At 32.3% G+C, this 72,089-nt stretch overlaps 5 protein-coding genes across 6 annotated transcripts; 2 read left to right on the top strand and 3 right to left on the bottom strand.

The window, feature by feature from the left end:
• Window positions 1-15,140: 15,140 nt before the first annotated feature.
• LOC139896005 (F-box/FBD/LRR-repeat protein At1g13570-like) lies at window positions 15,141-17,887 on the bottom strand. Of its 2 annotated transcripts, XM_071878577.1 has the most exons (5): window positions 17,775-17,887; window positions 16,203-16,787; window positions 15,910-16,062; window positions 15,521-15,828; window positions 15,141-15,434 (listed from the first exon to the last, which is right to left on the bottom strand). In XM_071878577.1, exons 2-5 carry the CDS (start codon window positions 16,767-16,769, stop codon window positions 15,419-15,421), a joined length of 1,044 nt encoding a protein of 347 aa, XP_071734678.1. In that variant the 5' UTR covers window positions 16,770-16,787; window positions 17,775-17,887; the 3' UTR covers window positions 15,141-15,418. The 2 variants fall into 2 exon arrangements, with proteins under 2 accessions (XP_071734678.1, XP_071734680.1); XM_071878579.1 differs by lacking the exon at window positions 17,775-17,887 and having other exon boundaries at window positions 16,203-17,276.
• Window positions 17,888-18,946: 1,059 nt separating this feature from the next.
• Window positions 18,947-20,197, top strand: LOC139896004 (mitochondrial acidic protein mam33-like). The gene is made up of 3 exons (XM_071878576.1): window positions 18,947-19,192; window positions 19,394-19,734; window positions 19,842-20,197. Exons 1-3 carry the CDS (start codon window positions 19,004-19,006, stop codon window positions 20,005-20,007), a joined length of 696 nt encoding a protein of 231 aa, XP_071734677.1. The 5' UTR covers window positions 18,947-19,003; the 3' UTR covers window positions 20,008-20,197.
• A 23,900-nt stretch (window positions 20,198-44,097) lies between these two features.
• Window positions 44,098-48,116, top strand: LOC139896001 (uncharacterized). Its single transcript, XM_071878574.1, has 4 exons — window positions 44,098-44,654; window positions 45,772-45,927; window positions 46,029-46,658; window positions 47,049-48,116. Exons 1-4 carry the CDS (start codon window positions 44,334-44,336, stop codon window positions 48,042-48,044), a joined length of 2,103 nt encoding a protein of 700 aa, XP_071734675.1. The 5' UTR covers window positions 44,098-44,333; the 3' UTR covers window positions 48,045-48,116.
• A 269-nt stretch (window positions 48,117-48,385) lies between these two features.
• On the bottom strand, window positions 48,386-49,570 carry LOC139896003 (uncharacterized). The gene has a single exon (XM_071878575.1). It carries the CDS (start codon window positions 49,568-49,570, stop codon window positions 48,494-48,496), a length of 1,077 nt encoding a protein of 358 aa, XP_071734676.1. The 3' UTR covers window positions 48,386-48,493.
• A 2,048-nt stretch (window positions 49,571-51,618) lies between these two features.
• LOC139899916 (RING-H2 finger protein ATL70-like) lies at window positions 51,619-52,131 on the bottom strand. Its single transcript, XM_071882741.1, has one exon. The coding sequence runs from the start codon at window positions 52,129-52,131 to the stop codon at window positions 51,619-51,621; it is 513 nt and encodes a 170-aa protein (XP_071738842.1).
• Window positions 52,132-72,089: the final 19,958 nt, after the last annotated feature.

The following is a 72,089-nucleotide window of genomic DNA, read 5'->3' as shown; positions in this document are numbered from 1 at the left end:
AATGGTTTGAATTTTCTATGATGCCTAGCTTGTTATGTATCACTCATAAATAAATGGTTTTAGACCATAACGCATATGTTTATTAAGTGTTATCTTTTATGTACTTCAGATTGTAACTTGTATGCAGGTAATATAATTTGATTATCTTCCTGAAATATAACTCATTATTTGTTTATCTTATTTGAAGTTTTAGTATGAATCCTGCTGAAATACAACATCAAATAAATGGTAAAGACCTAGGTATTGCATATAGTGGTAACATACACACTATGATCAAATCTAAGAAATATTTCATTGATTTAAATCAAATGAAGGAATTATAAATACTATATCAGGTCTTGCAAACTTGATATAAGAAACGGAAAAGGCAAAAATTCATATTACCAAATGGTACGAATTTTCTGATAAACAATGCCTTGTTTTCTCCCAAATCAAAGAGAAATTTGTTAAGTTTCTCTGATATATATCATAATAGATATGATTATCAGTCAATGAAAATCGAAAATGAGAAATATCTATGTAGCACCGAAAAGCGCATATGATGAAAAGCGCAGCGCATATGATTAAAAACGCATATGATGAAAAGTGCATATGATGAAATGCACTGCGCATATGATCAAAAGCGCATATGGTGAAAAGGATATATGATGAAAAGCGCATATGATGAAAAGCGCAGCGCATATGATTAAAAGCGCATATGATGAAAAGTGCATATGATGAAAAACACAGCGCATATGATTAAAAGCGCATATGGTGAAAAGGATATATGATGAAAAGCGCATATGGTGATTAATGAAAAAGCACATATATATAAGTTTAAGTACTCGTGCCTAGTATGTAAAACATAAAATCCGCATGTATTCTCAGTTCCCAAAATAAGTTAAAGTAAAAAGGGAATGCTATAACTCACAGTGATAAAAGCGGTAAAGTCGGTAATGAAAGTACGCAAGTAGTAAGTCGGTCCGAAAGGTCGTCAACCTAAATCAAGGGTTACTAGGTCAGTAGATTGTTTTTATAAATTCTAATAGTGCATAAAATAAGTTTAAGTGTCATCATCATCATCATTCATCATCATAAAAGCTAGGTAAGTTCGACAAGAATAGAGATCGAAACAATAGGCTGATTTCAGTCAGCTGCTGCGACCTCTACGTAAATTGAAAAGATGCATAGTCAATGGCTATGGCTCCGTATGTGAGTCCCCTAACCGCTGACCAATTTTCAGAACCTAACTCGTCTTCGTTTGACCGTGGCGACGGTTTAAGTGCGAGTAGGTCAGAAATTTCAGCACAACGTTAATAGGGTGTAGTGACTCTCGGAGGGCCATAAATCCTAAACCGTAACTCGGATTAAGACGAGGCCTAAATGGAAAATCATCTAATCGAACCAAACTAACTGAAAATAAACTTTCCAGTAGCTCAGGTGGTCTGATCAGATACCAAAATCAGTGGACAAGTGCTCTGGTGAGGTTCTTAGTGCTTGATGCTCATCACGGTTCTCATCCTTGATGCTTGTAGCTTCAAGTGTACAACTTGTTGATGGTTTAGCATCACTTTTGACCAAGATTCTACCATCAATACACAATATGTTAAGACCAAGTGGTAACACAACTCATTTAAGAGTCTTAGATGGATGATGAACCAAGGTTACATCATATCCTTAGTCTTAACACAAATACAAGTCCTATTTACAAACAAAGTTACAAACTTTACATCAATCAAACAAGTATGAACATGATCCAAGTCAAAAGAGGTGATGGAACCCTAAGCTAGAGAGCTTGGATCCCTTTCACACAATTTATAAGGTCACAAAGCTAGAAAGCTTGAACCTTTAGTGTTCTTGAAGATCTTGAAGCATAAAGCTTGGATCTTTAAGATATATGAAGATAACAAACAAAAGTTTGAATCTTTATAACAAAATAACAAGATTAAAGTAAAAGAAAGATGAATCTACAAAGTTAGTGAAGATTCAAAGCTAGAAAGCTTGAATCTTCCATGTTCTTGAAAGATTCATGCTTGAATCAACAAGATATAAGCAAGATCAAAGCTAAAAGGAACTTTGATCTCCATAATATGATGATGATGGCCACGAAAATGAAAGGAAAAGAAGAAGAAAAAGAAGACTTACAAGCAATACTAGAAAGGGAAGAAAGAAAGAACAAGTGTGTGTGAAAACCAAATGAGCAAGTGATTTGAATGAGGGGTAAATGGCTAGTATTTATAAGCAAGGAATTTGACAAGGATTGATGACATGGACAAGGGCTAGTATTTATAAGCAAGGAATTTGACAAGGATTGATGACATGGACAAGGGCTAGTATTTATAAGCAAGGAATTTGACAAGGATTGATGACATGGACAAGGGCTAATTAATTGGGTCACTAGCTAGAGTAGGGTGGGCTTGAGCCCAACAAGGTAGAAAGTCCAACAAGACTAACTATTGTGCATAATTAAATTACTACGCGTAATTAAGCATCCAAAAACCCAGGTAATTATTATTATAAAATAATAATTAATATTTCGCAGTCATAATATTCCGATTATGACAAAAGTTAAACGTGCGCGCAAGTTCGCGGTTTATTCGAAACGTCAAATAACACTAACGGTTATAAAGGCTTCCAATGATCAAGTTATGTATCCTACGTACTCTAAGGCACGTTTTAACATATAAATGGAAGTAAACCACGTAAATCAAGTTTCCAGAGTATAAAGTAACACAATACGCACAAATACGCAGTTTCGCAAAAACACAAGGCACAAAAGCAAGTCGAAAAAGCCGGGTCGTTACATCAATCAGCGAGTGAACGACAGAATGTTATGGGTCGAGGCTGCAAGAGGTGCTGCAGTTAACCCAAATCCTCGTGTGGGGTGCACTTACAAAACTTTTCAAGCTTGCAAGCCCTCATCATTCAGTGGAACAGAAGGACCGATCGGTTTAACCCGGTGGATAGAAAAGATGGAGACTGTGTTTAAAATCAGTGGTTGTGTTCCCACTAATGTTATTCTTCGTCCTACCTTGACTATTGGGAAATTTCCATTCGAGAAAGAGATGTACGAATAAAGGAGCTTCGCTTCCTCGACCGGACGGTATGCATCGTGCACTTTACAAGATAGTGCACTCACGTGGTGGAAAAATTATGTGAAGGCTGTAGGAGGAGATGTAGCTTATGATACTCCGTGGGAAGAATTCAAAACAATGTTAATCAACGAATATTGTCCAAGGAACGAGGTTAGGAAGTTGGAAGATGAGTTACGAAGTCTGAAGGTTATTGGTACTGAAATCACCAACTACAATCAGCGATTCATGGAATTAGTTTTGCTATGTCCTGAATTGGTCCCAACCGAAGAACGGAAGATTGAAATGTACAAAGATGGTTTGCCCAAAAAGGTTAAGGCAAATGTTACAGCATCGAAACCTAAGACAATTCATGAAGCTATAACTATGGCAAACGAGCTAATGGATCAGGTCATCATGGATAAGAAAGTATCCAATACTGATGTGAAGGTATCAGGTAACAAAAGAAAGTGGAATGGAAATTATGATCGAGGTAACCAACAACAATCTTTTAAGAAACAAGAAAACACGCAAGGTGCGGGTAGTGGTTTAAGCTTTGGTTATAAAGGACAAAATCCTTTATGCAACCGATGCCACAAACATCACTCTGGTTACTGTAATGTGGTATGCAACAAATGTAATCGAAAGGGTCATCTTGCTGAAGATTGTAGGGCTCTCGTTACAAATACAAATGGTACCAAGACTCCTGCCACCAATGCAAATAGAACTGCTTTGGCTACCATTACTTGTTTTGGGTGTGGAAAACAAGGTCACTATAAGAGCCAGTGCCCGAATCTAGAGAAGAATATCGGACCTGCACGTGGGAGAGCATTTGTTATTAATACTAGAGAGGCATGTGAAGACCCGGAGCTTGTTACGGGTACGTTTACCATTAATAACTTATCCGCATCTATTATATTTGATACTGGTGCTGATAGAAGTTACGTGTGTAGAGACTTTCACGCTAAATTGAATTGTTCATCATTACCTCTAGATGCTAAGTACATGATTGAGTTAGCCAATGGTAAACTAATTAAAGCCGATAAAATTTGTCGTGATTGTAAAATAAATTTAGCCGGAGAAACGTTTAAAATTGACTTGATACCCGTAGAATTAGGAAGTTTTGATGTAATAGTCGGCATGGACTGGATGTCCAAAATAGGAGCTGAAGTTGTGTGCGCCAAGAAGGCAATTCGCATTCCTCGTAAGGATAAAACGCCAGTAATGATTTATGGAGAGAAGGGTAACTCAAAGCTAAAACTCATTAGTTATTTGAAAGCTCAAAAGTGCTTGAAGAAAGGGTGCTATGCTATCTTAGCACATGTTAATAAAGTCGAAAAGAAAGAAAAAGAGAAGTGCATCAATGACGTGCCTGTGGCAAGAGATTTTCCTGAAGTATTTCCGGAAGAGTTGCCGGGGTTACCTCCATTTAGATCTGTAGAATTTCAAATAGATTTAGTACCAGGAGCTGCACCAGTGGCTCGTGCTCCATATAGACTTGCACCGTCCGAGTTAAAAGAACTTCAGAGTCAGTTAAAAGAATTACTGGATCGTGGATTCATACGACCAAGTACTTCACCGTGGGGAGCTCCAATTTTATTCGTCAAGAAGAAAGACGGATCTTTCCGAATGTGTATAGATTATCGTGAATTAAATAAGTTAACTATCAAGAATCGGTATCCACTACCGAGAATTGACGACTTATTTGATCAACTCCAAGGATCATGTGTGTACTCGAAAATTGACCTAAGATCGGGCTATCATCAATTACGTGTCAAAGAAGAAGATATACCGAAAACTGCTTTTCGGACACGCTACGGTCATTACGAATTTTTGGTCATGCCGTTTGGATTGACGAATGCGCCAGCTGTATTCATGGACCTCATGAATCGAGTTTGTAGTCCATATCTAGATAAGTTTGTTATCGTTTTCATTGATGATATTATTATCTATTCCAAGAGTGAGCAAGAGCATGAGCAGCATTTAAGGTTGATATTAGAGTTGTTAAGAAAAGAACAGCTATATGCTAAATTTTCTAAATGTGCTTTCTGGTTGAAAGAAGTGCAATTTCTTGGCCACGTTGTTAGTAGCAAAGGAATTCAGGTTGATCCAGCAAAAATTGAAGCCATTGAAAAATGGGAGACTCCTAAGACACCAATGCAGATACGCCAATTTTTGGGTTTAGCCGGTTATTATAGAAGGTTTATTCAAGATTTTTCCCGAATAGCTAAGCCGTTGACAGCGTTAACGCAAAAAGGGAAGAAATATGAATGGACTTCTGAGCAGGAGAGTGCATTTCAGTTACTGAAAAAGAAGTTGACTACGGCGCCTATTTTATCGTTACCAGAAGGGAGCGATGATTTTGAAATATATTGTGACGCTTCGCGACAAGGTTTTGGTTGCGTTCTTATGCAACGGAAGAAAGTTATTGCATACGCATCCCGACAATTGAAGATTCACGAGCGGAATTATACGACGCATGATCTAGAACTGGGAGCAGTCGTGTTTGCATTGAAGATATGGAGACACTACTTGTATGGGGTTAAATGCACTGTGTTTACTGATCATAAAAGCCTTCAACATATTTTCGATCAAAAACAGCTGAACATGAGGCAACGTAGGTGGGTTGAGTTAATAAATGACTATGATTGTGAAATTCGTTATCATCCCGGGAAAGCGAACGTGGTGGCCGACGCTCTAAGCAGAAAGGAACGAGAACCAATTCGAGTACGAGCGATGAACATAAAAATTCGCATGAATCTCAACTCACAAATCAAAGAAGTTCAACGAGAAGCACTTACTAAAGAAAATATAGGAAATGAAATAATGAAGAAGTATGAGAAGCAACTCGTTATACGGGAAGATGGAATTCGATATTTTGCAAACCGTATTTGGGTACCGAAGTTGGGTGGATTAAGGAAGTTGATATTGAACGAGGCACATAAGACAAGATACTCAATACATCCTGGAGTCGGAAAGATGTATCAAGATCTTAAGACGCATTATTGGTGGCCTAACTTAAAGACAGACGTTGCAACATATGTTGGGGAGTGTTTAACTTGTTCCAAGGTCAAAGCAGAACACCAGAAGCCGTCAGGGTTACTTCAACAACCAGAAATCCCAGAATGGAAATGGGATGGTATTACCATGGATTTCATCACGAAGTTACCAAAGACTGCCTGGGGATACGACACCATTTGGGTGATTGTTGATCGTCTCACCAAGTCTGCACATTTCTTGCCTATAAAGGAAACGGATAGAATGGAGAAACTATTACGATTGTATATAAAGGAAGTTGTTTCAAGGCATGGAATACCTATTTCCATTATATCCGATCGTGATAGTAGATTTACATCAAAGTTCTGGCAATCACTACAGGAGGCCCTAGGAACTCGTTTGGATATGAGTACCGCGTATCATCCGCAAACCGACGGGCAGAGTGAAAGAACGATTCAGACTCTTGAAGACATGCTCAGGGCATGTGTGATCGATTTTGGAAACGGATGGGATAAATATCTACCATTAGCAGAATTCTCGTATAATAATAGTTATCATGCGAGCATTAAAGCTGCGCCATTCAAAGCATTGTACGGAAGGAAGTGTAGATCTCCTATTTGCTGGAATGAAGTAGGAGATCGACAATTAACTGGTCCCGAGATCATACACGAAACGACTGAGAAGATAGTACAAATCAAGGAGAGATTGAAAACAGCCCGTAGTCACCAAAAGAGCTACGCCGATGTTCGAAGGAAACCATTAGAGTTTCAGATCGGTGACATGGTTATGTTAAAGGTGTCACCGTGGAAAGGTGCAATACGCTTCGGAAAAAGGGGTAAACTGAACCCAAAATATGTAGGCCCGTTCAAGATTATCGAACGCATTGGACCGGTAGCTTATCGACTCGAGTTACCACAACAACTCGCCGGAGTACATAATACATTTCACGTCTCAAACCTTAAGAAGTGTCTTGCAAAGGAAGATCTCACCATTCCTCTTGAAGAAATCCATGTCGACGAGAAACTACAATTCATCGAAGAACCAATCGAAATCATGGATCGTGAAGTTAAACGGCTCAAGCAGAGCAACATACCGATCGTTAAGGTTCGTTGGAATGCTCGAAGGGGTCCCGAGTTTACTTGGGAACGAGAGGATCAAATGAAACAAAAATATCCACACTTGTTTTCCGATGACGCAAAATAGGTACAATTTTAAAATTTCGGGACGAAATTTATTTAACGGGTAGGTACTGTAATGACCCGCACTTTTTCGATCGTTCTATACTTATAAGATTAATATTTATATAAATTAAACCTTACCAACATGATAAGCAATCCAAATTGTTGAGACTTATGTTTTCGAAAAGAGTTTTACACAACGTTTGACCGTCTAGTTTGATCGATGATATCACGAACTATACAATATATGATAATTATACGTTTGTGTATATATATGTATATATACATATTTAACATGATCTAAGAATATTTTAATATCTCATTTTGTATTAATAACAATAAGTTATAAGTATATTTTGAAACTACTAACTTAAGTTTTCAAAACGATAACCATACGTAACGTTATTTGACTTAAATACTTATGACCTATAATGTTTATACATATATCGTATAAGTAATGTATTTAATCACTTTTAAAGACTTAAATACATAAAACAATATAAGTATATTTACAAAAGATAGCTATATTTGAATCCTCGTTCCGTTTTCTCAAAGATTTCTATACGTATACCTAGGGTATATGTACCCGTATCATACGCAGCTTCTAGATGTATTTACTATTGGTATATACCAATAAAAATCTGCTCCTTAGCAGCCTTAAATGATTAAGAAACATGTGGAACCAACCATTTGTCAAGTAGCATGAATTATTTAGCAAGAAAACAAAGTTAGGTATTTTTTTTTCCTTTATAACCTAAAAACGTTTTTATGCATGCACACCATTTCTTCACCCCATTTTCTCATACTTACACTTCCATTTCTCTCTCAAAATACTCTTAACTTCATACTTGATCATCTCTAAGCATTTTCCCCATCATTTAGCTTCAAAAACAACACTTAAACCTCATAAGAAAACCTTACAAAAACACTTCAAGAAATCCTTCCAAGAACACAAACTTACTTCCAATCTTTCATTCAATTCCATCACCCTTTTGGTTCTAGCTTTTTACTCCTCTTTTACAGCAACCTTGTCCAAGGAACTTGAGGTAGTAACTATGTTCATAACCTTATTCGATTCATATATATATAGCTATCTTATTTTGTGGTATAAAATTTTAACAACAAGAACATAGTTTGAATGTTTTCAAACTTGTTTGCAAACTAAATAGATCCTTATAACTTAACTTTTAAAATACTTCAAGACCTGTAATATAACTTAAAAATATGCTAATTTAACAAGGTATAACTTGGTTTTTCAAAGAACACCTTAAAAACTGTTTTTACGACGTCGGAGTGCAACCGGGGGCTGTTTTGGGTTGGATAATTAAAAACCATCTTAAACATTGAATTGGAGGTTTATTTTCTGGAAAAATGATTTTTACTATGAATATGATAACACATAAAAATTTCATGATTTAACTCAAAGTATAAGTATTTTTAGAAAAATAATCATTTAAGGTTGTTTACATGATGGAAAATGATTAACTTCATAAGTTTCACTAAAGTTTGACCTATGACCTGTGATTTCGAATACAAACTAAGGTATTTACAGTTCATAGTCTTAAATAAGGACTCGATCCAAGGAAGTGGCAAGTTGAATCAACGAAAACGGAGTTGTAACGAAGAAACTATGACCAAAACGAGATCGGATATCTAAGACTAGTTTGGCTACGAAAATAATTGGAGAAAATTAAATAAATCACATCTTTTTAAAATAACATGATATTTTATATATATGTACTCATAATTTAATTTTATATGGTTCAGGATCACCCGTAAACAATACGAGAAGATTAATCATAAGATCCCATGATTGTACGCAACACGTCATTTGACAACACCGGTACTTTATGTACGCAACACGTCATTTGACAACACCGGTACCATGGGTCAAGATTAATCTCGACCAATACATATACGATGGGGGTTTTTATTTATTTCATTGGGGGTTTATTAAACACCTAAAAATGAACCATTAAAATTGAATTACTAACATCGGACTGCTAACTACGGACTAAGAAATTATTAAAACTATTAAAAGTATAAAAAGTATATATATGTGACGATTGTTTAAAATAGAAATATATTGATAAACTATATATGGATAGGTTCGTGATATCAATCGGAGACCAAGTCGAAATTACATATCTTCAAGACGAAAGTGAGTATATAGTCCCACTTTTAAACTCTAAGTATTTCGGGATGAGAATACATGTATTTTATGTTTTACGTTATGGACACAAGTAACTGAAAAATATATTCTACGTTGAGTTGTACCACTGGCATACTTCCCTGTAGCTTGGTAACTGTTATTTACAGCGGTATTGTAAACGCGAATCCTGTTGATAGATCTATCGGGCCTGACAACCCCAACCGGACTGGACGACCAGTATTCAACGGTTGCACAGTACTTCGTTTCGTGACTACACTTGGTACGGTGTAGTAAGATTTCATAATAAAGGGAATATGCGACGTGATTAAATGTTAAGTATGGTTACCAAGTGCTCAACCACTTAGAATATTTTTATTAAAAACGTTTATATATGAAATCTTGTGGTCTATATATATATTGCTGCAGGCATTAAACCTATATCTCACCAACTTTATGTTGACGTTTTAAACATGTCTATTCTCAGGTGATAATTAGAAGCTTCCGCTGCAACATGTTGAATTTAAACAAGATCTTGAGTATGCATATTTGTGTCAAAAATAAAACTGCATATCGGAGGATTTGTAATGTAAAATATGCTAGAAATCGTATTGTTATCATCACATGTAAAGTTTGTAAGTCTAAGATTATCGCTAAACGATAATCATCTTTATTTTGTCTAAAGCTTGTATCAAAATAAGAATTATGGTTTGTAATGTAAAATATATGCAGTTGTTCTTTTAAAAATGTCGCATATAGAGGTCAATACCTCGCAATGAAATCATACGTTATCTAACACGTTCTTATGGTTAAGGACGGGTTATGACACTACTACTCGCGCCCACCAGTTCTTATAACTGGCAGTTACTAGTTACCAAAGCTAAGGGATTTTCGGTTCAAACTCAGTGTAGAATTTAGTATGTACTTGTATCCATTGCGTTTAAAATAAAGTGCATGTATTCTCAGCCCAAAAATATAGATTGCAAAAGCAATTAAAAAGGGAGCAAATGAAACTCACGCATATAAATATTGTATATCGGTTAATAAAGCATTTGCATGTATTCTCAGGCCAAAAATGTAGAGAGTAAAAGGGATCTTATGAAACTCACAGTTAAATATTGATATACAATATTGTAGGAAAGCACGTAGACGCATCGGAGATGATAAACACGAGGTTTGATTCACAAAAAAATACCCCCGAACATTACCCATAACCTCCTTGGCAATAACCCATAATTTCCTTAGCTCTAGCTTGCTCGAAAACTCATTTTGAAAATTACTTGGACAGCACTCCGTCGTAATATTTTTTGTACATTATTATTTTTGTATCGCAAAAATAATAACACTAATAATAATAAAAAATAATAAGATTAATAATAATCTTATTAATAATAATAATAATAATAATAATAATAATAATAATAAATAATAAATAATATTACGGAGTATATATATATTTGTGTATGTGTGTGATTTAAATCGAGCGAAAACACTAAAATTTATAGATGTGGCCTGAAATCTGGAGTCATGCGACTCGCATGGAAATGGCCTTCTGGCCATGCGACTCGCATGAGGACCAGGGACAGCTCACATTGTTTTGGCTCCTAGCTTGTCGACATAATATAAAATAAATATAAATATATAAATAATTAATATAATTATTTATATATTATATTTTATTCTTGTGCATAGTAGACTAGATATTTTTGGTCCGTTGCGTCGGGCGTTTCTTCTTGACTCGGGTCCCGGTTCCGGATTTTCAGACGTCCTTGCGTACTATTTTATATCGTGTACTTTGCGTTCCGCAACTTGTACTCTTGTCATTTTTTAGACGTTCTTCATCAATAATTTGAACCTTTTTAATTGTATCTTGTACATTTGAGCATTTTGGACCTTTCCGTTTTCAATTCTTCGTTTTCGCCTTTTGTCTTCGCACTTATTAAATATAAACGAATATTACTTGAATATGGAACAATTACAACTAAAATCCTGTCTTTCTTGGGGGATAATGCTATGAAATATATGTTCCTTTTTAGCCTTATCAATAGCCTTAAATTATCCCTTAATTATATCACTCAAAGTGTATCTTAAACTTTCGAGTGTTTTGGTCATTTACTTCTATAAATCATCGTCTCGCTATTTGTTAAAATATATTTTTATAATAGCGTTTTACTGTAGCAAAGTTACTGTAGCAAAGTCAAATTTTACTGTAGCAATTCACTGTAGCAAATAGTGATTTTCGAAAACACTGTAGCATTTTGAGTAATGTGGCAATTTGAAAACACTGTAACAAATTAGTGTTTAACTGGTTCATCTTAAACGCTTTAGTTAACTTATCTAAATATCAATTGAATCAATAAACGAATGTTACTATCGTTTATTATATATATGTATATATCTTTTTAATATACATAAATCAGTTTTTAAATACACATTGGAAGTTATTTATAAATAAATTTTAATAATAAATATTTCAACTTATCATATACATTCAAATAGATATTTAAACCAATAAGTTTAATGTACGGTATCAAACAATTAATACATTGTTACCTTTTCATGTTATAGTATATATGTATCTATTTACATATAATTGTTCTCGAATCGTCGAAAATAACCGAAGGGTATTTAAATATATAAAAGTAGTTCAAAAATTTTGAGATTCAGTTTTACAGACTTTGCTTATCGTGTCGAAAATGTTAATCATACAAAGATTAAGTTTAAATTTGGTCAGAAATTTCCGGGTCATCACATTCGACAAACTGAACAATGCAGGGTTGGCCTCGGATTCACGAACCTATATCATTTGTATATATATTAAAATGTATAATCATATTTGAACAAGTTTATATATTATAACTTGAATTATATATTATACTTATTTAGGTTGTGTATATATTTTAAATGTTTAATATCTATATATTTGATTATATATATATATATATATATATATATATATATATATATATATATATATATATATATATATATATATATATATATATATATATATATATATATATATATATATATATATATATATATGGTTAGTATTATATGAAAATATTCTTAATTCGTTATATATAATTATTTATATAAATAATGTTATTATAATTGGTAGGTGATATATAAACTATTAATATGATTATAATATATGTATTAAGTATATTTTAGGTACAAAATATTTATTTGTAACGAAAATGATAGTTTTGATCATAATGATTTACTAATAATAATAACTTTCTTAATCTTGATAATACTAATATAAATAACGATATTGTTAAAATTGATACATATGTTAATAATAATAATAGTAAAACTAATAATTGCGAAAATGATATTTATACTAATATTAGTGAGAGTAATAATAATCTGTATTGTTTTATAACAATAATCCTAAACATATTCATAATAATAATAATAATAATAGTACTAAGAATGGTACAATTACTAATATTTATAAAAATAATAATAATAAGTTGCATTACTTATTAATGATAATCATATAGATAATAGTAATGATATTATCGACAATAATATTTAGGTTATTCGTGATAATACTAATAATGATACTAATATTTATAAAAAAAAAGATAGTAATCCTAATACTATTGATAATAAAAGGCATGTTATTAGTATTAGGGATAATAACACTTAGTTATGATAACAATAACAATAATAATAATAATAATAATAATAATAATAATAATAATAATAATAATAATAAATACAATTAAACTACCTCAAAAATCGGCTCAAAAAGAATAGAATGACACTGCCAGGGTTCAAACCCGAGACCTCTCGTTCAAACAAACACCACTTAACCATCCAGTCAAATTGATTTTTCTGAAGTTATATAACCCGTTTTAATTATAACCCGTTAACAGTTATTTTCCCTCCTCCTCCTTCTTCACGAACACAGCTCGATCAAACAAATTAATTCATCATACCCGTAATATATAAACCTCAGAACGATCCTAGGAATCAATCCAAATATTTGTATAAATTAAAAAAGAAAAGGAAGAGAAGGAAAAAAAAAATCCTTAAAACCGCTGCTACAGGTTCGCTGAAATAAAAAAAAATTAAATTCGATGTTGAACTTCAAGATCGTTTTAGCTAATAATTTCTACACGAAAAAGTTGCCAAATCATACCTATAAGCTTTCTAATTCATCAATTTAACAGAAAATTCCAAAACAAGTTCGAATTTTACCAAGAACACTTTGTTGACTTTTTGAATTTGAAGCTTTGACTCACAAATTTGGAATCGATAGACAAAATTGAAGCTTGAAACTTTACAGGTAGAATATATAAATGATTCCTCACAACTCTGCATTGTTACTTTTTTAGAATTGATTTGAATTTGGTATTTGATAAAAAAAAAATACAGAGTACCGAGCTTTATTTTTCTTTATTTTTTTGGTTTTAATTCGATTAAAATCGCAGCATGTGATGTATATAATGAACGATTTTTGTTTGTAATCGATATTGAAGTGGACCTGTAACTACTCCCGACCAAAAACAAATTTTTGTAAAGTGTGGTTGAAATATGAAACAAATCGTACCCTTTTTTCTAAATTTTTTTTTTTATAATTATTATTAATATAAAAATATATATTAGTAATATCAATACTAATTAATAATTATCTTAAAAATACTAAGTAATAATAATAGAATTACTAATAATTAATAAATGTATTATTAATAATAATAACAATTATATTAATAATAATAATAAATAATAAAGATACAAATAAAAATTATAATAATTATATTATTATTGATAATAATAATAGATTGTACTAATTTCTATTAATAATTAATAAATACTATAATAATAATGATAATAATAATAATAATAATAATCTTGATAAAAATAGTAATACATAATTATTAATAGTAACTAAAATTGTAATCTTACTACTAATTACGATATAAATAATGATAACTAATAATAATAGTAGTTATATAACAAATCACTTATATTAAATTTCATATTTATGTATTATACAAAATAATAATACATTGTTATTAATATTAGATATATATTCTAATGATAGTAGTGAAAGTTAGTAAAGGTAACGAATGTATTAAATTTCATATCTATATATTATCTATAATATTATAACTAATATTGATATTAATTATTAATATTAACCTTAGTATTAATAATAATAATGAAAGTAATAAAAAATCTTATTGTAACAACTATATTTTAATTTGTTAATAATATATTAATTATGTAATATTTAATGATCATAATAATATATATTATATAATAGTTTTTATTGATTCTTTAATATTTAATTTTTATATATATTATATATAATAGTTATACATAGATCTCATATGTCTTTATATATGAATTCATTTTAAATTGTACTTAATTATTTTGTATCTTATTTTACATATCTAATTCCAATGTTTGGATTTTATAATTTCAAATCACTACATATATATATATATATATATATATATATATATATATATATATATATATATATATATATATATATATATATATATATATATATATACACAATTGTTCGTGATTCGTCGGAAATGGTCAAGGCCAAATGCATTTATGAAAAACAGTTCCAACATTTTGAGACTCGGTTTAATAGACTTTGCTTATCGTATCGAAATCATATAAAGATTAAGTTTAAATTTAGTCGGAAATTCCCGGGTCATCACAAAACACGACGAGATAATTACTAACAGTATAGAAAAGACACTAAAGCCAATAGCAAAAGTTAATTTTCACTCTATTTATTATTGCAAAACCATGTAACAACCAAACTAACCAACAATCATTCAATTACGTGAACAAGAAAACCAACATTTGAAAACCAAAGACAAAGATAGTACAACTAAAACTGATAATGTTAAAAAATGCACATTTGCTCTCCCAGTTGAAGTTATCCTGGATCAAATCGGCTCACAGGAAGCCTCTAAAACATCAGACTTTCTTCCAGCCCAGCAGAACATTGCAGCCCAATTTGTTTCCTGGACCTCTGCTTGTGAATCTGCCGCCATTGTTGATCCTTAATCGCAATAGGGCCTGCATCACAAAAGCTCTACACTCTGTTCATTTGTTCAATCCTTGGTGTTAAAAAAATTACTTACAACGACCAAATTCTAACTAACCATTCGTGAAGAACTGGCTTTTCAATGATTAGTTCTGCCGAAGGAGATGCACGTGGAAAACGATTCATATCTCTAAGAATCTTCAGTTCTTGGTAAATAGGAACCCTAGGGTTAAGCCAAATTCGTGCTTTCTTTAGTACATGTGACTTAGCCATGATGAGTTTCACAAATTCCATCCCATATACAATGTTTCTAAAATTTAGTACATCAAAATGCTGAAGATGATCTAAGGTCAAACTCGAATCGTTTTGGAGGTCATCAAACTTAATGGAACTTTCATGTGTCTGCAACTTTTCATCATCATCCATCTATATCACAAAAAAAATGGTTAAATGTCATTAAAACTGCAATCAAAGAACCATTATCGTAAGCAATATGACTATATATACCCGCAATTTAAGTGTCTTTAGATTTGGGGAGCTCATGATTATGCAAAGGACAGATGAAATGACATTATGCTCCTTTAGACACACATGCAACCGAACACATTTGAGGTGAACCAAAGTTGGAAGTTTATTTAGCATACGACCTACATGCAAGTCCTTAAAGAGGAAAAAAACAAAACAAAACAAACAAAACAAAAATTAGCAATCACAATAAACCTGCATTAATAAACATAAACATACATTTAAAACGTTATCTTCAATTGAAGAAGTTTCTTAAAAGGTTATATGAACGTTACCAATTCGATTGTCTCAAGTAGTGGGCAATTCGAGAGCAGATACTGAAGCACTTCATCAGTAACATTAATTAAGGACATTTTCTTCAACTTTCTAAACCCATTAAATGTCACTGGAGGTTGAAAATCACAATTTATTAGGGCTAAAGTTTCTAATCCGTGCAATGAAAAGAACGAAGTGGGTAGATTGTGGAAGATATCAGAAGCAGAAATGGACAAATCTTGCACATTAGTTCTTGAAAGATAAAGTAGGATCTGGCAAAGCTCAGTTTTCATGAATATGTCTACAGAAAGCTCGAACTCTAGTAACGGACCAATGTGCATTAACAAAACATGAAGGATTGCATTGACAACCTTATGTTTAACCAAACGTCCACGATAAGTAAACGCTTGAACCAGATTATAATCAAATACAAGTATGGGCATAGTCATCCAACAATGCCTCCATCTCTTTGACAAAATGCTCGTTCTCAATGCATCTCGGATTGGCATAAGAGTTAAGATGTATTCAATTATGTTTTGAGGAAGGGAGCTGATTATATCTGAACTTGGGGATTGAGTTTCCATCATACACACTCGACACGTCTTCTGTAAATATAATGTAAATCAACAAAACCAAAAGTAATAATAAGTGAATTTGGTTATAGAAAAGTGAACATGTTATCAAAAGTGAACATGTTATCAGAAGTGAATTTGGTTATTGAAAAGTGAACATTTTCACGGACCCAAAGAGGTCGGGTTAGGGTGGAGACCCAGTTTTTTGCCTAAATTTTCTTAAAATGAGATAAAAATCTTAAATGAAGTATAAATAAGGTGTATCAATAATATAATCAGATGTACAAAAGTTTCAAAACAGAGTAGCTCTTTCTGTTAATAAACATATACTAAACTATTAATATTTTTACATGAATACGAGTACTAAATTACGAGCACTGCATGTTTTTGCACGAGGACCACATGTCTTTACAAAAAGTGAGTTATGTTTTAAAAATATATACACATCATTCGTTTCTGATAAATGTGAAAGTGGTTTAGTCAGTAAAATGCAAGTCAATGTCAATATAGCAGAAACCGACCAACGTTGTAAAGGCCACCAAATTATAAAAACATCCAAGTTAATGCCAAATCCAGCCAAAAAATTACCTAATGACAAAGAGGCCCCAAAAATTCAACCTTGATGAACTAGCAGTCAATGTCAGTATAATTGTAAAAAAAAAAAATAGCAACATTATCAATAAATTAGCAGTCAATGTTTTTAAATTTAATAGCCAACATGAGTTTCAACATTATGCAACATTAACAAGAAACTAGCAGTCAATGTTAGTGTAATTGTAAAAAAAAAAAAAAGCATCGACAGATGATTAAAATCAAAAACCGCTCTCTGTACACACGCTCTTTTCTTTTTACAAATCGACAAATCTTCTATGGTATAGAACAAAGCCCTTATTTCAATCAACATATTTTGATTAAATTGAAAAAACAACAACTGATGATTTATAACCCTAATTTCAAAAACAATTGAGGCAAAACAAATTGGTGACAAAACCCTAAGTTAGTTTCAAATTAAGATCGCACCTGATGATAAAATTGGAAGAGTTGAGCTGAACTTGATGAAAGTTCCTTTGTTAAACACTTCAACTTTACTTGAAAATCAGATGAGCTTCAACTTTACTTTGTTAAACAAATGAGCTTTCAAATTTGAATTTATGAGAGTACCCTCGTGTGCATAAGATAATTATTAATTAGGTGAAGATGAGAGAAAATAATAAGTATTTTAGGAAATTGTGTAAAAATTAATGAATTTATGAAATGAAATATAAAATGTGAAAATATCATCTCAAAGTTATATGTCTATTTATTTAGTACTATTTAGTACGGAGTATTTACATAAGGCTCGTGCCAACATTATTTCCGACTAGCCGTCATATCAGCGTCACATTATCACTTACTTCTCATGTAAACTCAGGACTAACACTACTAAAATAACATACTTCATCATACGAATTGGAACACACTATATTATTTAATTAATTAAGTGTACAAGTATAAAAGCAAAAAATACCACACATTTTATCATATCCTTCGTCCACAAATATTTTACACACGGACTGAAAGAGAGACAAGATGAAGGGCGGACTCCTGAACGGACCCCTATGCAGTTTACTGCCATCAACTCTCTCCTAGGGGAAGGCTAGGCGAGTGTGGAGACGGTCTGTTGGGACGAGCCTAATAACTTCTTTAAATTTGATCAAGTTTACTTACTAAAAACAACTCTTCTAATATCATTTTTTTAATAATGAAAAATTAATAAAAATAATTTTATATTTTTTATATTTATATTTAAAATGATTACCAAATAAATTATTATCACTAATAGTCAACTTCATTTTTTATTGTAGTGGTCTGCCTCTCTTATTAAAAGGTAAGAATTTCAGTCTTGTGAGTTGCAGACACAAAGTTGCCTTTTTATCCTTGAATTCTATTTAATAGTATCTTCTGTACATCGCGTTGCGGGGTAGTGTGGAGAGGTTTTTACTGTCCATGCTTTCGAATTGAGGCGAGTTTACTCTTTGGCATCAATTGAAGGCGTGTTATACGTGTGATTCCGTGCTACTGTTTTAAAAAAAAAAAAAAAAAAAAAAAAAAAAAAAAAAAAACCAATCGAGTTTTATTTATCAAAATAAAGAAAAAAACCTTAAATAGAGCCGGAAACAAATAAGTCCGTAATACTCCACTTTTATCTGAATCTGAATACAATAAACGAACAAAAAATACAGTCAAATCATTCAAGGGTTCTACTAATTATGTGGAGAACAGCTATTATACGCGCTACCGGTGCTATTCGTTCGCCGACACGAACCATCATCAGTGCACCGTTCCGCCACTATTCGTCCGGCAGCAGCAACTCTTCACCTTCTACGGTGGTTAATTCAACGATCCTTCGTTCTCTTAAAGAACACTACACCGAAGTCTCCAAAATGGCCCCTCCCCCTGTACGTTACCCCATCTTTATCTCTAGGGTTTTCTAAGGTTTAATATCTACTGTTGGAACTAAATTACTCTTTACGGCATTACGTCGAACACCTTATAGGCACTATAGTCAGAAAAACCTTTTTAAACCTTGTTTGTAGGGTTTTAATAGGGTTTATGTATTGTATCTAATAATGATCCCTGATATGTTATTTTGTTCACAGAAAGTGAGCCCACCTGCAGAATTTACAGTGGTGAAAGGGGCACTTGAAAGCGGTGGACCGGTTTTGAAACGGGCATATGGAGACGAGGAGATTAGTATATCCGTAATGCGAATGGTTAATATTCTTCCAGGAGTTGATCCTGCTGAAATTGATGCTGATGATGAGATCAATCAGTTGTTTCTTCATGCTGATGTGTCGAAACCTGGCCAAGATTACGTGTTGCATTTTTTGTGTGGGCTGTATCCAGATGCTTTAGGAATTCATTCTGTTTCGTTAAGACATAAGCAAGAAACTTCAGGGCTTCTTGAAGCTCCATCTAAGTACAACGGTCCTAGTTTTGAGTAAGTCATTTCATACTGCAAGCAGCAAGTAGCACTAGTTACTAAACTACAATGACTGTAATCAGTAGTCAAATGATTAACTAATTGTTTTTTGTAATTAACTGCAGAGCCCTTGATGATAGAATGAGGGATGCGTTTCATGGTTACATTGAAGAGAGAGGTATAAACGATAGTCTATTTCCTTTCTTACAAGCATGGCTTTATGTTAAGGATCATCGTAGTCTTATGCACTGGTTCAAATCTGTCGGGACATGTGTTAAGATAAGCAAGTAAGCTTTAGTTTCGCTCCACTTAGTTTTCACCTAAATTGGAGACCTGGAACTCCTTTTCTCTTCATTTATTGATGTGTTAGCTTTCAGCAGAGTATTCTAATAATTATCAGTTTTCAGGATCATGGGTACTCTTTCATCAATCTATCTTCATAATATGTTTAGTACCGGATTTAATGATATATATTTTAGTTCTTTTTCTACATTATTATATGCATTTTGTGCTCATTTGTTCTTTGATGCTACTTGTGTTGGTTAGTCGAATTAATATTTTACTTCAAAAAGGAGAGTTCAAGATCTAAAGCAAATTTATTTGAGTTTTTGGAAATTAAAGATGGGCTAAGATTATGATATTGATGGGGGCAACAGATGGACGTGGATGTTATACTTTCTCTATGCTTTCAGTTAATGGATTTATTAAAGTTAAAAAGAAAGAATAATAATGTTACTGAAGAGAAAAGTAATTGAACTTTAGTCCTTGTAAGGGCAATTCTCCTTCAAGTGTTATAATCATGCTTGTTCAGAAAAAGATGGTTACCTTATTAAATATGACAATTGTGTGTTGTATGGGTCGAAAAGGGAAATAATAGTGTTCTGAAATATAACAATGATTTTGTATGAGATGTGTTGCTCATCTGACATGCTTGTTACTAAGTTCAGGAACATTGCAGGATAGTTCTTATCTTGTGAAAGTTAGGAAACTAGTGTATGATATATAATTTTCTGATTATAACAATTCAATCAAAACTTTGTTAATTGATGAAGGTATCAGTAGTGTTATTGTACATACAAAGTGTAACTAGGTTTACTAGTTGCCACAACATGTAGTTGTTCTATGATATCTCAAGTGTGTGAGTAATGACCATATCTACAAATATAACAGTCATGCGTGGTACAAGTACTCATGACTCACAGTTTTTAAGTAAATATGTAGGAAGTATATCATATGTTGCTACAAATAATAACAGTCTAAAAAAAAAAAAAAAAAAAAAAAAAAAAAAAAAAAAAAAAAAAAAAAAAAACTATCAATAAATATTTCATTTATAATAATTACTATTACTAATTCATCACCTATTCTTCTCTTTCGTTCGTCTTTCAACTGCAACAAACAGTACGTTGATAAACCCGCTTCACATACTCCACATCAGAAAACAACACTTCTACTTCCGCTGCATCCGAAAAAAAAATGGTGATCAGTAGTGCCTCATCCTTATCCCCTGGCCAGGTTTTTTATTTTTGATTCTCTCTTTTATCTTTACTCTTATTATTATTCAGTTAATCATCAGAAAACAACACTTCAGTAATCGGCAACAATGGAACTGTGTGAACTAACTCGCTCTGCAATTCGATTCTGATTTGATCCGAATCTGTTCACTCAGATCTGAAATTACATCGATCTAAGTTCGATGCTGAAATCCAGGTTATGAGCAAGCTTAATTGTTGAATTCTATTGATAATCAGTGTTTATAGTCTGTTGAATTGAACAGCCGCTGTTCTCGATCTAATTAGTTCATGGATCTGCAATTTCATTTTTATAATTTGTAGCTTAATTCTATTTAAAATACTCTTTTATCATGTCAAACATACCGACATCCCCTTTTACACCAAAAGCATCAAACAACCAATCCCAGTCGAAACAATCTTTCTTTGCTGAAAACAAGCATATCCGATATCAGCCTATCAATCAGGGTATTTGGGTTAAAATTGATCATAATAAGCAAAACTCACCTTCAAAAAACCCTAACCCTAATTACAATAACCAGCAGAATCCAACCCACCTTGTCCGATCCAAATCTGGTCTCAATCATCACTCGACAAGGTTAAACTCATCCTACAATCAATTATACAACAACTTCAAAATACGGGAATCAGCCACCAACCTTATCAATCGTTATGGCAAGCCTTTTCCAGATGCGAATAATTCTAAAACAAATCAATTGCCAAAACCGATCGACAAGTCTAGAATTACTTCATACCTCTTCCACAACTTTCCCGAACACTGGTGTTCAACGGACTTATGGGATGTTTTCAAAAAATATGGCAATATCCACGAGGTTTACATCCCCAGGAAGACCTTAAAAAACGGAAGGAAGTTTGGTTTTGTTAGATTCTTAGACGTTCCAGATTACCACAAAGATTCTCTTGCGAGGAGACTAAGTCTCATTGTTGCGGGTGACAATTTACTCAAAGTATACAAGGCCCGTGATCCCGAAGGAAAGAAACAAGCTCCACAGCCTAACAATGCAAAATCGGGTTCTAGGAACAATGTTAAGGTTGCATTTAACTCACCTGTAGACGAAAGGAATTTCAAAGAAGTGGTCCTAAACAAGCAGGCTACAAAATACGGCATCCCCTCGATTAAGGTAAATTCTAATGATGATCTTATCCAAATACTTGGTCAAGCGGTTATTGCCAAAGTTAAAGATCTTGAATTCCTTGAATATTTTAATGAAATATGTGAAAGTGAAAACCTTGGTGGGTTTACTATCAAATACCTGGGGGGGCATGATCTAATGCTTATATTTGAGGAACCCAACCCGGCCCTAGACTTGATTAACAATTCGGAACACCCATTATGGAAATGGCTTGAAGATATAAACCCATGGGATCCCGAAATTTACAAAACCTCTGGTAGACTTGTTTATGTTAACATATTCGGGGTACCTATTACTTGTTGGTTAGAATCCACATTCATTGACATAGCAAAAAATTGGGGCGAGGTAATTGAAACGTTTAATTGCTCTATAACCAATGAGAACAACCAAGATTTATCGCATGGCTCGGTAATTATCAAAACAAACAATTTCTCACCGATAAACGGCCAAGTTATTATCAACCCCGGTGACGTCAATCAATCTAAGGCTTACATCATTGAAGTTCAAAACTTTTCTATGTTTAACACTTATGGTGATATCGATAATTCGTCGAATTGGGATGATGAAATTCTTTCGGACGATCACATTTCTGACGAAGAGTCCCACTTGGATTGTGAAAATCGAGTTGAAGGAAACGCTGAAAAGACCACCCGTAACAACAACCACGATCCCACGCCTCCTCACCAAACCTCCTCTAATTCCTCTAAACGAATGGATACTCGTCCCTTTAATAATAATGCCGATAACCAATCTCTCCAATCTCCTAGCATATCGAAACCCATCAACCACTTTGACACCATAAACCCTCACACCCATAATCCTTCCAACCCCGAAACTGTTTTAAATGATACTAGCTCTACAAAAGAAACTAGCTCATCGAATGAAACTGATCCAATTGAACCACCTCCTATTCCTGATTTTAATACAGCAAGGCCATATAATACCACCTCATATCAACCAAAACCAAAAACCATCCCTTTGGAGTCCACTGTAATCACGCAGCCCATTACCACCAATACCCCCCCAAGCCCACCAAGAGAGGATACCCTTGCAATCCCGCAGCCCAACACTGTTATTAACGGCCCATCGAATCATGTAAATGATACCCCTGTTACACCTAGCCACATCTCGGGTAAATCTAATATGGACAGCTCACCTCAACACATTCTAACAAATGATTTATGCTCACCAATAGTGACACAAGAACATGCAGATTCTGTTCCCGAAACCCTCCCTCACCATACCACAAACGACACCCCCTGTACTACCCCTTTAAACCCTCAATCCAACTCTCCATTAAATTTTATGCCTGCCCCTAACGCTACACAACAAACAAATTCCGATCCTTTCAACCTCGAACCTTTACTTTATACGGGTAAAGAAATTTCTAAAAAGAGAAAAATTTCTAGCACCATCGCCAAACCTATCATTAAGTCAAAAAACACCTCTCAAAACCCAGATTTTAAAAGACCTAGATCCAATATGCTTTACATCAAACATCTAGCTAGAAGTGGCCAAAAGCTTAGAATCTCTCAACTGGCTAAACGTTGTAAGTCCTCGTCTAACGGTGGTGGTAGCACATCCTACTTCTCGAAGGGATCTCATATGGACATGGTACATAACAAAAAGACTAAAAAGACAGGTTCTACCTCTAGCAAAAGCTTGGATACGTTCGAATTCGGGAAAAGCATCGGGATTCGTCGCAACAACCCATGAATCCACCTCCGTCACATCGATTCTGTAAGTTTTTTCTCATGTGTACGATTTCTCTTAATATTCGGGGTATTGGACAAACGGGTAAAATAAGCTGGCTTAAACGTATTTGCTATAAAGAAAAACCATCAATTCTAGGCCTCCAGGAAACCAAATGCGGCCAAACACGTGACAACACCATTGAATCTTTCTGGGGTAATTCTGATTTTAAATTCGTCCAAAAGGATTCGGATGGTGCTTCCGGAGGTATCCTAACTATTTGGGATACTAATATCTTTTCGTTCAACTATGCTATTGAGGGTGAATTCTTTCTTGCAATTTGTGGCACGTGGGCGGGTCATGACTCTGAAATTGCCTTCATTAATGTTTATGGCCCCCATTCCCATTCAAAAAAACTTTGACTTTGGAGCGAACTCTCATCCCTTACTAACTCCCTTAATATCCCACACATTGTTTTTGGTGACTTCAACGAAGTAAGAAACAAAACAGAACGCATGAACACAGAGTATAATCAAAATTGGGCAGATAATTTTAATAACTTTATAAATAACTCTGGATTAATTGATCTTCCTTTAGGCGGTAAAAGGTTCACAAGGATTTGTGAAAAATCAATGAAGTTTAGTAAACTTGACCGATTCCTCATTTCCGATGGCATCTTCACTATCTGGCCCAACACATCCTCCAAAACTCTTGATCGGGACCTTTCTGACCACTGTCCCATTATCCTAAGAAATAACCTCCTCGATTCTGGCCCTAAGCCAATACGTGTCTTTGACACATGGCTAGATTTAAAAGATGCCGACACCATCATAGAAAAGGCTTGGTTGATCCCAATTAGTGGGAATAGGCCTGACTGCATTTTCCGTAACAAACTAAAAAACGTTAAATTAGAACTTAAAAAACATAGTAATCAACTTGATAACTTAGACTCCCAAATACGTGATCATCTTACTGAATGTAATAATTGGGAACAAACCGCCGAAACTAGACCTTTATCCGAAACTGAAAAACAAAAATGGATCGATGAAAAAATGCATCACATCGTCAAAGAAAAAAAGAAAACAAACATGCTTAAACAAAAATCTAGAATCAAATGGGCGCTTGAGGGTGATGAAAATTCGAAATACTTTCATAACTATATCAAAAGAAGAACAAGTAAAAACAACATCCACGGGCTTTCAATTAATGGTACATGGACTGAAGATCCTAATCTAATAAAACAAGAAGCATATTCCTATTTTAACAACATCTTCCGATCCAAACACTTACGTGACGAATGCCCTTTCGATCATGTTTCACATCTTGAATACATTTCTTCCTTGGACAATCAACTCCTAGAAGCTAAATTTAACGAAAAAGAAATATGGGAAGCCATATGTAATTGCGATAGCTCTAAAGCTCCTGGGCCGGACGGTTTCAACATGAGATTCTTTAAAAAACATTGGGAACTGATTAAAACCGACCTCATTAAATCTCTAGATTGGTTCTGGGAAAACTCAGAAATCTCCAAAGGATGTAATGCATCTTTCTTCACATTAGTCCCGAAAAAACCCAACCCAATCGGATTAAATGAATATCGCCCAATCTGTCTAATAGGTAGCTACTATAAAATTCTCACCAAAATACTCTCCAATCGCCTTGCCATGGTCATCCATAAAATCATTGGTAGTGAACAAACAGCTTTCCTCAAAGGTCGAAATATCCTAGATAGTGTCCTAATTGCAAACGAAATAATTGATGAATTAAAACGTAAAAAACAAAAAGGTTTAATCTTTAAAGTTGACTTCGAAAAGGCATTTGACTGCATTGAGTGGGACTTTCTATTTAAAACCATGCACTTCATGGGTTTTGGTCCAAAATGGATTGGTTTCATTCGGGCATGCCTTTGGTCATCATCTATTTCTGTACTAATCAATGGCTCTCCCACCAAAGAATTTTCCCCTGAAAGGGGAATTCGACAAGGTGACCCCATTTCGCCATTCCTGTTCATCATTGTTGCTGAAGGTCTTAACATACTTGTCAAAAGAGCATTAGCCAATGGTCATTTGCAAGGATTAAAGATCGGACATGACAATCTCAATATTACACACCTCCAATATGCTGATGATACAATCTTCTTCGGCGAATGGAATAAAAGAAACGCCAAATATATCTCCAAACTACTAAAATGTTTTGAAAATATTTCAGGCCTCAAAGTTAACTTCCGTAAAAGCAAACTTCACGGTATAGGTACATCTACGACCGAAACCGAACAAATGGCTTGCTACATGAACTGCTCTGCGGGTCATACCCCGTTCTCCTATCTTGGACTTCCTATTGGTGTACCCACATCTCACGCCTCCTCGTGGCAGCCGATCGTTGAGAAATTCGACAAAAGGCTTTCAGATTGGGCTGCTAAATCTATTTCTTTCGGAGGTCGACTTACGACCATCAAATCAATTCTTAGTAGTATCCCATTATACTACTTCTCCTTATTTCATGCACCATCCGCTATCCTTAAGGTACTTGAATCTAAAAGACGGAAATTCTTCTGGGGAGGATCTTCAAACGATAATAAAATTAATTGGATCAAATGGGACCAAATAATTTTGCCATACGATTGTGGGGGTTTAAACGTGGGGTCCCTCTTTGCTAAAAACATATCATTACTTTGTAAATGGTGGTGGCGTTTTAAAAACGAAGATAATGCATTATGGGTAAAAATAATCAAAAGCATTTATGGGCCGGGGGGAGGGTTGGATACTAACTTTATATGCAGGAACATTTCAGGTCGCACCATTTGGAAAGAGATTATTAAAGCTGGAAAAGTTGCTGACAATATAGGCACAACCTTCACATCCTCGATTTCAAAGCGCATAGGAAATGGCACATCAATAAGCTTCTGGCATGATATATGGATCGGATCTGAGTGCTTAAAAGATACATTTCATAGACTATTCATGTTGGAATCCCGCAAAGAAGCAACTGTTGCTGATAGAATAATGAACGTTAACTCTACCTCGATCGGTAATTGGGATTGGTCCCGCCCTCCTAGTGGTCGTGCAAAGGATTATCTCACGGAGCTCAACAACCTAATAACATCAGTTATTATTTCAGATCGCCCCGACTCATGGAAATGTTCCCTTGACACATCCGGCATCTACACTTCAGCAGCACTGTCAAATCTGATCAATAAGCTTAAATACGGCACAAACTCTAGAAACCTTTCACTACCTCAAAACAAATTCGTTCCACAAAAGATATTCATTTTCTCATGGAGGGCCGTTCAACAAAAAATCCCGGTTAGAAGCGAACTCGATAAAAAAGGAATTGACCTTCACACCATCTTATGTCCCTTATGTGAGCACCAAATTGAAACCATTGATCACGCGTTGTTAAATTGTCAAAAAGTATCTTCAATATGGATACAATTTCTCGATTGGTGGAATCAAAACAACATAAGTATCTCTAACATCAATGATGCCATCATCTCGGATCAAGGCATATCACATAATTCCATTGGTTCTTCAATATGGCAAGCTGCTAAATGGATTGCGTGCTACATTATTTGGAAACATAGGAACTTAAAGATTTTTTCCGGAAAAATATGGAACCCCGCTGTGATAATCTCCGAGATCCAATCTCAAAGCTTTAGCTGGATCTCAAATCGTTCACGGAAGAAAACACCTATCGATTGGCATCAATGGCTACTCAACCCGTCATTTTACGTGTCACCTCCTTCAAACCGCATAGGCGTCGGTTAACATAACTTAATTCAAATCGGGATGGTTTCGCTATTCTATATAGCCTATGTGGGTTAGATTAAATGGGTTGGTTGTGTGTCAACTTTGTAGTCGCTTGATCGGCACGGTTGTCCCCTCCTTCCCCGCTTGTTGTTCTTTTACGCAAGTTCGTCCCTCGTAGTGTTATCTAGTCTACGTCTCCCCCGATCATAAGTTCAGATAATTATTCCATATTTTCTCAGCTGATCCGTTTCGTTTATAGCATTGTATAAAAGCATATAGGGACTTGTATTGTAATATTCCATATAATAATAATAATATTTTTGCTTTTCAAAAAAAAAAAAAAAATAATAACAGTCTAAGAGGTGAACTTCCACTGCATCATATATGAACCTTGGTACTTTATTGACTCATTTGTTCATGTCTAATGCTTTGTTACTTGTACTAGTTTAATTGGATTCTTTTGTGGTTCATGTTATAGAAGTCAGCTTAAATTTATTGACTTAGACTAGATTAAAGATAAGAAATAGTGGGGGAACAGTGGGCCATTCATGGTCCCTGCATTGTGCATCTTCAGAAAGAAAAGGTTGTTTTGCTGTTATTTACCATCAATTAAAATTATTTAAAGAATGGGCCAATAGCCTAGTGGTGAATGACTCACTCTCCCTTAGGGGAGGTGAGGGTTCGATTCCCACTAGGTAAGGATTTTCCAAATAATTGGATCAAAAACCATTCTTACCGGGCCCAAATGATCCCTTGATCCCACGCATGCGAAGATTGAAACAATGACAATGCAGGTTCGTTTATCGGGCCTGGCATGCTGTGGGGAAATGAGTGATGGTGTTTTGCCAGGCTCCAGTGGGCTACCGGGTACTGCTGGATGGGTTGACAAAGTCAACACAGGGCTAACATGTCCCTGCCGATATACATATTTTTGAAACAAATTAAAATTATTTAAAAGTGTGGTGGGCAATGGACTACTGGGTAGGATCAATTGTGTCAAGTTGTCAACTCATTCACATGATGTGGGCTTTAAATTAGATGAGATACAGGAACCCTTTTATTGATGTCCTTTTGGTAGGGGTCACTAAGCTAAATTCATCATTCGTAACATCACATGATTAGTCATTGTGCACATGATAACAACAAATGTATGGTAGTTAATCTAACCATTGAAATTTAGGTGCTTTAAAGTATTTGCCCAAAATCTAGGCCATAAGAATTAAAGAAATAATTGTGTGATATGAGCCACAGAGGTAAGGAAAAAGGCACTGGAAATGTGATACACGAGGCAATGTGTGTTGCCCATATGCCTTACTTTATCACGTTATAGTTTTGATGGTTCTTGAATCCAATGTGGGTCCCAACTTTGTGTTGACTTGATAGGCAAAGTTTACCAAGTAACATCAATCAATCTTGTGTAGATTTGGAAACAAGGCCCAAGGTCTTGTGAGAACTTCATTATCAACCCTTAGCAAGCTTATTTTGAAATTTTGTTCACCAAATTTAAAAAAAAAAAAATTATTTGAATCATGAGAAGCTTATTTAGGCCAACTAAATTTTTATTTGAAGTTTAATAATTCTAATTTATTCTGCATGAGTAATGATAAAGGTGAGTCGCATAGTCTATTGCCCTAGGGCATTGCTTAGCAAAAGTTATCATGATGACCTAACTTAATTAGATATGCTTAAATTTCAAGAAATCATGGGTTTGTATACGAAAGCTAAGCCACCAAACACCATGTTTAACGTATATTATGGTTTTGATTATTGTTAATTAGGTGATTGCATCTTTAGTTTCCGTTTTTAAGTTTTTTATTTGATGAAACGTAATGAATTATGATTATCTAATAAGATTTAAATCAGGTGATTTGGTCAATTGGCTATTCGAGATTATTACGTAACATGACAATTTGTATACAAAAAGACCATGTGCAAATGTGCAACCGTTAAAAATCAACGTAGCAATTCTTTTAGAAAATATATATAAATAAAGGTGGGACTTGCTATAATAATACATGAGGTATTAGGTTATTTAATATTCATTTCCATACATTTAAGCTATACTTAATAAATGTTACAACTTCAAGAAATTTACTTTTCCTAAAAGTCATACTTGTATTAAACTATCAGTCATAGAATGATAAATGTTTTACATTCTGAAACCTAAAAGAGGTTTAACCTTTTACGGAGTATTAAAAAGAGAAAACTTTATGAAACAAGTAATTATTTTATTGCCTTTCAAAACTAATGTAATTATTTAATTTTGTTTCTACATAATATTAATTTTGTGTGATTAAAATAGCTAACTGTTACAGTAATTAGAAGGGTAAGAAGGGATGGTACATTAAACAAAGTGATTGTTAATGTGTATTTAAAATTCATGGTTTTTATTCATTATAGAGCGAATATATGTGATTTGCTTCTAGGAACGTTATGTTTAGAGGGAATAAGTAGATAAACAATACCGAATGTAAAGAGACCCGTTCATCAACCATCAGAAAAAGAAACCATACTTATATACTAAGATAAAGATCTTGCTTCAAGGAACGTTATATTTATGAAACACCGGTTTATAGTACTACATGAATGAATAAAAGATACTCGTAACAAGAAGAAAAATATGATCGTTAGATTAAGTTTCTTCATAACATGTCTTCTGCTTGTGATGAGATGACGGCTACACCATCAATGAACGAGTCGTACTATCCAATCCAAATTGCAAAAAAAATATAAAATTAATGAGAACATCGTTCATCCTCAAGACAATCCTAAGCATAATTCATGCGGGCCACTAACAATTGATGCAAGGATTAGAAATTGACATAAACCACCAACTTTAGCTCTCACTTAGATCGACTACACTTGATTGAGAAAATACATTAAACGCTTAATAACTTAAAATATGAATTAATCAATTGTTTATTTTAATTATGATTTACTAACGGATTTTGGCCTGACGATATTGAGGAGTTTCTCTGACGACCTTGAGATCATGTGTTCAAGTCCAGGTGGTGAACATGAACATTATTTATGTAAAATTCGGATTGAGTGTGTGAATTTTGCCTTTAAATAAATTATGATTTGAATGATAATAATTTTTTGATAACCATTACCGCTCAAAATTATGAATATTGTAATCGTATCAACTTTTTACATAAATAATAAATTTATACAGTTGTTTAATAAGTTTAATCTAAAAGAAAAGTATAGTGAATGATTTAGAGGGTATTTTCACTCTAAATGTTAAAAAATATATTTTTTTCAATTAAAGTATAATACAATGTTATTTAATTTTAGTCAAAAGAAATTTGTAGCATAGCAAAAACAAATACTCCGTAATAAGTACGCCGTATAACATGTCACCTGATTAAGCATTGCATTTAAACATTCTAATAAATAATATAATATTAATATTAATATTAATATTTTTTTAAAGTCAACTCACACAAACTTAAATAGTTAAGTATGACATATGCTTATGAATTATGAATGTATCTATCATGTATTGTGTTATAAAATAATATAAATACATAAATTGTCTAATTGTCTATTAATTTATACTTTATGAAATGATTTTTGCTTGATCAGAAGGTATAAAAAACATGCTAAACGATGATCTTACTTTGTTTGAGAACTAAAATGAATATTGGCTTTAACGTCAAAATTACAACACAACAGGTACAACAAAATTACCAATTATTCCCGATGGTCATTAACGTAGAGGTATCAAATGTCCTACAATCGGTTTTGTGATAAAGGGTGGTCCGGTGGAAGAAGAGATTGTTGATCGCCAAGGTGTTGAGAATCCGATCGGGGATTCTAATGCTTTGATTTTTTTCATCACATTTTAACATCTTCAAAGATGGTTTGGATGACTCAAGAAATGATTTACACTCGGTGGTCACTCCAAAGGTTGATTCGGCTACTGTTTTGGTTCCGAACGAAATGAGTCCGGGTATTAAATTTGACTCTTTGGTTAATGATGAATTCAATATCGATATTCCAGTTAGCTCGGTTACGGTAGCCTTCTCCTCACATTTGGGATCTTTCGGCAACAAAGGAGGATGTGGTGAATTCAATCGTCAGTTTTCTAGACAATGAGGGGATGCCAAAGAAGATGGCGTATTCTGTTAGGAAACCGATTGTCGAATACTAATGTTGTGGGACGAGGATGAAGCTATCGAGAAGGACAAGAATGTCACATTCTTTGATGAATTGGCGAAGTGAGGTTTGATCCCTCCCGATTTGGGAACATTAATAAGTGGTGTTTCGGCTAATTTTCTGTCGTACTCCCTTCTTTCTCGGTCGGGAAAGGATTTAAATTTTATGACAGTCGATGGTAAGGTTGTTAATTGGTCAACAAATTTCAGAAGGGTAAAACGGTTATCGGTTAATTTGCCCACTTGATCATGAGGTTTTTGTTTGTTTTCTTTTTCCGTCTTTTGGGTTGTTAGCTTGTGATATGGTCATTTAGGTGTTCGTTTGGCTTTGTTTTGTATATGGTGATTTCAGGGTCAGTTTTTTTTGCCCGGTTAAGTAAGACTCGGTTATAATTAGCTTTAGCTCGATGTTCCCCTTTAATAGAGTTTATTTGCTGGTCCCAAGCTTTTCTTTTTTGATTGTAATATTGTTTGTCCTTTTCATTATTAGATGAAAAGACTTTGTTATATAGTTTGCGTTATTTTTATTAAATAAAAGGTATAGTTATAAGTCAAATATTTAAATACAATCCAATGATATTAATGCGAAATAATGTAATCAGAACAAACATTTTGACAATGTATATAGAATATAATTGACCAATTATAGTGAAATGTTCTTAGGTGTCGTGCTCCTATAGGTTCTTACATCTAATTAAATATATTGAAATTAGACAAACATAGGTAAACTGCCTTTAGGTTGTGCTTTGCTTGCCATTGTTTTGTATAATTTGTAGGTTGTGGGTTCTTGTTTCTTTCGTTCTGTTTAAGCTCGAATGCTTCAATATTACGTTTTTATTGGAGTTTTATCTTTTTAATGAAATTTCCCGATTGTTTAATGTTATTAGTTTTTCGTAGTAAAAAAGGTAGATTACCTTTAGGAGTTTTAAATAAGTTGAGCTTTTCCATTTATATTTGTTATTTTAATCATGTATAGATAATAATAATAATAACAATAATAATAATAATAATAATAATAATAATAATAATAATAATAATAATAATAGTAATAGTAATAATATAATAATAGTAATAATAATAGTAATAATAGTAATAATAATAGTAATAATAATAGTAATAATAGTAATAATAATAATAGTAATAATAATAATAATAATAATAATAATAATAATAATAATAATAATAATAATAATAATAATAATAATAATAATAATAATAATAGTAATAGTAATAATAATAATAATAATAATAATAATAACAATAATAATAACAATAATAATAATAATAATAATAATAATTGCAATAATGTTATGTTATATATGATATAATGAATGAATTATGAATAATGATATGATATATGATTACAAAATAATAATAACTATTACGAAGTTGTTATAATATTAGGCTTTAATGGATAGTCAATTTTGTACAAATCATAGTCAATATTGGATACCTCTTGTATAGTATTTTTTTGTACTATAAATACCCATGTATGCAAGCTAAAAAACTTGCACCCTCCATTATACTTACAAGAATCATTTATCTCATTTCTCTCATTAGTATTCTACTCCTTCATTACTAGAATTTTGTAGTAAGTTTAGGCTACCAATGTTGTTATAAACAACTAAATTACAACACGTTATCAGCACGAAGTGCTCCGTATAATCAAGGTTTATCTAAGCAAGCACAAGTCACTAATCAAGGTAAGAAATTCTTTAATGATATCTTCTATTATTTATTAGTAAGGTAAATATTATTATCATCATAAGTAAAATTATATTTCTGTAATCTAACTTTTATTAACTTTACTAACATTTATATTTATATTATTTAAGTTATATATGGTCAGTTATACCGCCTGAATTATATTTATATAATCTAACTTTTATTAACTTCACTAACATTTATATTTATGTTATTTAAGTTATATATGGTCGGTTATAACGCCTGAATTATATTTATGTAATCTAACTTTTATTAACTTCACTAACATTTATATTTATGTTATTTAAGTTAAATATGGTCGGTTATACCGCCTGAATTATATTTCTGTAATCTAACTCTTATTAACTTCACTAACATTTATATTTATGTTATCTAACATTTATGATTATTTATGCAATTAAGCATTATTTATTTCATGCATACTAATGTTTATTCTTAAAATTTATTATTTATGCATAATATGTTTATTCTCTTAATCTTCGTATTTATACTAAACGTATTTGTACTAAATGTATTTATAGTAATCGTATTTGTACTAATAAAATTCTTTTATTAAAATCATTATTAATACAACGAGTACATAACAGTCGTTAACGTCAACTAACGACGTTACAACAGTCATATATACATAACGGTTGTTAACGTCAACTGACGACGTTACAACGACTATATTTTTCAAATATAAAATAAACATATCCGTTTTCACATTTTCACAAATCAATCTTCATTTTCTCATATTACCACTCTTAAAAAGTTTTTTTGTAAAGATGATTCACACAAGGATGATTTTTCCTATTGTATTGTTCATACTAACTATCATCATTGTTGCTAATATACCACCGGGTGAACCTATATTCTATCCTGCTCTTATGGTTTTATCATTTGTAATCATGCCATTATTCTGTTGTTTGCTACTTATGAATTTAAAATGATTCTAATTTCATTTTATTATTTGTCTATGAATAGAAGTTGATTATGATTATGATTTATGTTGTTCATCTTTTTAATAATAGAAAATGTCGAATTTAAAAAAGCTTAAATTTGCTCCTTTAGAATCAAGTGGGAACAACTACTTAACATGAGTTATGAATGTAGAAAAACATCTCGAATCAATCGGTATTTTAGAAACCCTGAATGAAAATAACAATGTTCATTTTATGTAAAAGAGGTGAGTTTGTAAGAAGCATATTGCGCAGAATTTTCTATTTAACTTTCAATTTCAACGCCTCACTTAATATCAATGAGTAGTACTACTTGAAGTTGATTTGTTTGTAAAAGCTTTTAGTAATGATTTCTACTAGATTAAAACATATTTTGTAGAATAACAACTTCTTATAGACATTTCCCAAATAAAGTATTAAACTAATTAAAGCACAAGCTCCCAGTACTAACTTTAATCAATCCACGTACGATTATTTTATATATAAAATATAAACGAGTAATCAACAATTACAAGCTAGCTAGCTACTTGTATATTTTAGAAAATTATTATAATCAAACCAAACTTCTTAATCATACATATATGATTAAAGATTCAAGTGTATTGTGGAAAAAGCTCAAAGATAGATATGATATTAATTATTCAGAAATAATCGTGATCTATGAACAAATAAAATTGAAGATGTTAGTAGACGCGCTTATAAGAATCCCAGAGATTCTTATTAATGATATGGTAACATGGATCATCAGTATAGTATTTCTTGAATACATGAACATCTTGTTTAGCTCTACAAATAAGTCCTAAAAGAAAAGAAAACAAGAGTGAATCTGTTGAAAAATATTGATTAAATAAACCCTGAGCTACCTTGAGACTTGAATGGTTTGAATTTTCTATGATGCCTAGCTTGTTATGTATCACTCATAAATAAATGGTTTTAGACCATAACGCATATGTTTATTAAGTGTTATCTTTTATGTACTTCAGATTGTAACTTGTATGCAGGTAATATAATTTGATTATCTTCCTGAAATATAACTCATTATTTGTTTATCTTATTTGAAGTTTTAGTATGAATCCTGCTGAAATACAACATCAAATAAATGGTAAAGACCTAGGTATTGCATATAGTGGTAACATACACACTATGATCAAATCTAAGAAATATTTCATTGATTTAAATCAAATGAAGGAATTATAAATACTATATCAGGTCTTGCAAACTTGATATAAGAAACGGAAAAGGCAAAAATTCATATTACCAAATGGTACGAATTTTCTGATAAACAATGCCTTGTTTTCTCCCAAATCAAAGAGAAATTTGTTAAGTTTCTCTGATATATATCATAATAGATATGATTATCAGTCAATGATAATCGAAAATGAGAAATATCTATGTAGCACCGAAAAGCGCATATGATGAAAAGCGCAGCGCATATGATTAAAAACGCATATGATGAAAAGTGCATATGATGAAATGCACTGCGCATATGATCAAAAGCGCATATGGTGAAAAGGATATATGATGAAAAGCGCATATGATGAAAAGCGCAGCGCATATGATTAAAAGCGCATATGATGAAAAGTGCATATGATGAAAAACACAGCGCATATGATTAAAAGCGCATATGGTGAAAAGGATATATGATGAAAAGCGCATATGGTGATTAATGAAAAAGCACATATGGTGATTAATGAAAAGCACATATGGTGATTAATGAAAAGCACATATGGTGATTAATGAAAAGAATATTGAGAAAGAATCACCAATGTTTCTTGAAAGAATTCAAGGTTATATATATGGACCAATTCATCTATCATGTGGACCATTTTGATATTTCATGGTTCTAATAGACGCATCTAGCGGATGGTCTCATGTTTGTGTGTTATCAAGCCATAATATGGCATTTGCAAAGTTTCTTACACAAATTATTAAATTGAGAACACATTATTCTGATTACACCATTAAAAGGATGAGACTTGATAATGCTGGTGAGTTAACATCTCAAGCATTTAATGATTATTATATGTCTACAGAGATTGTTGTTGAACATCCAGTTGCTCATGTGCATACACAAAATTGGTTTAGCTGAATCAATAGATAAACGCTTGCAGCTAATAACTAGATAATTGGTAATGAGTACAAAACTCTCAATATTTATATGGGGACATGTAAATTTACATGATGCGATATTAATTCGCATTAAACCAAGTGCAAGTCATAAATATTCTCCATTACCAACTTAATTTTGGTCGAGAGCCAAATATTTTCCATCTTAGAACATTTGGTTGTGCGGTTTATGTTCCTATCGCACCACCACAACGCACTAAAATGGGTCCTCGAAGGAGGATGAGAATATATGTTGGATATGAAACATAATCAATTATAAGATATATTGAACCCATGACGGGTGATGTTTTTACATCACATTTTACTGATTGTCATTATAATGAAAAATTGTTCCCTATATTAGGGGGAGAAATAAAAAATAAAGAAAAAGATGTTTCATGATGTGAACATAAATTAATGTATCTTGATCATCGTACAAAAGAATGCGAAAAGAAAGTTCAAAAATAATACATATGCAAAAACTTTCAAATAAATTACCTGATGTATTTACAGATACAAAAAGGAGTGACTAAATCATATATACTAGCAGTTAATTTGTTAACAAGGTTCAGCTCAGCTCCTACCAAAAGACACTGGAATGAGATCAAACACATATTTCGATACCTTCGAGGAACTACTGATTTAGGATTATTTTATTCTAACGAATCAGAACAAGATTTGGTTGGTTATGCAGATGCAGGTTATTTATCTGATCCACATAAAGCTAAATCTCAAACTGGATATATATTCCTAAATGGAGGCACTACAATATCATGGCGTTCTCAAAAACAAACACTTGTTGCAACATCATTAAATCATGCCGAAGTGATTGCATTACATGAAGCTACTCGGGAATTGGTTGAGATCAATGACACAACTCATTACTGATTCTTGTGGACTAGAACGTGATAAAAGTGATCGAACAAAACATATACCTCCTAGATTCTTCTCATACACTCAAGACCTCATTAAGGACAACCAGATTAAAATGAGATATGTTCAATCCATCAAAAACTCTGCTGATCTTTTCACCAAAGCAATTTCAACTGCTATTTTCAGAACGCATGTTCACAATATTGGCATGAGGCAAGTTCAAAAGATGTAACAGCTCAGCAATGTCTACTTGAGGGGGAGTCAACTATATGCTGCACTCTTTTTTCCTTAGCTAAAGTTTTTATCCCACTGGGTTTTTCTTTGGCCAAGGTTTTTAACGAGGCAGTAACTTATAGTTGATCTCAAACAAAATAAAATTGGTATCCAAGGGGGAGTGTTATAATATTAGGCTTTAATGGATAGTCAATTTTGTACAAATCATAGTCAATATTGGATACCTCTTGTATAGTATTTTTTGTACTATAAATACCCATGTATGCAAGCTAAAAAACTTGCACCCTCCATTATACTTACAAGAATCATTTCTTTCATTTCTCTCATTAGTATTCTACTCCTTCATTACTAGAATTTTGTAGTAAGTTTAGGCTACCAATGTTGTTATAAACAACTAAATTACAACAGAAGTATATATAATTATATATTATATACTTCGTAGTACTGAGAATAATTATAGAGCAAGTCCATATATGTGATTAAAAGTTACACCAAAAAAATAATGTGCAATGCTCCGTAAAGAGATATAGCTTATTACTCTAGTGCTTCATGTGCTTGCCATTTGTGAATGACTTTAGTTAAGTTGTTATGTTCTTACAAGAAATGATATCTTCTATGAATCGAATTTTGCATATCGAATTTAGCAAAGACTGGAATATATACCTTCTTTCAAATATGATTCACCATGTTGATGGTATTTACTAGACTAAAGCTTGATCCGGAGTAATCCTAGCCTATTTTAAGGAACATGAGCATGAAATAACGACTAGATCTTCATAGTAGGCAATGTAGCTTTGAATATGTGATTATGAAGTCAAATGAGAAGCGTTTTGCAATAGAGAAGTCAGATGGTGTATTTGGGCAGATGATTGATTTCATTAGGAAATTAAATTGTAGGAAGTTCGGCAGTTCTGGCAGTCCTTAGACTGTTGAGCAATAATGGAAAACATAACATTATATAATAATCGCGCTTAAACATGTCGAGTTAGAACTTTTATAAAGTTAAAGTGTCGAGCTTAATATATATATTTGGCTCGTAACACGTCAAACTCGAGCTCTTTAAATTCTAAACAAGCTAAGCTCATATGCAGTCAAGTTCAAGCTCGGCTTAAATTGTCTTGTTTACACCCTTAATTACATCTTCCCTTATTCCATTCAAACTTATGTGACTAAAACCATCTGTATCGCATGGGACAAATGGCCGTTGGTTTATTATGTGGCAAAAGCCACGCCTAAAGGCTTCACTGAATGGTGGTGTTGCTTTAGGCATTGGAAGGTATTTGTGGGAATGCAACGGGGAAAGCCACAACTGTTGGTTGTTTATGATTGACTCAAAACATTTATTATTATTATTATCTTAATTATGTTTATCTCCTTTTTACTCAAATACCAATTATATTTAGTCATATTATCACAACAATCTCAACTAACACCTAAACCCACACTACCGTTACTTCACATTTTCAACCCACACTGTCACATAATCAAAAAAAAAAAAAAAAAAAAAACTCACACCACCAACTCACGACCCTCCATCTAGAAATAGTCTAAACGAGATATTGAATTGTTTCGTGTGTAGCGACTTCAAATGTTATTGCAGATATGTTATCTATATATTCATTTGGAAATCTGATGAACAGTAATTCCCAATTGAATTTCAATTTAACATTGACTTTTATTAAGCGTTAAGTATTAAATAACATAAAACAAATGAAGCGCAAGAACGGAGCAGTAGTTAAGTGTGCATAATATTAAACGAGAGGTTATGGGTTTGACTCTGATATTGCACATTTCACATATATTTATCATGGCAATATCCGTCATTTTTAGTCCATTTGGATACGGTTTTGGTTATTATTCGAGGTTATTATGAAGATTGTGATTTTAGAGCTGAGAAGTGTTCATTTTATGTATTTATTGAGTTTATTGCGAGTTTACAGCAAGATATGAGTTTATAGATGATTTGGGGTGCGATCAAGGCGAGATTATATAAAAACGAACAAGAAATGTTGTCTGCAAAAGTGCGCGTCGCGTAAATGGATGCGCACCGCGCGCTATAACTGAAATAGAGACCCGCCAGCTTTTAAATTCGTGCAGTTGGTTTTCTTTACAAATGTGCGCCGCGCGGTTAAGTGCGCACAACGCAAAATGGGTCGGCCAGATCAGTTGAGCTATTTAAGGAAGCAGTTTTTGCCCTAAGTTATTATCTTTTATCGAGCCGATTTTGAGAGCTTAAGGGACAAATTTTGGTGACTTTTGGGGAATTTCAAGGTTACTCAAACGCTTTAATCATTCCGCTAACGAGGATCAATCCAAGCATCAATCAAGATTCATCGTGTTAGGTTGATTCCTTGTCTATTAACAATGAATTCTTTTATGATTATTTCTTTGATTTCAGTTGTTTCCATGATTTTTGGCTAGTCTTTTAATGTTTGTCTAGACTAATAAACCTATGTGTTGGATGCGATTTTCATTAATTGTTGGATTATAAGTATCTTGATTTGAAGTTTTGAATACATGTATGCATTTAATGAAACTTGTTCTTTTCGATTCAATTGATTATATGTTTGTTTAATAGGACGAGAGTTCATCAATTTAATATATATATTTTCAACTGGTTTGTCTTAATTGGTTGTTTGCTTAATCGGAGACGATAGTAAATTGAATTCAAAAGGCTAGACGACTTAGTTGTAAATCACTCACAACGAGAGTTGGTGTGATCATTGATTACTTCGAGAGTAGAGTCATAATTCGAACTTGATTATCAGTTGAACCAACTTTATCACATCTAGGAGGTCTTAAGTGACGGGGAATTCCTTGTTGTGTAATCTTAGTTGTTGTGTCTGCGTTGGGGAATTCCAGGTGGACCGATTAGGTAATTCACATGCTTTTAATCCACAATTCGAGCTTAATCTAAGTGCATCCAGCACTAGCTGTAAAAGGTCTAGACGAACATTCGTTCTCTTATTTGGTTTACAACTTATCTTTCATGTTTGCTTTAAAGCTTAACATAAAAATACCAAAAATATTATTTTTCTTTGTTAATTAGTTAAAGTTATCCTTGATTTGACTAATCGTTAAATAGCCACAAACAAAACTATCTCGCACTTTCAATTTGCTTAGATTAACTTTAGTTTATTTTCATTAGTTACAATCTTAATTCACACGTGTAAACTGTCCTTGAAAAGATCTTGAATTTACCAACTTCATACTATTGCACGATCGGGTATACTGTCCGTTAGTGTGTAAACATTAAAAACCGGTAATTCCTTTTATAAATAATAGACGTGATTTGACACATCAGACTCCCACCCTCTCTTCCTTCATTCCTTAATTTTATATTTTATTTTTCACCTTTTAATTCCTCTTTTTCTTTATTTTTTCATAATGCACTCTTATTGTTTGATATTTTTTAATTCAATCTTATCATTCTCAAAACTTTTTTTTTAATTCTTTTTCTAATTTAATCTTTCTTACAATATATTATACGTAGTAACTTCTTTAATTTTTTATTTACCACTTTTTTATTATTTTATTTAAATTCTTTTTTTCTTTCTTTTTATTTATAATTTTTTCTACTCCTACACTTTAATATTAAACTAGTTGGGCGACCTGACTTTGCGCCGGTTCTTCACCCTTAATTAACATTAATTACATAGCTAATTATTGAAAAGTAATTATTTTTTATTTTTTATTTTTCGTTTTGTCGAGGAAGGACCAAAAATAGTTATGTGGTTGATTTGTAATAAGCGTGAAAGTAATTATTCAATATTTTTTGTTTTACTTTTCGTCTTGTCAACAGAAAAGACCCAAATGTTCAATCAATAAAGTGAGACGTACATCAACGATTGGTACAAACTATTTAATAAAATAGGAAAAACTATATATAATAACAATAAAACAGTTATTAAACAATGAGTTACGTAGTTAATTTATAATAAAAAAAAAGTAAACAATAATCAATTGAAAATTTATTTGATTGATTTAATAATAATAATAATAATAATAATAATAATAATAATAATAATAATAATAATAATAATAATGAATAGTTATGGAGTAGTAAAAATTATGTGGTCAATTTATAATGGATGAGAAGTTTAATGGTCAAATTATGAAGTGTGAAAAGTTTGTAGTGATTTTATAAAAGCTGTAAAGGTAACTATTATAAAGGGTGAGGGTGAATCGTAAAAAATAAAAATAATGATAATGAGTAGTTATGGGGTAGTGAAAATTATGTGGTCAATTTATGGTGGATGTGAAGTTTGATGGTTAAATTATAAAGTGTGAAAAGTTTGTGTTGAATTTGTAAAAAGTATAAAGTTAATTATTAGAAAGGGTGTAGGTGAATTGTAAAAAATAAAAAGTTTGGTGTACAATTTGTGAAGGGTTGAAACTTTACTATTCATTTTGGCTATGCCATTTAGATATATAGGGTAATAACAAGAATATTCAAATTTAGTTAATTTTAACTATTTTAATTATTGATTTGAAATATATTTTTCTCTTTAATTTTGTTAGAGTTATTTAATTTAAAACATAAGTTGTGTACAACGAAGCTGACTAATTTACGTTATATATATAAAAAAAATAAGGGGTTCGCCCCCGTAACGCTTACCCCAAAACTTGTTAGTTTATATTTATATAAAAAATGATTAGAGTTTTTAACAGTGACAGATTTGTAAATCTACATTTACATTTACATTTACAATAAGTATATTAGTCAACACCAATGAATAGTGCTCGGGTGATGTGATCACGACATCACGTATTTCGTCTCTTTTTTTTTTTTTTTTTTTTACGGTTTTTCATCCCGATGGGCTCAACGGAGTGGGTTACTCCGAACCTCCATCTAGTTAGTTATTATGGTACGACTTTTGAATGTAACTATGTTGATTGTTTGTTAGGACGTTTACATTAAAAAAAAGACAAAATTTCATTCCCCGTCCCTGAACTTTACATCAACTTTAAGTCCTCGTCCTTTTTCTTTTTTATGTGCATCCCTCGTCCCTAATGTATCACAAATAAACATCCCTCGTCCTCCCGTCTACTTTCTGTCAAATTCAGCCGTTAGGTGTAGTCATGTGCTAAGCATGTGAGGTATTTTTGTCAGATTACATTTTTCTTTACCACTTTAATCTCTTTTAATAAAAACAAGAACCCAAATTAAATGAAACCCAATACACCACCATTAGATCTTAAAAACATAAATGAAAAAATATTATTACAACCAAAATCACCATCACATTCAGATCTAGTGGCCGCCGGTCACCTCGTCAATTTGCTAATCATTTTTTCGATTTAACTTGTGTAATAGTCCAAAGAGTGCATTGATGCAGCAATTGGGGATATATTATCAAAGCCATGGCAGCCTCTTCCACTTGGACTGAAACCACCTGCACTTTGAAACTATAATGGTGGAATTACAAAAACAGGGGATTCAAAAAATACCACCCACTTGCGTCTGAAACCACCTTATTAATTCGATCAGCTACTTATGGTGTTGTATGCGGCCGCCGGAACCATCATCATCAGAACCAACATCACCGGAACCACTTTCCGGCCACCTCGTCAACGCCGGAGTCTTGCTGGTGAAGTTCATCCCACATCTTTGATTTTCTGGCTGCGGCGGTAGAAGTAGAGCCGGTACTATCGTTTCATTTTTAATTTCGTTTTGGGAAATGAAATCAATTTGTTGATGGTTTTTATTTTTATGAGTAGATCTTGATTTGAAAAAGGATGAGAAATAGAGTAGTGATTGGGGATGGAAGTGGGGTTATGGATAATTGATAGGTGGAAGTATGAACAGAAGATGATGAAATAGAGTAGTGATTGACGTGCTGATGATTTAATTGATGATTTTAGTCGTATAAAATTAGGGTTTTTGATTTGGGGATGATTAATATGATATAATAAGGATGAGAGTGAAAAGATAAGTTAAATAATAAAGAAAAGAAATAATATAAAAATATTAAAGTATTCTCACATGATTTGCACATGACTGAACAAACGGCTGAAATAGACAGAAAGTAAATGGGAGGACGAGGGATGTTTATTTGTGATACATTAGGGATGAGAGATGCAAAAAAAAGGGAACGAGGACTCAAAATTGATGTAAAGTTTAAGGATGAGGAATGAAATTTTGTCTAAAAAAAAGTAATCTACTGTTGCTGAAAGTTACTAGTATTTATGAATTTAGCTGCACTAGCAACAAAATGAAACATGTTTTAATTTTGATTATTTCTTTTCATAATTAATTTTAAAAAGGTGTATGAAAAAAGTCTTCAAGTTACCAGTAATACAGCATAAAATACAAGTTTTTAAAGCATCAATGTGAAAATCGGTGTTGCCGGCCCCTTTCTCTCTCTCACACCAATACACACAGCATATACTTATATAAAGGATCTTTCTCCCTCTATAAACACAATACACACAGTCAAACAACCACATATACAGAAACGGTGATTGAAACACCAAAATGGTAGTGGGGATGATGAAGTGGAGGCCATGGCCACCAATTTCAGCCAAGAAATTTGAAGCCAAGATTACAATCAAGCATCTTCAAGGATTAATTGATGCTGAGAAATTGGGTGTTGAAGTTAACTGGAAAGGGTCAAATAAGTCAAACAATCCGTTAAATTTCAAGCGACAAAGTGTTAGGAGGAATGTTACAAAGGAAGGATCTTTGAAAGATGATGGAATTATTGAATGGAATGAAGAATTTGTTACAGTTTGTAATTTGATGGCTTTGAAAGATGGGGGTTTTCATCTTTGGGAAGTTGCATTCATGGTGTTCGACGTAAGTCCTCAATGAATCAACTTTATCATGCCCTGTTAAATTGATTATTGTTCACCTAATTGATTTTTGTTTTGACTGTGTGTGAAGTTCATAGTGAACTTGAAGATCTGTTTTCAAATTATTATTTGAGATTGCTAACTGGGGAAGGCTTTTTGATATGTCAATTTTGAACATCAATACTATTTTTACAGTTTTGTACTATGTGGGGTTATAAGTTTGTTGTGTAAGTTTATATAATAAAATTGATTTACAGGTCACTTTCTTTAACTGAAAGCTATATGCCTGATAAAAAAATTAAAACTGCAGGCCAGAATAATCCTAAGTTTTTATCCCCAAAAAGGCATAGTTGATTTGCAGGATTAGGTAATCAAAATTGTGTATACATATCAGAAATATAGTAAGTAATTTGAGTTTTAGGGAGATCAAATCTTCATATGTTGGTTTAGAGCTGCCAGTCGATCCTTGATCATATAATAATTGAAGATTTCACACGGCTTTTGATCATAGTACAATATTACTGGTTTGGTATGATCACTTGATTACCATTGATATTTATCTATGTTCTTTAGGATCGAGAGTGACACGTATATACCTTTTTTAGTGGGTCGTTTAGATTAAAGAAGGCAAAAGTTATACCACAAACTTTCATATATTGAATATGAGCTTTTGTCAATAAAAGAGGATGGCCTTTTTAGTATTTTAACATTTAAATCTATAGATGGTCTTATAATCTTTATACGCATCTCCTAAAGCGTCGTTCGTTTGAACAAGGATGAAGATTTCTGGAATTAAGAACTGATGCTTAAATTAAATCAAGAGGGAAGTTTAAAAATATATTTCACATGTTATTTTGTTCTAATAATATTTAAGTAATCCTGCCAAAGTTGACTTGAAAAAGAGCAATACCTGCCCCAATTAGCTATTTCATGTTTATCTACACAAGGAAGTTTCCTTTGTGTCTTCTTTTGTCTTGAAGGTATATGCTTCATCAGTATTCATTAATTATTATAAAATATAAGCTAAACCACAAATATATCTAAAAAGATCCACCAATATCTTTGGGCCAAAAGACACTTGGATTACATTTATGCATGCTAATGGTCTGTTTCTCATTCAGGGATTAAATCAAGGACCAAAAAAGAGGTATTCTGCAATTGCAACTGGATCGTTAAACATTGCAGAATATGCTTCTTGTGCCGAGATAAACGAGAGTGATATAAGCATTCCGCTTTTAGTGACGAGTGGTATCACAAATTCTGGACCCACACTATGGGTATGTGCAGCAGTGCCTTGAATTTATCATTAAATCGTTGAATTTTTCCATTTATATATGTATTTTAATATAACAACTTATATTATCTGTTTAATATGCAGGTATCTCTCAGTCTGCAAGAACTAAGGAGTGCACATGAGATTACTGAACAAGCACAAAGATCCATTACACATCTTCCATTGTCACCCAGTAATGGAGAAGATGAGCCCTCAGGTCTTAAAGCGGGTCTGCGTAAAGTCAAAATCTTTAGGGCTATATCAGTTAATCGGGCCAAAAAGGCATGTCGTGAAGAAGAGGGTAGTGATGGAAAAAGCTCGGTCAACAGTTATGATGCTGATTACCCGTTTGACTCTGACTCAATCGATGCGGATGATGTTGACTCAGAGGATGTTAAAGATGCTGATATTAATGTTAGGAAGTCTTTCAGTTACGGTACTCTAGCTTATGCAAATCATGCCGGTGGGTTATTCCACTTCAACTCAAGTTCTAGTGAAGACGAAGATTTGATATACTACAAAAATTATAAAGAAACAACCGATTATTCGTGTCCTCCTATCGATGATCAGGTAGAAATTCAAATCTCTAAACGAAGCATCTTCCCATGGAGGAAGAGGAAGCTAAGTTTTAGATCACCAAAGAACAAAGGAGAGCCACTTTTGAAAAAAGATTGTGGAGACGAAGGCGGGGATGATATCGATTTTGATCGTAGAATGCTGAGTTCATCTGATGAGGTAAATTTCTCAATTTTTTAGAGAATCTGCCTTGTAAGTAAATACATATACATATACATATGCACATGTGCATATTAGCATATACATATACATATACGTATACATTATACATATACATATACATTATACATATATAATATAAGTAAAGTGAATATGAGGCTGTTCTATCTCCAATTGGGTGTAGAACCGATATATCATTGGTTTCCTATTATTATTATAAAAAGTTTGTAACATTAGAAAATGACTTTTGACTTGTTTCTTAACCAATGATGTATTGGTTTTATACTCAACTTATATGTATAACAACCACATATTCTCCATCCTCATATATTATACGTAGTATTACTTTATTTGAATTTTTTTTTTTTTTTTTTTTTACTTTTGCTGCAGCGTAAAAGTGAGGAAGATTTAAATACAAATGGATCTACAATTTCTGAATTTGGAGACGACAATTTTGCTGTAGGCAAGTGGGACCAGAAGGAAGTGATAAGCAGAGATGGGCACATGAAGCTTGAGACCCAAGTTTTCTTCGCTTCCATCGACCAGAGAAGCGAACAAGCTGATGGAGAGAGTGCCTGCACCGCTTTAGTGGCTGTTATCGCTGATTGGTTCCAAAACAATGTGCATGAATTGCCGATCAAGTCACAACTTGATAGTTTAATCCGAGAAGGTTCATTAGAGTGGAGAAATCTTTGCGAAAATGATGTTTATCGGGAGCGCTTCCCTGATAAGCATTTTGATCTTGAAACCGTCCTCGAAGCCAAGATCCGTAATCTTGGCGTAGTTCCCGAAAAGTCGTTCATCGGATTCTTTCAACCCGAGGGGCTTGAAGAGGGTGATCTTCACTTTCTTGAGGGTGCAATGTCATTTGATAGTATATGGGAAGAGATAAGTAAAATCGGGTCGAATTACAGTGACAACATGAACCCGTTAGTGTACATCGTAAGCTGGAATGACCATTTTTTCGTGTTGAAAGTTGACCATGGTGCGTACTATATTATTGACACGTTGGGTGAGAGGCTTTACGAGGGTTGCAACCAGGCGTACCTCTTGAAGTTCGATAAAGATACAACAATCAAGAGAGTACCAGTTGATGCTCAAAAGTCTAATGAGAAGCCTGAAGATGAAAAGGTCAATGAAAGTCAAAGTAAGGAAATTCCACCAGCCATTGTAAATGATGATGACGAAAAAGATGAAACGGAGATTATTGTGTGTAAAGGAAAAGAGTCATGCAAGGAGTATATCAAGAGTTTTTTGGCAGCCATACCGATAAGAGAACTGCAGGCCGATCTCAAGAAAGGGTTAATGGGGGCATCGGCCCCTCTTGTTCATCATCGCCTGCAAATCGAATTTCACCACACTTCGATAATGGCTATTACAGCATGAAGTAACGCGGCTTAACCTCTTTTTACCTTTTGTTATAGTCTAACACTCGAATCAAATAATCGTGCTTTTACTAAACAGTAAACAGGGTAAAAAGTGAGTTTTTTTGGGTTTTAACACCTCTCAGACACACCTCTAGCAAGGAACTTATAATTGTAAATGTATAATTTGTATAAATATGTTTAATGTTAAGTGCTGTTGACTTGTTTTTCACTTGTCTAAAGGTGGGAATGACATTAGTGAATCTTGTTATTGTATTCTACTTGTAGATGGTTAGCCATTCAGAGAAGACACAGATTATCATTTTTTGTGATATATTTTTAAAAGAATTGTTAATGATACTATATAAGAATAATGAATAAATATGACAAAAGAACGGATACAAAATATTCAAACAAATTTTATCAATTGAAAATAATAACATCACACTCAACAAAGGGGACCAAAAATGATCAGCAACAAATGGGACATTTAATCAATCCATTCTCATTACATTCAGGACACTTCTCCGGCAACTCTCCGTCACCGGAATCCATTTTCCGGCTACCACTACAACTAAAGCACACCACAAACCGAATTCCAGCACACCCTTCACACGGTCCATCTGACATATTCACCGGCACATTAGCCAAAAGTGGCCGGAATTTTCCCTGTTCGTGCAACCGTAAGACCTCCTCTGCTCCACCGATATACCTCCCTTTGATAAACAGCCTTGGTGGCACGATCTTTCCGCCCAATATCCGCCATAACTCATCTCTGAAATCCAAATGCATTGACAGATCACGTTCTTGGTATAAAACCCTAAAACTATCGAGTAAACGTCGAATACTTGAGCACTCTTCAAACGTCTTTCGTATACTTCTAATCCCTGTTGTGTACAAAATCACCGAATCATTTCCACCTGGCGGACAAATTCGCTCGAAATCCAAAAGGGGATTATTTAAATCTTCCAATTTCAATGCTTTTGATGGCCGTTCTGAATCTGGATCATGATCTTGTTCTAATTTTTCTTCAAAACTCTTTAATACTCTGTTTTTCCTCTGTTCTTCTTCGGCTTTAAATTCCAAAACCGCCTGCTCAAAAGCTGCTAACAGATTCGGGTCAAAAAGAGTACCCGAATCCAAATCCGGTGGCCGGAAAGACGAGATGTCAATTTCCGATAAAGGGGTAACACCAAACCTTTTGGAATTCTCATTTACCGGTTCCTGATCAGCAACCGGGTCATTCTCGGGTCGGAAATTTTCTTTATCCGTATCCGATTCGGATCCATAATCATCTTCAATATCTTTCATGAGTTCTGATACATCGATGACTTCATGTTCTTGAACCAACACATTGCTCTGTTTCTCACTCTGTTTATCTTCTTCTTTAGAAACCAAATTGGTTACACATTTATTGCTTGATTTCACAAAGAAATTATCAATAAAACCGTCCGCTGCGTTAACTTTAAGAATTCGATCGGGTTTCAAGTACCCGATTGTTTTAATCGTTTTTAATTTCTTCAAGAACTTTCCCTTCACACTGTTCATATTGTTGTACAAGTTAACATATACAAATCAAATTTTAGTGTATATATTGTTTAAAACATTCAGTTTCTTGAAAAATCAAATGGGATAAAAATGAGGATTTCGATAAGCGTAAGACTTTGTTTGTTTTATTTGAATAACGGCTAGTAAAGATTATGGGCTTTAATTTTAAATTCTGTGATGGTTATTATATTGTGAGGGGAGGTCCACTATTAGCCGGTGAGGAGATGGATTTGGGCCGTTAGATGGTGTTGAATTGGAGTACTGACTTGTGGGGCAGTGTTACTTTTTCTTGAGCATCTATCATATTTTTAAGAGTTAATTATACCATTAGTCCCTGTGGTTTACCCTAATATATACCGGAAGTCCTTTTCTTTTTAAATTTATAACGGTAGTCCCTATAGTTTTTAAAATGAACAGTGATGGTCCAAAACCTAATGCCGGTGGTCCCTATCACTAACAATCGTTAAAAAATTCCGTTAAAATCAATCACATGTCTAATATGTGAGGGTGAATTGTCATATAAATAAATTAAATTACTAAATAAAATTTTTAAAAGCAAAAAACAATTGAACATTCCTTCAACAGTGGCAACAAAAAACTAAGAAAACTCCCTTTTCGCAACGAAGGTTCACCTGTTATAACTATAAATATCCACAAATCAAGTGGTGTGGAATTAGTCGGTTCGCAAACGGGTCAAAGACCCGGTACACTAAAAAATTAAGAAAACATTAAACAAATATGGTAAGAAAAAAAAAGTATATAACATTATGAAGTATGAGTGAAATATATTACACTCACAAAATTCTTTAAAGAATGTGTATTTTAAAGTTGTATGTAAAATAAATATAAATATAATTGTACGAATGTTATTTTTATTTCTAGAATGCTTTTTCATCCTTTTTTTCACTGGTCCACTAAGTTTGTGAGTATATTTCATAAAAAAGGTTAATTAGCTTATAATTTCTTATTGTTAAGTGTAACAACAAACGGCTTGAGATAAATTGTTGGAGTCTCTTATGAAAAAGTTTTCATTAAATCTTGAGATATATGTTACTTTATTGCTTTACTTTTAATCTTGGATACTGAGTATGTTTCAGTCTGATAATACAACTCGTACAACTCGTATAGGGCATTAATCTGGCTTGGATAGTTTCAGTCTAATGATAATGTCATTTTAAGTTGAGGGGATCTGTTACAACTCATCTCACATCGATTTTGAATTATGATGTTTGAGTATGTTACATTATAGTTTTTAGGAAACTTAAAAGAAGTCGATCCGATTAAATAATTTGATACGTAGTATATATTTTTCTAGGATCAACCAACACACGCATCTTTTTATATTCATGACGTGACTTGAACTCGCAATTTCAAGGTTGATAACACTTTTAATACCGCAAGGCCATAAGCCTTTTGGTTAATTTGATTTAGTTTAGAGGTGACTCACTTGAAGTCTCCACATGACCACATGGTGGTACGAATGACCGGATGTCCGCTTTCAAATATGCCTAAAACTTTGTGCCAATTGTTTGCTTGTTGGCGGTACGTGTATTCCTCTATATATATTCTATAGGTGATGAACAAGATGATGCCGGCTGATTTAACATATATAGTGAATAGTGAATAATGATCCACAAAAAAAGGTTGCTTATAGCACCATATGTCCATATTAATTGATCGACCTGTAAAGCATGATGTTTAATTCAAATATTGTGCGTATTAATCTTCTATATGTTATGCAATATATACATACGTTATGCTACAAAGTATTTTCCAAGGTTGAGATTTTGACTAGTCACCTCTAAAATATGTTTGACTAGTCGCAAACTAAAAATAAATGTACGAAATTTAGTGAATAAAATGTAATAGTGAGTTTTACTTACACGTCGACCTTGTTCATGAATTACTCAACACGGTTGACTTGGTTATGTTTGTTGAATAATAAAACACCGTAGGTTAGTACGTTAATACGTTTTTCGATTCATTATTTACAAATCAATGAAAAAACCTCTTCAAAATAGACGCAAGCTCACATATTGAACTTTGGTCTAACCTAACATGTCTAATAATGTTGACGTTACTGGAATGGGCGATTTTCGACACACCGGGCAAGTTGGATGAACCCTCAACCACGTATCAATACAACTTACATGAAACAAGTGCTTACATTCTGGCAATATACGTACAACATCTTCCGATTTATAATCGACCAAACATATAGAACATCCCGAGCCATTGGCACCGGCTGTGGTCTCTTCCTTTTGAGGCACCGTGACCTCAGAGTAAAGCAACATTGGAAAAGTAACGAGGACATCGTCATCAAGTCCTCGAGAGATTCCTAAAAGGTGACGATTGGATGCATATTCGTAGTTCGTTGAACCAAAAGAAATGGTGACTGGTTCTCGTGGGGATTGAAAGCGCTTAAGCACGTGAGGAACGTAAACAAGGGCGAATAGGAAGAGAGCGAATATACAGAATCCGACCACAAATAAGTAGTCGTTGCTTCCTTGCGGTTTACCGATGTTTTGTGGTGGTTCTACGGTGTCCGTTGGGGGGTTCATTTTGAGTAGTGTGGATATAGTAGTAGTGTTAATTTAGGTTGGTTAATGGTTATATGATCATATGATAAACATTTATAAAATATATGTGGCCGGATAATCAGAAGAATATGTCTTGCCCTTAAGTATGTAAGTGTTGTTGGTGTTAAACAAAGGAAAGTCAACTCCGTCTTTTACTCGAGGTGTATTATAAATTGAGAAGAATAATTAAATTGTTAAATATAACAAAGATATCATTAATAAATCATGCATGACGATCAATTACGATATCAATATCAACTAAAATTAAAATGACCTTCGCATTCCGAAAGGGGTGGAACATGAAAGCAGATTTTTTTTTTTTTAATTATCTAGCTTTTTTTTTTTTTTTTTTTTTTTTTTTTTTTTTTTTTCCCCTCTAGAGTAGGTGGTATATAAATGTAAATATAACTAGTAAGTAGTAACATCTCCGAATTTGGAGCACGACAGAATCGAATTGGCAAACTCGTAAAAATAGTTCCGTTAGTTACAGTAATTATTACAACCATTAACATAACCTAAGCATATAGTTCAGGTTCACGGAAGTAATTAAAAAGAACATTCCACCATAACACCTAGCTAAGTGAAAAACATGCTATTTTGAGCTTAATTTTGTACATCACGATAGTTAATTATAATTGGTCAACTCCATTGACATGATTATGGTAATTTCTGTTGTGATTTATGAGGATCGCCTGAACATTGGTAGACATAAATTTGAGAGAAAATAACTTTATTACTCACAAGAATAGATTACAGAATATTACAAAACTTAAAAACAAAAAACTCTCAAACTAACACACTAGGAATTCTCACCACTCTCTAGGGATGTATTCACTCTTGGTTAGGATTACACTTACCTCACACACACTAACTAGGTTGTGATTACACATTTATGAATGAATTACAAAGGAGGTTTTCACCCCTATTTATAGAAAACTTTGTGGAGGTGGAATCGTGTGAACGCGTAACGGTGTGAACGCAAAATGGTGGCTAGCCATCATTGTGTTCAACTTTGCTACTTCCTGTGTTGTCAAAGTTGGCTACTAGCCGTCATTGTTTCCAATTTGAATACTTCCATATGAGTTTTCAAAGTTAGCTAGCCGTAATTGTTTCCAACTTTGCTTCTTCAACCGCCTTCTTTGAACATCTAGAAAAATCTAGATTACGGTTGAAACTTATCAATTCTCCCCCTCCAACCGTATACAAGAAAACACATCCCGGTTATGTCTCTGCATAACTCTAGCTTCTCTCGAGTCACCACCTTTGTTAACATATCTGCAGGATTCTCCTTTGTATGGATCTTCACTAGTCTCAACAGTTGTCGATCAATTACCTCGCGTATCCAATGATAGCGAATATCAATATGTTTTGCACGAGAATGGTACATGGAGTTCTTGATCAAATCTAGAGCACTCTGACTATCAGAATGTACCTTGTACTCCTTGTGCTTGATTCCAAATTCTTGGAGATAACACTTTAACCACAATATTTCTTTTCCAGCTTCCGCGGCAGCAATATATTCTGCTTCGGTTGTGGATAATGCAATACATTTCTGCAGTCTTGACTACCATGAAACAGCTCTCCTCCTGCAAAAGTGTAAATGAATCCTGAAGTAGATTTCCTACTATCAGGATCTCCAACCATATCTGAATCTGTATAGCCTTCTAAGATTGGATCTGCTCCCCCGTAACAAAGACATATCTTCGTTGTACTTTTAAGATATCTGAGAATCCATTTTACCGCATTTTAATGCTCTTTCCCGGGGTTGGAGAGAAAACGACTCACTGTTCCCACTGCATGAGCAATATCGGGCCTTGTACACACCATCGCGTACATCAAACTTCCAACTGCTGAAGAATATGGTACTGACGACATCTCCTCACTCTATTCTACGGATGAGGGATAAGAACTATTTCTTAACTTGAAATGGTTGGCTAATGGAATGCTAACAGGTTTGACATTGTCTATATTGAACCGTGCAAGTACTCGTTCAATATACTTCTCCTGAGATAGCCATAACCTTCTATTCTTCCTGTCTCGAGTTATATGCATTCCCAAAATTTGTTGAGCCTGTCCTAAGTCTTTCATGTCAAAAGACTTAGAGAGTTCCTTCTTTAGCTGGTTGATCATCGTTGCGTCTTTTCCTACGATCAGTATATCATCTACATACAGTAGAAGAGCAACGAAATTACCTTCAGAAAACTTCTGAATATAGACACACTCATCTGCTGCAGTTTTCTTGTACCCTTGACTCACCATGCACAAGTCAAACTTCTTGTATCACTGTCTAGGTGCATGCTTCAAACCATATAAACTTTTCTTCAGCTTGCATACGAGGTTATCTCTTAAAACCTCAAAACCTTCTGGCTACTCCATGTAAATTTCTTCATGTAAATCTCCATGAAGAAAAGCTGTCTTTACATCCATCTGTTCAAGCTCCAAGTTCATACTTGCGACCAATCCAAGTATGACTCTAATTGAAGTCATCTTGACTACTGGTGAAAATATCTCGTCAAAATCAATCCCCTTCTTCTGTTGGAATCCTTTGACTACAAGTTGTGCTTTGTATTTCACCACTTTTCCACTGTTATCCTTTTTCAGCTTGAACACCCATTTATTTTTCAGTGCCTTCTTCCCTTGTCCAAGTTCTACGATCTCATAAGTCTGATTTTTCTGCAGAGAATCCATCTCATCCTGCATTGCGAGCAACTATTTTTCTTTTTCCTTATGAGATACTGCTCCATGAAAACTCTCTGGTTCTCCATCTTCAGTAAGTAGAAGGTACTCGGATTCCGGATATCTACTCGATGGAATCCAACCTCGTTTAGATTTACGAACTTCTGGAATATACTGAGGAGATCCACCATCATCATCGCCTTATGATGGTCCTGGAACGTCTGGCAGAAGGGGTTGTGACTCCCCCTGCTCAGCACCGTCATTTTCCTCATTATCTTCTACTTTCGGTATTTCATCTTGCACTGTATGTTCATTTCTCATAAATGATTCTGTTGTTGCCTCTGGCACCTGAGCAGTAACATTTGACTTCTGAGATATTGTGGGCTTTTCAATATCTTCTATTATCTGGCTTTCATGGAACACCACGTCCCTACTTCTGATCACCTTCTTCTCCTTTGGATCCTATAATCTGTATCCAAATTCTTCATCTCCATAGCCTATGAATATGCATGGAGTGGTCCTTGCATCCAGCTTCTGTCTGAGCTCTTTGGATACATGTGCCTACGTCAAACATCCAAATACTCTTAAGTGAGAGTATGATGGGTCCTTTCCAGACCAAAGTTTCTGCAGAACTTCAAAATCTAATGATCTGATGGAGATCGGTTGATCAAGTAACAGGCGGCTCTGACTTTTTCTCCCTAGAATGGCTTTGGCAATTTAGCCATACTGAGCATACTCCAAACACGTTCCATGATTGTTCGGTTCATTCTTTCTGCTATTCCATTGTGTTGAGGGATACGTGGGACTGTCTTCCCATGTCGGATGGCATATGATCTGCAATAGGCATCGAACTTTCTGGAAGAGTACCCACCTCCATTGTCAGATCGAAGACACTTTAACTTATTTCCTGTCTCACGTTCTACCATGACATGGAACTGTTTGAAGTAATCAAACACCTGGTATTTCTTCCGCAAGAAATATACCCACACCTTTCGAGAAGCATCATCGATAAACGTTAGAAAGTGTCGTTTCCGCCAATTGATTCAACCTCCAAGGGACCGCAAACATCAGAGTACACCAGATTGAGTAACTCGGATCTTCTCTGTGATGACCCGACCTAATCCATCTGGATGAAGTCATCAACATCTTGTCCCATTGCGAAGTACTGACCTAAATATGCCATGAATGACTCCAAGTAATATCTTTAAAATGAGCAAATGCACAGCGGAAGATTTATTTCATACCTGAGAATAAACATGCTTAAAAGTGTCAACCAAAAGGTTGGTGAGTTCATAGGTTTATCATATACAATCATAAAATTCAGTAATTTCGATAGATCACAAGATTTCAGTTTCATAAATATATGTACACTCGCAAGTGTATAAAAGTATTCTATAAGTTGTTGAGCGCTTCGGTAACCATACTTAACAATTAATGTGGCATATTCCCTTTATTATGAAATCTCCCTACACTGTACCAAGTGTAGTAAAAACGAAGTACTATGCAACCGTTTACGATACTAGAGCGACTAGCCCGGTTGGGGTGGTCATACCTGATAGTTCTATCAATAGGATTCGCGCTTACATGTTCTTCCAACATGTAAATATTAGTTACCAAGCTATTAGGGAAGATATGCAAGGTGGTACACCTCAACGTAGAATATATTTTAAGTACTTGTGTCTATTTCGTCAAACATAAAAGCAGCGCATGTATTCTCAGTCCAAAAATATATATTGCAAAAGCAATTAAAAAGGGAGCAAATGAAACTCACCTAATGTATTTTGTTGTAATAATACATATGACGACAATGAATAAGTGTAAGGTTGGCCTCGGATTCACGAACCTATATCATTTGTATATTTATCAATATACGTGGTTATAATCGAATAAATATATGTATGAATTTATTAGTTATATCCTTTTTATAATAATAATATATATGTTTCGTATTTTCATTTTGTACATAAAAATATTAAATTTGATTATGTTATATGTATTAGGTATATTTATATATAAATATCATTTGTATGTTAGTGCTAAGATAATATGTTAAGTGATGACAATAATAATAATAATAACAATAATACTAATATTAATAATAACGATAATAGTATTAATAATCCTATATGATAATATTAACGATAGTTTTTATAATAAATCTCATAGTATTGATAATAATAGTAGTTTTTAATAAAATGAATTATTTGATAGTAATGGTAATGAAAATAATAATTTTGATAATAATACCTAATACTAAATAATAATAATAATAATAATAATAATAATAATAATAATAATAATAATAATAATAATAATAATAATAATAAAAATAAAAGAGTTGTACCTCACTAAAATAGATTTTAAACAAAAAGATGCCTCGAGCTGGGCTCGAACCCGCAACCTCCCGTATAACCAACAAGTCGATAACCAGTTGGGCTGTTGCCCCATATCCGAATTATGACAGAATCCATTTTATTTAACACTTATTTATTTACAGTTTAATTTCTTCTTCATCTTCTTTAACTTAATCGACCAGAAAACCCAATCAATTATAACCATAACCAAATGCGTTGAATTTTTGTTTTCATAAACTAAACAACAACTTTACATAGCTTCTGAAATCACTTAAAACAATAAAGGAAAAAAAAATAGAAACAGGAAACGGGTTCTGATGAGTTCGTATGAACTCTAAATCAATTTCGAACTTTTTGAATGTTTTAGCCTATGCTTAAAACATGAAAAGGGTCCTAAATCAATTCTATAATCTTCATGGACCCTCAATTTAATCCAGAACATAAGCATGGCTTCGAATTTTAGTATGAACAAATTGTTTGACTTTATTTTGTAAACTTTGACTTGATAAATTCGATTTTAATTCAAGGAATTGAAGATTAGAACTTCCCAGATAAATTAAATAGAAAATTCCTAACATCACTACATTTCTAGTTTTTGTAATTTGATTCGATTTTGTGATTTCGCTCAAAGGTTATACCGAACAGAGGAAGCCAGATACATTTTCTTGGGTTTTATAAATGATAGCAGTAGAGATTATATAAAACAAATGATTCATTGGGTTCTGTTTCAAGAATTGATCGACAATGTAGTGTAGTGAAGATTTGTCGACAAGAATCATTCAGAAACAGGAACATGAATAAAAAAAATTAAATCAGAATAAGATGGGTAACTGATTTTGTCTGGTAATACAAAAGAGGTCGATCAGTATATTGAAAAGGCACAAAAAAATATATCAGATGGAGATGTGTAACCAATTCGTGTAATTTCCTGACTTTATATCTTTTTTTTTACTTAACAATATAAATTAATAATTGTATTTATAATAATAACACTAATTATTAATAATAATAAAATACTAATAATAATAAGAAACAATATGATAATAATAATAAAAATGATGGTTTTTAATAATGATGTTAATAATGATAATACTAATTATAACAATGATAATCATAGTATTATTATTAATAATAATAAATTGTAATTATTTTTATGATAACTATATAAATAATGATTTTTAATGTATATGATATAAATAATTGTAAAAATAATGATATTAATAAGAATTATAAAAATCATAATTTTGTTTACTACTAAGTATGAAAATAATGATAATAATAATATTAGTAATCATAACACGTTACATATATTAACTTTCATATATAATATATATATATATATATATATATATATATATATATATATATATATATATATATATATATATATATATATATATATATATATATATATATATATATATATATATATATATATATATATGTATATATATGTATATGTATATATATATATGTATATATATTCATAGCAACTTAATTCTTCTGTTCATTAGTTTATTATTATTTCTTTTTCTTTTTTTTATTTCAATTGATTAGGTTGTATTTTATTATTTCAAATAATTGTATATACTTTTGTTTATGTCTACATATGTATATAGATATATATACTTATATATATATATATATATATATATATATATATATATATATATATATATATATATATATATATATATACATTTATTTATATATCTATATATTTATTTGTAACTAATTGTTCGTGAATCATCGGCAATGGTCGGAGGTTAATTGAATACATGAACATAGTTCTAAAATTTTCAAGACTCAACATTATAGACTTTGCTTATCATGTCGGAAACATATAAAGATCGAGTTTAAATTTGGTCGAAAATTTCCGGGTCGTCACAGTACCTACCCGTTAAAGAATTTTCGTCCCGAAATTTGAGTGAGGTGGTCATGGCTAACAATAAAAATGTTTTCATGACGAATATGAGCTGATAATTAGAGTTTTATTACTGTTGAGTAATACGGATAAAACAATTCGATTATTCGAAGAGTACAAATGAAGCTATCACAAAAGAGTGAAATGAGTAAATGAAGATTTGACTTAACCGGTGACGTAGTCACGATTGAATTTCGGAATTCAAGGGATTTGAAAAAAATCTTGGAAATCTATAAGATCTGATTCTTCGTGATTTATGGGAAATAAGATCTCTATAATTAAATGCGATCACCTGTCTCGATTGCTCTGTCTGGTATTTTCACTATAAATGAACTTCTTCCGTTTCATTATTTCCCATCACTTCCAATTTCTATATTTTAATTCATTCTTCCAAATCATCAATCAATATGCTTCATCCAGTTTTAATTCTGGATATATTCCTGACTTTCATATTGATCATTCCCCTTTTTCATCTACCACCGGAGGAATCTGTCTACTTCTACTATGCTCTTGGGTTTATAGTGTTTTTAGTTCTCCCGAGTCTTTATATTGCTATCCGTATTAATATCCACGGTTTGTGACCTCTAAGTTGTTATTGGGCTTTATATTTTCTCTTATATTCTGGAGCTCTTTGCCTTTTTATCCTCCTCTCGAATTCTGGTGAAGCGAGTAATGGTCCAGAATTTGTAAGTATAAAGTTTCGAATGAACTTAATGTTCTAAATAAGAAAGAACGTAATAGCACGATTTGATTTGTCAAATTACCAGATTCACTGAGAATAGAACTATCAAGAATATACTTTCTTGATATGTTCAGAAGTTAAGTAGAATGAAAGAGCTATGTAACATGGCACATGATGAATTTATGATCTGTGAATCATCATGTCCCATTAGAAACTCAGCATGACTTACTGTAATATAATCACGTTGATCAAGTGTCATTATATTATACTCACTCATGCATCAGTTCCCAACACTACTTCAAAACATTCGTATTTAAAACTCGAAAGTTTACAGAATATAGAGACTAATAGTTTCTCATATGATGTAACACTGATAGCTCAAAGAGATAAATGATTTCAGATAAGATTAGTTATGAAAATATATTCAGAAATATCGAGGATATTTATAATGAAAGATACGATAATATCTTTGAATATCTAAGATCAGAGGATGATGGAAAATATTGTCCGCAAGGGTTTAGAGTAAGGAGCAAGATAATCGCTAAAGACTTCAGCAGGTATTGAATCATTTGGATTCTTTGAAGTCAAACTTATTCTTTGTGATTTGTCCACGGCTTCCTTCATAGTTTCACATAATCTGCCTTTCGGTACTAAATTTTCTATTGCGTGTTTCCAACACTTCATTCTTTATCCTCAAACTTTTGGCCATTAAGACCATCTACAACTTTTGCTGCTTCATCAGCATTCTCATATCTGAATCATTGGTTATCAATCCGAGGTGTTTCAAGATTTCGAAGGATTTGAAGGTAGATTGTAATCGTCAAGATACAAAATGAGGTTTAAGATGAGATCAAGTGGCAAACTTGAAGAATTGTTTAGTTTCATATGTTATAATCAATATTTTAATTCATTTTAATTGTCCAATAATGGTAGTCCTTAGTTGATAGTCTAATAATCGGTTTATATATATATAATCTTAGAATTACCCCACGACATATTGTCTTTGCATCAACCCAGAGACGTATTGTATACGTATTGTCTTAGAATTAACTAAGACGTATTGTGTACGTATTGTCTTAGGATTTATCAAAATGTATTATATACTTATTGTGTTAGGATGTACCAAGAATATTATTATACATATATACAATTACAGAATTCGTGTACATGTCTCAGACTCGATCACAACTCAAAGTATATATATGATTGTAGAATCAACCTCAACCCTGTATAGCTAACTTGAGCATTACAGCATATAGAGTGTCTATGGTTATTCAAAATAATATATATACATGCGTCGATATGATATGTCAAAACATTGTATACGTGTCCCAATATTTAAAGTGCGTAAAATAAATAACGATAAATAAAATTGCGAGAATATAAATTGCGATAATTAAATTGCGGTAAATAAAATGTAACTAGTTAGCTAGGAATAGTTAGCTAGGAACAGTTAGCTTGAATTCTTAACAATATTTCAATTAGTTAGTTCGTTTGTTTCTAACAAATTTTATTTTGTTCAATGTTTTCTTCATTATGCCACTTGTTGAATTTTGATAGGTCAAAATCCAAATATGAAATTGAATGAAAATGGTTATTCTGTGGTGAATAGATTCGTATATTTGTGGATGTAAATAGGATAGTAAATGACCGTTGAATCAGATTCGAAAAATGTACGGTGTAACTTATTAATGTGAAATCTAAATATTTCTCGGGTATTACCTACCCGTTAAAATATTTTCACCATTAACAGTTTGTACAAAAAAAAAATTTATTTACAATCTTTATGAAAACATATATACATGTATATTCTCTTCAGATGTAATCATGGATTTAATGAGTTAATTTGATATTAAACTCATTTGGTTTTCGGTTGGAATTAGAATGAATAATCTCTAAAACTTTAGAGATTACATAATCGCCATGTAAAACGAATATAAATGATATAGAATGATTCGTAGAACGAAAATTAATCGATGTAGAACAAGATGTAGAACGAAGATTATGCTCAAGGTATAGATTGTGATATTAAGGCGTGTGATGTTGATGCTACTGGTGCTGTTGATACTGGTGGTACTGTTGGTGTTGTTGATGGTGGTACTATTGGTGTCGGTACTGATATTGATCGTACTGTTGGTGCCGGTGATGATGGTGGTACTGGTTATGCTGCTGGTGCTGCTGCTGATGTTTGTAACCTTTGTACCATATTCTCTAAGGCCACTACCCGCGCGCGAAGCTCGTTGACTTCTTCTATTACACCGGGGTGACTGTCGGTTCGGATGAACGGATAAATAAGATCTAGAATTTGGTAAAGTATATGATCGTGACGAGATACTCTGTAAATAAGAGAGAAAATGGTTTTTCGGATAGGTTCGTCGGTAAGTGCTTCAGGTTCATCGTCAAGAGGTCAATGTGGTGGATGGAAAGGATCACCTTCTTCTTGTCTCCAATGATTGAGGAGGCTATGAACCTATCCCCAGTTCATCCAGAATAGATGATGACTGATTGGTTGATCCATTCCGGTCACACTGCTTTCAGAGCTTGAGTGGGATTCCATTTCGGAATCCGAGTGACTTGAACTAATGACGAATTCCATTTCGTACAATTGGATAAAGGATGTTTCAATATGAAATGATTTTCTGGCTAACGGATGGTATTCTAATTACATAGAATACCCATATATATAGAGCAAAAAGGTTTCGTAGATTACGGCAGAATTTACGGGATATGTCAGGCAAAGTTTACAGTAATAGATACGATAAGATATGATTTAGTAGATACGCTAAGATATAATTTTTTTGGTCTATACACTATTCATGCAATCAATGCAGAAAGACGTTTCTAGACTAAGAATGATAAACAGATAATTTTCGACACCAAATGATAAGCAAAACTTTTGACATGCAGACACGGTCGAAGTCCAGAATCACTAATGCATCTAAACAACTATCAGTTAGACACACTAATGCAAGACCTGGTTCGCTAAGACCAGCGCTCTGATACCAACTGTGATGACCCGACATAATCCATCTGGACGAAGTCATCAACATCTGGTCCCATTGCGAAGTACTGACCTAAATATGCCATGAATGACTCCAAGTAATATCTTTAAAATGAGCAAATGCACAGCGAAAGATTTATTTCATACCTGAGAATAAACATGCTTAAAAGTGTCAACCAAAAGGTTGGTGAGTTCATAGGTTTATCATATACAATCATAAAATTCAGTAATTTCGATAGACCACAAGATTTCAGTTTCATAAATATATGTACACTCGCAAGTGTATAAAAGTATTCTATAAGTTGTTGAGCGCTTCGGTAACCATACTTAACAATTAATGTGGCATATTCCCTTTATTATTAAATCTCCCTACACTGTACCAAGTGTAGTAAAATGAAGTACTATGCAACCATTTACGATACTAGAGCGACTAGCCCGGTTGGGGTGGTCAAACCCGATAGATCTATCAATAGGATTCGCGCTTACATGTTCTTTCAAAATGTAAATATTAGTTACCAAGCTATTAGGGAAGATATGCAAGGTGGTACAACTCAACGTAGAATATATTTTAAGTACTTGTGTCTATTTCGTCAAACATAAAAGCAGCGCATGTATTCTCAGCCCAAAAATATATATTGCAAAAGCAATTAAAAAGGAAGCAAATGAAACTCACCTAATGTATTTTGTTGTAAAAATACATATGACGACAATGAATAAGTGTAAGGTTGGCCTCGGATTCACGAACCTATATCATTTGTATATTTATCAATATACGTGGTTATAATCGAATAAATATATGTATGAATTTATTAGTTATATCATTTTTACAATAATAATATATATGTTTCGTATTTTCATTTTGTACATAAAAATATTAAATTTGATTATGTTATATGTATTAGGTATATTTATATATAAATATCCTTTGTATGTTAGTGCTAAGATAATATGTTAAGTGATGACAATAATAATAATACTAATATTAATAATAATGATAATAGTATTAATAATCCTATATGATAATATTAATGATAGTTTTTATAATAAATCTCATAGTATTGATAATAATAGTAGTTTTTAATAAAATGAATTATTTGATAGTAATGGTAATGAAAATAATAATTTTGATAATATTACCTAATACTAAATAATAATAATAATAATAATAATAATAATAATAATAATAATAATAATAATAATAAAAGAGTTGTACCTCACTAAAATAGATTTTAAACAAAAAGATGCCTCAAGCCGGGCTCGAACCTGCAACCTCCCGTATAACCAACAAGTCGTTAACCAGTTGGGCTGTTGCCCCATATCCGAATTATGACAGAATCCGTTTTATTTAACACTTATTTATTTACAGTTTAATTTCTTCATCATCTTCTTTAACTTAATCGACCAGAAAACCCAATCAATTATAACCATAACCAAATGCATTGGATTTTTGTATTCATAAACTAAACAACAACTTTACATAGCTTCTGAAATCACTTAAAACAATAAAGGAAAAAAAATAGAAACTGGAAACGGGTTCTGATGAGTTCGTATGAACTCTAAATCAATTTCGAACTTTTTGGATGTTTTAGCCTATGCTTAAAACATGAAAAGGGTCCTAAATCGGTTCTATAATCTTCCTGGACCCTCAATTTAATCCAGAACATAAGCCTGGCTTCGAATTTTAGTATGAACAAATTGTTTGACTTTATTTTGTAAACTTTGACTTGACAAATTCGATTTTAATTCAAGGAATTGAAGATTGGAACTTCCCAGATAGATTAAATAGAAAATTCCTAACATCACTACATTTCTAGTTTTTGTAATTTGATTCGATTTTGTGATTTCGCTCAAAAGTTGTACCGAACAGAGGAAGCCAGATACGTTTTCTTGGGTTTTATAAATGATAGCAGTAGAGATTATATAAAACAAATGATTCATTGGGTTCTGTTTCAAGAATTGATCGACAATGTAGTGTAGTGAAGATTTGTTGACAAGAATCATTCAGAAACAGGAACATGAATAAAAAAAATTAAATCAGAATAAGATGGGTAACTGATTTTGTCTGGTAATACAAAAGAGGTCGATCAGTATATTGAAAAGACACAAAAAAATATATCAGATGGAGATGTGTAACCAATTCGTGTAATTTCCTGACTTTATATCTTTTTTTTACTTAACAATATAAATTAATAATTGTATTTATAATAATAACACTAATTACTAATAATAATAAAATACTAATAATAATAAGAAACAATATGATAATATTAATAAAAATGATGGTTTTTAATAATGATGTTAATAATGATAATACTAATTATAACAATGATAATCATAGTATTATTATTAATAATAATAAATTGTAATTATTTTTATGATAACTATATAAATAATGATTTTTAATGTATATGATATTAATAATTGTAAAAATAATGATATTAATAAGAATTATAAAAATCATAATTTTGTTTACTACTAAGTATGAAAATAATGATAATAATAATATTAGTAATCATAACACGTTACATATATTAACTTTCATATATATATATATATATATATATATATATATATATATATATATATATATATATATATATATATATATATATATATTCATAGCAACTTAATTCTTCTGTTCATTAGTTTATTATTATTTCTTTTCTTTTTTTTATTTCAATTGATTAGGTTGTATTTTATTATTTCAAATAATTATATATACTTTTGTTTATGTCTACATATGTATATAGATATATATACTTATATGTAACGACCCGTCAAAATCGCTATTGACGCGACACGTTAATCATTGATTCCACAGTGAGGTTTTGACCTCTATATGATACGTTTTGATAAAATATTGCATTCATTAAAATAAGTGACTTTCTAAACATAGAAAGTTATAAACATATGGGCGAGTGCTTAGGTATAAGCAAAACTCCAAAATACATAAGTCTTTAATTTACAGGCTGACATCACAGTCCAATTATTTATTACACAACGCGGTTTTATTTTGAATGCAATAAACTTTGTAAAAAGCATGAGAGACTCCATGCAGGCAACAAGCACATCACAGCAGAAGCATTCTAAGGATCTGAGAATAAAACATGCTAAAAAGTCAACACGAATGTTGGTGAGTTATAGGTTTAATTGCTCGAGTCATAAGTATATAAAGATAGACCACAAGATTTCATCAAAACTTTTTCAATAGATTCTACGTAACAGAGCACCCTGGTAACTAAACTTAACGCTATAATGATAATTACCCCATTCGTTTTAATACACGCAAACCAACGTGTCATAAACTCAAATAACATACGTCCGTTAAAAGGCTAGCGCTCTAGCTCGGACGGGGATGTCAAGCCCTATGGATCCATATACAATTATTCGCGCCCACCAGTCCATATCCTATGTACTGGCAGCTACTAGTTACCAAAGCTAAGGGATTTTTGGTTTAACTCAGTGTAGAATTTAGTATGTACTTGTGTCTTATTGCGTTTAAAATAAATTGTGTAGAGACCCGTCCTAATCCATCCAGACGAAGTCTATATCAATTATAAATGATTCAATATAGTTGATTACATCGTGAGGTACTTGACCTCTATATGATACAATTTACAAACATTGCATTCGTTTTTAAAAGACAAACTTGCTTTACATCAAAAGTTGACGGCATGCATATCATTTCATAATATATCCAACTATAATTGACTTAATAATAATCTTGATGAATTTAACGACTTGAATGCAACGTCTTTTGAAATAGGTCATAAATGACTCCAAATAATATATTTAAAATGAGCAATTGCGCAGCGGAAGACTTCTTTCATACCTGAGAATAAACATGCTTTAAAGTGTCAACCAAAAGGTTGGTGAGTTCATTAGTTTAACATAAATACTCATTTCCGTCATTTTAATAGACCACAAGATTTTCATTTTCAGTTCTCATAAACAAACGTCCCATGCATAGAGACAAAAATATCATTCATATGGATTGAACACCTGGTAACCGACATTCACAATATACATATAAGAATATCCCCATCATTCCGGGATTCTCCTTCGGACATGATATAAATTTCGAAGTACTAAAGCATCCGATACTTTGGATGAGGCTTGTTGGGCCCGATAGATCTATCTTTAGAGTTCGCGTCAATTAGGGTGTCTGTTCCCTAATTCTTAGATTACCAGACTTAATAAAAAGGGGCATATTCGATTTCGATCATTCAACCATAGAATGTAGTTTCGATTACTTGTGTCTATTTCGTAAAAAGTTATAAAAATTGTGCATGTATTCTCATCCCAAAAATATAAAGGGTAAAAGGGCAAATGAAACTCACCTAATGTATTTTGTAGTAAAAATACATAGAACGACATTGAACAAGTATAGGGTTGGCCTCGGATTCACGAACCTATATCATTTGTATATTTATTAATATACATAATGGTAATCGAACAAATATATTTATAATTTTATTAGTTATATCCTTTTTATATTAAATATATATTTATATATGTTTCATATATTCATTTTGTACATAAAAAGATATTTAAATCTTTGTTATGTGATATGTATTAGATATATTTATATAAATATAATTCATTTATTAAAGTATTGTTTTAATATAATATTTTAAGTGATAACAATAATAATAATGATAGTACTAATATTTAATAATGATAATAATATTAAGAATGATAATATTAACGATAGTTTTTATAATGAATTTCACAATAATGATAATATTAGCAGTTTTTAATGAAATGAATAATTTAATAGTAATGTTAATGAAAATAACAATTTTTATAATAATACCTAATACTTGATTATTATTATAACAATCTTATTACTAGTGGTAATCTTAATCAATAATACTTTTGTTAATAATAATAATAAAATTTATAACTGTTACTAATACTTGTATTAGTAATGATGATAATTCTAATAATTAATATTCGTAATACATAATCGTAGTATTACTAATGATAATTATAATTCTAGTACTTAATGATAGTAATAATAATAATAACAATAATATTAATAATAATAATAATAATAATAATAATAATAATATTAATAATAATAATAATATTCATAATAATTAATAATAATAATAATAATAATAATAATAATAATAATAATAATAATACTAATACTTGTAATTACAATATTAATAATAATTCCTATATTATTAATAATAACAATCATAATAATAATTATAACAATAATATGGATAATAATAATAATAATAATAATAATAATAATAATAATAATAATAATAATAATAATAATAATAATAATAATAATAATAATAATAATAAAAAGATGAGACTACCTTAATAAAATCGGCCTAAAAAAATATAGTCCTTCCAGGGGCTCGAACCCCTGACCTCTCGAAACCCGCTAACACCCTGCACCATTACTCTGTGACTGTCTTTCTGTTTTAGCTCCATCAGTTATTTATATAACCCGTATTATTTATTAGTTATAACATCCTCCTCCTTCTCCAAGAACTCCAACGACCGGTGAGTACAATTTATAATAACACTGATGAATCAAGGATTGGATTAATCTTGCAGTTGATTTGTAAAAGAATTGTAATGATAAAAATTTTTTTTACAAAGGCCTGCTGCTGCCGTCGGTTAATATAAAAAAAATTTACGATTTCACAAATTAGATTGTTTTGGACCAAGTTGATAACATGAAATAAGTTTTAAATTGTTCATAGAAACTATTGGAAACATTTATTTAACTCATATCATCACAAAAATCTCGAATTCGATCGATGAACATTTGTTGACTTTTTTTGTATAAAACTTTGACTTAGAAATTGGACTTCGATAAAAGGATTTGGCAGTTAAAATTTTACAGATATTTCAAGTAACCAATTCCTAATAACCCTGCATTTTTGAATTTTGAAATTTGTTAAAAATTTGAGTGTTTTGATATTTCAAGTCGTGGACAGAGGAGCGAGCTGTTTATAGTTTTTTTTTATATATAAAATAGATAGAAACAGATACCATCGAATTTATTGAATTCAAGGATGAAGAATTTAGGATGACGATGTAAAGTTACTGAATATGCCCACCCGTGATTATTGTTTTGGATTTATATCAAAATAGTCACCATGTACAAGACAGGAATGAAGGGAAATAAATAAATAAAAAAAATACCACTGATTGTTATAAAGTCAGATATAGAGATATCGATTGATACACTTACAGATGGAACAAAATTAAAAAGCAGTTTTTGGATGGCCCATCCTAACAACTCTAGCAAATTACCTAATTTATCATTTATTTATAATGTATTTATATTATAATTATATATATAACTGTATCTAATTCAAAATTCTATTAAGGCTATAGATATATTAAGACTATAAATAATACTAGTAATAACATTACTAATAACAATATTATTATTGATAAGGGCTTTAGTAATAATAACTGATAAATAATAATATGATAATATTATTACTAATAATGAAAATTTTAATTACTAATAATGACAATAACATTATAAATGATAATAATAACCTTGTTACTTAATATTATTAATAATGACAATAATATGAATAATAATAATATAACTTATACATGTCAAATTTATATATATATATATTTATCTTTCATATTAGAATTAATAATATTAATAATATTAATAATACAAATATTAATACTAGTATTAACCTTAGTAATAATAATGAAAGAAATATTGATATATCATTTAGATTCTAACCTTTAATTTCAAATAATATTAACTTTACATTTCTTTACTTATGTAATATTCATTCTATAAAATAACATATTTGAATATTTGAATATTTATATATATTTTACATATATAATACAACATACATATCTTATTAATTGTGTACGAACTTCATATATATATTTATATATTAATTTTAATAATATCATTATTATTTTGTATATTTCTCTACATATTTAATTCAGATGATTAAATGGGTTTATATTAATTCAACTTAATATATACACTTATATTTATATTTATATATATATTTATTTACTTACACACTTGTTCGTGAATCGTCGGGCATAGTCAAAGGATAATTGATTACATGAATATAGTTTCAAAACTTTCGAGACTCAATATTACAGATTTTTTTGCTTATCGTGTCGGGAACATTCAAAGATTAAATTTAAATTTGGTCGGAAATTCCCGAGTCATCACAGTACCTACCCGTTAAAGAAATTTCGTCCCGAAATTTGAGTGAGATGGTCATGGCTAACAATAAAAATGTTCTCATGACGAATATGAGTAGATAAATTGAGTTTTATCATCATTAAGTAATATAGATGAAAATAAATCGATTATTCGAAGAGTAGGAATGAAGCTATCACCAAAGAGTGAAATAGGAAAGTAAAGATTCATCTTAACTTTTGACAGAGTCAGGGTGATCTTAACTTTTGACGTCGTCTTGATTGAATTCCGGAATTCAAGGGATTTTAAGAAAATTTTCGAAATCTAAAAGATTTGATTCTTTGGCGAATAAGGGAATTGAGATCTCTATAATTAAATACGGTGATCTGCCGCGATTACTCTGTCTGATATTTCCATTATAAATTAAGCTCTTCCGTTCCATTATTCGCACCATTCCTATACTTTCTTTCTTAGTTCATATCTCCAAAAGATTTTGAAAATGCTTAATCTAGTTCTAATCCTTGATATTTTTTTAATTATCATTTCTGTCATCTTTCTTTTCAATCTTCCTCCAGAAGAATCTGTTTACTTCTACTATTATCTTGGGGTGATACTATTCTTAATTATACCGTGTCTTTATATTGCTATTCGTATTAATATCCACGGTTTGTAACCTCCGTGTTGTTATTGGGCTTTATATTTTCTCTTATATTTTGGAGCTTTGTCCATTCGTTTCTTCTTCTTGCAATTAAACACCGCTTGTAATGGTTCAGAATTCGCAGATATAAACTTCGGAATGAACATTGTTAATGTTCTAAGAAGGAAATCGTAATGGTACGATTTGATTTGTCAAATTACCAGAATTTCTGAGAATAGAGCTATCAAGAATATATTTTCTTGATATGTTAGGAGGTGAAGTAGAATGAACGAGTCGTGTAACATGGCACATGATGATGGTATGATCTATTGTGAACCATCACCACGTTTCATTAGAAACTCAGCATGATTTACTGTAATATTATCACGTTGATCAAGTGTCATTATATTATACTAACTCATGCATCAGTTCCCAACATTACTTCAATAACATTCATATTTTAATCTCGAAAGTTTACAGAATATAGAAACTAACAGTTTCTATATGATGTAACACTGATAACACGAAGAGATTAATGATTTCAGATAAGAATAATTATAAAAATATCTTCAGAAATATGAAGGGTATTTATAATAAAAGATACGATGATATCTTGGAATTTCTAATATCGATGGGTGATGAAGAAGATTTATCCGTAAGGGTTTAGATTCGGAAGCAAGGTATTTACTAAAGATTTCATCAGAAACAGAATCATTTGGATTCTTTGAAGTCAAACTTATTCTTTGTGATTTGTCCACGGCTTCCTTCATAGTTTCGCATAATCCGCTTTTTAGTACTAAATTTTCTATTGAGTGTTTCCATTACTCCAATCTTTATCATCAAACTTTCGACGGTTAAGGTCGTTTACGATTATCTACAGTTTTTGCTGCTTCATTCAGCTTTTTCAAAGTTCAATGTATTAATTCGTAGGCTAGATGCTTTTCAAAATTTCAGAATGGAAGATCATTATTCTAAAAGATAAATGTTATACATATAACTGTTGATGTAGATATGTTGTGAGTTTTCAAAGTACTGATTGCCGATTCCTCTACATTTACTGCTACCATATCTGAATCATTGGTTATCGATCCGAGGTGATTTCAAGAGAATTGTGTTTTTAGATGATTAAACGCTGACGATAATATGATGGAATATAAAAGGTTCCCCGGTAACAATAAGAGAACATACATATAAATTAAGGTGATAATAAGGTTGTTTCGAACGAAAAGTCGAAGTTGATTTGCTGAAGCTGTGACAAAATTTGCTACTTTGAAAAGGGACCGCAAAGTTATTTTTGCTAATAAATGCCAAAGGATCTGACGCGGCTACGTGTTAAACTTTTATTCAGTTGCCGAGAGTTTCTCAGGTGCATAGCTATATGCATAAATCTTTCCTTCCGTAGATGAAATGCGGTTGATTCATCCTATCGATTGAGGTGTTTTCAAGAATCATGAAATATTTGAACGCAGATGTAATCGTGATGATACGAATGGGGTTT

Source organism: Rutidosis leptorrhynchoides, chromosome 3 (assembly GCF_046630445.1).
Source record: "Rutidosis leptorrhynchoides isolate AG116_Rl617_1_P2 chromosome 3, CSIRO_AGI_Rlap_v1, whole genome shotgun sequence".
Taxonomy (NCBI): Eukaryota; Viridiplantae; Streptophyta; class Magnoliopsida; order Asterales; family Asteraceae; genus Rutidosis; species Rutidosis leptorrhynchoides.
Note: the sequence above shows the minus strand (reverse complement) of the source record. Positions and strands in the feature narration are given on the sequence as shown.

Excerpts from the sequence above, each read along its gene's own strand:
- LOC139896005 (XM_071878577.1), bottom strand. The coding sequence starts at position 16,769 with ATGATGGAAACTCAATCCCCAAGTTCAGATATAATCAGCTCCCTTCCT. Across the intron at positions 16,063-16,202 it reads TACTTGAGACAATCGAATTG|GACTTGCATGTAGGTCGTAT; the intron begins GTAACGTTCATA and ends TTCCTCTTTAAG. Across the intron at positions 15,829-15,909 it reads TAAAGACACTTAAATTGCGG|ATGGATGATGATGAAAAGTT; the intron begins GTATATATAGTC and ends TTTGTGATATAG.
- LOC139896004 (XM_071878576.1), top strand. The coding sequence starts at position 19,004 with ATGTGGAGAACAGCTATTATACGCGCTACCGGTGCTATTCGTTCGCCG. Across the intron at positions 19,193-19,393 it reads CCAAAATGGCCCCTCCCCCT|AAAGTGAGCCCACCTGCAGA; the intron begins GTACGTTACCCC and ends TTTTGTTCACAG. Across the intron at positions 19,735-19,841 it reads TACAACGGTCCTAGTTTTGA|AGCCCTTGATGATAGAATGA; the intron begins GTAAGTCATTTC and ends AATTAACTGCAG.
- LOC139896001 (XM_071878574.1), top strand. The coding sequence starts at position 44,334 with ATGGTAGTGGGGATGATGAAGTGGAGGCCATGGCCACCAATTTCAGCC. Across the intron at positions 45,928-46,028 it reads ATTCTGGACCCACACTATGG|GTATCTCTCAGTCTGCAAGA; the intron begins GTATGTGCAGCA and ends TTTAATATGCAG. Across the intron at positions 46,659-47,048 it reads TGCTGAGTTCATCTGATGAG|CGTAAAAGTGAGGAAGATTT; the intron begins GTAAATTTCTCA and ends CTTTTGCTGCAG.
- LOC139896003 (XM_071878575.1), bottom strand. The coding sequence starts at position 49,570 with ATGAACAGTGTGAAGGGAAAGTTCTTGAAGAAATTAAAAACGATTAAA.
- LOC139899916 (XM_071882741.1), bottom strand. The coding sequence starts at position 52,131 with ATGAACCCCCCAACGGACACCGTAGAACCACCACAAAACATCGGTAAA.